Genomic DNA, 72,089 nt, shown 5'->3' with positions numbered 1-72,089 from the left:
TATTTCCGCAATTGACTATGTTTGCAGGGACCTGTATGCATTTAACCCTAGAATCTATATAACCTTTTGAATCGGGGATCCTAAAAGGGGTACGGCAGCCTCCTCCGCGTTTTCCGCGAGCGGGGGCGGGCGCGAGCCGGCGCGGGGTGGCGCGGGCGCGAGGGCGCGAGCCGGCGCGGGCTGGCGCGAGGGAATCCTAAAGGGGTACGGCAGGGCCCTCCGCAATCTGCGCGAGCGGGGGAGGGCGGGCGAGCGGGCGCCGACGGGCGGGGGTGGGCGCGAGCGGCGCGGGCGGGCGAGGGCGAGGGCGAGGGCGAGGGCGAGGGCGAGGGCGCTGGCGGGCGAGCGGGCGTGCAGGCGTGCGTGCGCGGGCGCGCGCGAGCCTGAGCGGGCGTTGAGCGTGAGCGGGCGCCGGCGCACGGGCGAGCCGGCGCGCCCCCGAGCCGGCTCGGATGCGAGCCTGCGCGCGGCTTTATTTTGGGGTTTTTTTTCTTTTTCTTTTTTTCTTTTTTTTTCCTGTGACCCACTCCTCTCTCTCTTTCTTGCTTTCTTTTTTGCCCTTTTTTTTCCTTTTCTAGCACTTTTTTTTTTTTTTTTTTGTGTCCTGGGATGCATACAGAAAAAAAAAAATTTAAAATTTAAAATTTAAATTAAATTTAAATTTTCCTTTTTTTCATTTTCTAATACTTTTTTTTGTGTCCTGGGATGCATATAGAAAAAAAATTTTAAATTTTAAATTTAATTTAAATTTAAAATTTAAATTTGTGCGTGGGCGTGAGCGGGCGAGCGGGCATGTGCGGTTGCGCGAGTGGTCGCGGGCAAGCAGGAGTGGGTGCGGGCGCAGGGGCGCGAGCCGGCGCGGATGCGGGCCCGAGTGTTTTGGGCCACATAAAAAAAAAAAAATTTAAATTTAACGCGGGTACAGAGGCGCGAGCCGGCGCGGATGCGGACCTGAGTGTTTTGGGCCACCTACAAAAAAATATAAAAATAAAATTAAAATAAATTTAATTTAAATTTATAATTTAAATTTGTGCGCGGGCGCCGGAGGCGAGCGGGTGCGTGTGCGGGTGCGAGCGGGCACGGGCGAGCGGGAATGGACGCGGGCGCAGGGGTGCGATCCGCCGTAGATGCGAGCCTGAGTGTTGTGGACCGCATACAAAAAAAAAAAAAAAAAAATTAAATTTAAAATTTTTTTTTTGAATTTCAAATTTAAATTAAATTAAAATTAAATTAAAATTTTCCTTTTTTTATTTTCTAACACTTTTTTTTTGTGTCCTGGGATGCATACAGAAAAAAAAAAATTTAATTTAAAATTTAAATTTGTGCGCGGGCGCGAGCGGGCGAGCGGGCATGTGCGGTTGCGCAAGCAGGCGCGGGCGAGCAGGAGTGGGTACGGGCGCAGGGGCGCGAGCTGGCGCGGATGCGGGCCCGAGTGTTTTGGGCCACATACAAAAAAAAAAAAAAAATTAACGCGGGCGCAGGGGCGCGAGCCGGCGCGGATGCGGACCCGAATGTTTTGGGCCACATACAAAAAAAAAATTTAAAATTAAAATAAATTTAATTTAAATTTGTGCACGGGCGCCGGCGGGCGAGCGGGTGCGTGTGCGGGTGGCACGGGCGAGCGGGAATGGGCGCGGGTGCAGGGGCGCGATCCGCCGTGGACCGCATACAAAAAAATAAATAAAATTTAAATTTAAAATTTTTGTTTTGAATGTCGCTTATTTGGCTTAATTTAAATTTGTGGGTGAGAATCAAATAATTCCATCAACTGCCGAACAATTTCTTTGTCAATATCATGAAACTCATCAACAGTATTAAAGGCCCGCATTCTACAATTTCTTTGTCAATATCATGAAGCTCATCAAAAGTATTAAACGCCAGCATTCTATTATCGACTTGGTTTGATGTTATGCTGTTCGGCAATTGATGGAATTATTTGATTCTCACAATGAGGTAGTACAAAAAATAAAATTTTAAATTTTAAATTTAAATTTAAATTTTAAACCAAAATTTTTTTTATTTAACCGGCCATCAATTTTAACCGCCTGCGCGAGCTCGCACCCGCCCGCGCTTTGCGGGTGCTAGCGGGTGGGGGCAAGCGGGCGCGGGCGCGCGCGGGCGTGAGCAGGGGAACGCGAGCCGGAGCGGGCGCGAGCTGGCCCGGATGCGAGCCGGTACGGACGCGATGCGAGCCGGCGCGGACGCGAGCTTGCTTTGCTTTTTTTTTTCTTTTTTCCTTCTCTAACACCTTTTTTTTTAGTGTCATGAAGTGCATATAGATAAATAAATTAAATTTAATATACTTCATTTTTAAAAAAATTTTAGAAAATTTTTTTTATTTAAACCAAAATTTTCTCTTATTTGTGTATTTAAATTTACAAAAAATTCTTATTTAAATTTATTTTTGATGAATTGGCAACGTGCAACAGCAAGTACTGTGGGTACCTATGCCCATACCATTTCCACCTCCCACCCATTCCTCTACCCATACCCCATGACATCCTCTTTTTTCCATATCCCAACCATTCCCTCTTCTTCTTTTTTTCCCTCCTCTTTCCTCCCAGAACTTTTCTTCCCTCTGTCCTCCTTCCTTCTCTCCTTCTCTTTATACCATTCCTCTTTTCTTCTCCTGTCAGCCCCCTCTATCTTTGCCCTCTTCACCACCGCCCGGCAAAAGGGCACCAAAATCTCCTTCCTCCTTCCAAAATTTCCACAACTACCCAAACCCTAAATGCTCTTCTAAGCTCCGATCGGATGAAGAGCTCGAGGTGAAGGTAGAAGAAACCCTAGAGGGATCTAGCTTGAGGCGAAGGATGAGGGAGGAATGATTCAGATCAATTGAGGCGACACCCACTCGGAAGAGGCGATCACCATATCAAGGTGGGAGTGCGCTTTCGCCTCTTTGATTTCGGCCCTTCTTCACTGATGCTGATCACTATATCAAGGTGGGAGTCCCCTTTCTTCTGCACTCTCTCTCATTCTCCTCTGATGCTGCCCCACTATGTTGTTTCTCTTTTCTTCTTCCAGATGTTTGGTTTCTTCTTCAACTTGGGCAGAGGTTGTGGGTCTCGCTCCTCGCCTGCGGTTTGGGCTTTCTCTAACTGCGGTTTCGGGCTTTCCTCTCACTCCCTCTCCCTCTCCCCGAGCTTGCGGCCACCTCTCCCTTCTGTTGCTGTTGGAGCCCTACCATCCTCCGTCCCTGTTGCCGCTAGATGTCCAGAGGCGCTTTTGTTTTCCCTTCCATTCTTGTGATGGTGGATTGGGGTATTTATCAGTGCAAGTTTCTGAGCTGCATAATCTTCTATTCTTGGATGCTCTCAGGTTCCACTCCGTCATGTGAGACTCTCTTGATTCTTTTTTTGCATTTTTCTGCCCTTTTTTTTTTTGGAAAATTGTTTTTTTTTGTTCTAAACTTATTCCTACGTGTTGAAGTTGGATCATTTTTAGCCTTCATTGCTTGGTAAATATGAGTAGTGTGCAACCTTTGAATGGCCTATAATGTAGGTAACCAGTTGGCGCTATTTATTTGAAATATAGATTAGAACTCTGGTCGGTGCTGTTTCTTTAAATATGAATTAGAACTATATGTGATGACTGCTTATTTTTTCGCCTGCGTTCTTTTCCTGCATGTTGGAGTCGGACCATTTTTAGCCTTCATTGCGTAGCAAATCTGAGCCTGTATATTTTTTTCTCTAATTTTTGTTCTGCATAGGAATTTGTTATCAAGTTACTACATAGAAGACAATATGCGGAAAACAACCAGAGACTGATTACAATGCTAATAGAGAAAGGGTTTTTGATGCTAACTACATTTGTGGACATTTAACATCTCCAACTCTTAAATGAAAAGTAACAGACCTAGAGAATGTTAGCACAAAGAGTACAGAACAGGAATTTGCAAATAAATGTAAATACAATTTCTTTCATCAATGCAAAAGCAATTCTACAACTTCCCCCCTTTTTGAGTATCAAGAGGTGAAATCTAATAAAAAGCACACTTATGTTGTATCATTTTGTTCAGTCATTGTGTACACAAACCGTAATAGAGTAAATTGATTAAAATGTATTCACACCCACCAGAAAATGTGAAAGCGTATTTACTTTTATCTTAAAAGATTTGAAAAAATGGAATCTCAAAACTAATCTGTAGAATACATGTACTTATCGGATTCCTGTACTAAAATCGAATTGTTGAAACAAAAAAAAACTAAGTTTGGATTTCTAAACATCAAAAAAGTTACACGAAAAAAAAAAGTTACGATTTTAACAATGAAACTAAGTCTATCACAACTAAGAGAAACTACATGCATTTCCGTTACTAAAATCGAACACTTACTGTGAATAGCCACAATGTGAAATTTTTTTTATTGTTTTGAAAATACAAAATTGTTTATGTTTTCTCAATCTTTATCCAATATTAACCAATCTTTATTGTTTGATATTTTTAGGATGAACCAAAATTATAAGTTTTCTTGATTGAGTGATTTGGACCCGTTCATCATCTTTTTCGATGAACTGCCGATTGACTCTTATGTATCAATGCCAATTGACACTCATGGATCAATTACGCATCATGTATATTTGGTTTTGATTGTTAAGGTATAAGAGGCAATGATGATAAAAATGATTCTTCCTTGAACAATGTTGATTTTGGAGGCTCCCTTACTTATTTAGGTTGATACAAATTCGAATCCCCTCTCATTTTCTTAGAATTTTTACATATAATCTAAGAATTTTATGGCAAGGCAGCTTGGATGGCCTAAGGCAACCGTTGCAGCCATTTACTCTTAAAAATATTTTGGGAAGAGAGGAGAGGATTTGCGGTTATATATCGTTATGATTAAGCAAAAGTATATCTGAGTCTCTATCATTTGCGCTATTATTATTTTTTGTCTGCTTTTCGTTTGTTTGACAAAAATAATTGCCTTTAGATATTTCGTTCATTCATCACACTTGCTTTGGTTAATTGTACATTATTCTTATTAGTATTACTATTTATATTATATTTTGTTACTTTACCCACCACAAAAAAGGGGTTAGTTTTCTAAAAAGCGAAGCTCAAAGATTGTCTATTGAAGCTTATTTTGAAACTAAAAGAGCGTCCGAAATAAGTGGAACATTGAAGAGAGCAAATATTATGCTTTTAGTTTGAAAGTGCAAATTGACTTTTGCTTTTCTTTTTTTCACTGGTAGATTTTGGTGAAGTTATGTGGTCTTTTTTCTCAAAGTGTTTGCTTTTCATTGCTGAGCTTGCTATGCTGTTTTCTACCTCTTAATTGCTTGGTAGTATAGTTTTAATCTTTCAATCATCAAGATGTAAGAATTGTTATACATGACTTCTTAACAGTATGATGTTTTTTGCATGCTTTGATTCACAAGCCATGACTTTCTTCTCAGCTGGTATAGATTGGATAGTTTTGTAATAAAACTATACAATTGTTTTATTGTAATTTGGCTATTTTCACTTTTTAAGATTATTGAATTAATAGACATTATTCTAAAGCAAATAAGGCCAAACTATGATTTAACCATATTTACTGATTTCGGCCCTTTCGCCTCTTTGATTTCGACCCTTCGAGCAACAGTAAATTAAAATTTTAATTTTAAATGTAAATTCAAATATCAAAATCAAACTAAAAAAAATTAAATTTGAAATCAAAATTTACAAAATTTAAGTTTGAAAGCTAAATTTTAAAAATTTAAGTTTAAAATCAACATTTAGATTCAAAAATTCTAATTACTAATTAGTTCAAAATTTAAATTTTAAGAATAATTCTGGATTTAAATTTAAAATTTTGAATTTTTATATCTGGAGACTAAAGTGAAAATTTTGTAAATTTTAGAGACCAAAATTGATATGTAAAATAAAAAAGTGAAAAATTTGTAAATTTAAGAGACCATTTATTCATTGTCCATTTATTGAGGATCTGTGAATAATTAATCTCAAACTTTCTTGAGGCATATTTTCTGTTAAGTTAAAAAAAATAAAAAAGAAATCAATGACATGGTAAAAAACCGTACACAAATAAAAAAATTTAAAAACAAGCTTACATTATTGTCTTTGGGAAGCTTCAGTTTCATTCTGTAATACTAATTATTAAGTATTACATAACATGTGGTATTTTGAATCAAATGATGAACATCAGACTGTGTAGCTAGATCACAAAAAACTTCCTGTCCCGTTTTCAGATGTCGATCCAGATCGTATTTTTAATCAACTTTTTCTAATACTTTCTCCCCCGTTTCCCAATGTAGATCCAGATCAGATTTTGAATCAGCTTTATCTAATTTTTGGCATATTCTCTTTATTGTTTTGTTGCTATATGTATGTTTGGCTCTATTCACGTAGATTGGATATATTCCTATACTTAAGAGAACTAGCTTAGTGATTTGCTCTATCTTTTTCTAAGTTTTGCCATAATCTCTTTATTGTTTTGTGGCTATATGTATTTTTGGTTCTATTCAGGTGGTTCTTATCGTTTATTTTATTAAACTTTCTCATTTCTGAATTCTGCTTTCCTATTGTAAAGCTATACCAGGTGGATTGTATGCATTTCTATACTTAATAGACCTGGCTTAGTGATTTACTCTATCTTTTGACTATGGTTCTTATCGTTTATTTTATTAAACTTTCTCATTTCTGAATTTTGCTTTCCTATTGTTCCTCGCCTGCGGTTTGGGCTTTCTCTAACTGCGGTTTCGGGCTTTCCTCTCACTCCCTCTCCCTCTCCCCGAGCTTGCGGCCACCTCTTCCTTCTGTTGCTGTTGGAGCCCTAACATCCTCCGCCCCTGTTGCCGCTATATGTCCAGAGGCGCTTTTGTTTTCCCTTCCATTCTTGAGATGGTGGATTGGGGTATTTATCAGTGCAAGTTTCTGAGCTGCATAATCTTCTATTCTTGGATGCTCTCATGTTCCACTCCGTCATGTGAGACTCTCTTGATTCTTTTTTTGCATTTTTCTGCCCTTTTTTTTTTGAAAACTATTTTTTTTTGTTCTAAACTTATTCCTACGTGTTGAAGTTGGATCATTTTTAGCCTTCATTGCTTGGTAAATATGAGTAGTGTGCAACCTTTGAATGGTCCATAATGTAGGTAACCAGTTGGCGCTATTTATTTGAAATATAGATTAGAACTCTGGTCGGTGCTGTTTCTTTAAATATGAATTAGAACTATATGTAATGACTGCTTATTTTTTCGCCTGCGTTCTTTTCCTGCATGTTGGAGTCGGACCATTTTTAGCCTTCATTGCGTAGCAAATCTGAGCCTGTATATTTTTTTCTCTAATTTTTGTTCTNTTTAAAATGCACAGAAAAGCAAAGAGCGGAAACCCTCTTTTCGATAAAACTCCTTTTTCTCGAAAACCGTGCATCAAATCTGAAATCCGTCAGTGACATTGGTTCCAGAATAGCTGAACCGTTCAAAACGAGCTATTGGATCGCTATGAACGGAGTCCGATACGCGCCGAAAGCCAACTCTACTCCGTGGATTCTCCGAAAAACCGGAGTTACTATTCACTTAAGTGAAAACTAATAATCGCGTAACTTCTCCATTTTAGCTCATTTTCTCCTGAAACTTGACGAGTGCTTATGTAATTAAATTACACACATAAACATCATCAACAGAGAGTTTAGTTGCACTGTAAAAATCTCAGTCCTTACAAATGGCCCTTCGGCAACTATTGCATGCAAGCAATTCGTTGGTCCATTGCAAATTTGATGGCCGTTGGGCAACCATTGCATACAAACAGTTCGGTAGTGCGAGGGGGGGAAGATGGTGGCTGCTTCTTTAGACAATTATTTGAGCTTATCGTTTATTTATATTAAAAAAATGATGGTGGCTGCGTGTGTTTTTTATTACAGAGAGTGATAGTTTTTTTCCCCACCAATTTTTTGGGCTTAAACTTCTTCACTGCATATTGTGGCATAATATAGTGCATGCTTTTATAGGAAAAATTATCTGAACTTATTGTTTATTTTATTAAACTTTCTCATTTGTGAATTTTGCTTATCTGTTGTAAAGATATGCTAGATTAATATACATCGAAATTGAAGGTTAATAATGCCTTTGGTGGATTGAGCGGCAATTTTATTATGGATATTTTTGTGAATTTTGTTCATTGTTCGTGAATTCTGTGTGACATCTTAAAAATTACATTTATATGTAATTGAAGCATCCATTTAGCAGTCTTTGAAAGTTAATTTGGGAAATTTTATTGGCCTTCGTTATTTTCATTGTCGGATCCTTGCAAAGTCGTGTACTGTGTACTTAGACAAAATTTAAAAACAAACTTAAATTTTAGTATTACGATTTGTTTGCAAATTGGGCCGCTCTTTGGCAGCCAATGTGTAGAAAGAATTCCTTATTATTTTGTTGCTAGATGTATGTTTGGTTCTGTTTTTTTTTTTTTTCTAAGTCTCCTATATAAGGTCTTAGAAAGTACATATCACGCTAATTACTGCAGAAAATGAAACATAAGTAGACAGTAGGATGCCTTTTGTCTATTGTGGATGTAATAGTCAGTTTTTATGCAAATCTTGCTAATGCTTGCCTGTGGTACTTTTCTCTTAGTTGGATAGTCAGTTTTTCTTCAAGTCTTGGTAATGTTTGGTTGTAGTACTTTTCTATTGGTTGGATTCGTGAGGCTCTGAGTTTAGGTCTGATTAGTTCTGAACTTGGGAGATTTATTTGGTCTTTGTTACATTCGTTGAGCAGTCTTTGTGTTCAAGAATCTTCTCAGCTTCTTTACTTGACGATCGGGGACTTTTATTATTATATTTTTTGCTTTGTCTAAGATTATATTCTCTTTATTTTTAGGTTCCAGTTTTATAATATGGCATAACATGTTCTTCGTTCTTTGATTTGTTTTATAGTATAACATGACGTGGTGTTTCTTTGGAAAAACTTAGATTTACTTTGAAATACCTAATACAAAAGTACTGTTGATAGACTTGCAACACAATCTTGAATTATGCCCTTAGACTTTAGTTTCCTGCTGCTTAGATGTTGTGTGTATTAACAAAAATCCCATACAATATAGGTTCCTACATTGTGAGATGTTGGAAGTATAGATGTTTTGTCTTTCGAGTTTTATTTTCTTTTTGTGGCAAAGTGTATGCCGAGACTAAATTATGACAATGAATCAAATGAATCTTCTCATATATTTTGCTGCAAAACTAGAATTATTTTATTCAGGGAAACATTGCATGCGCAACATGTATACTAAAACTTATAGATTATGACAATAGGTGTTTAATTGGTTTAGGGAATGATTGAAATTTCCTATGTCGTAGTAGTTTATGCAAACATATTAAATCAACTCTGGACTATATTGAGAACGTTGTTGCATAGTTTACTGTTGAAAGTATGGATTTTTTTTTTTTTTTTGTTACTCCACATATTTTCCTACTGTGACGAAATATTTGGTATAGGCAAATCTAATTTAGTTAAAAAAAAAAAGATATCTCAAATATTTTGCCACAGTAGAAATGTCATGTGCAGTTACAAAAAATCGATACAATTTAGGCTCCTGCATTGGAAGTATAGATATATTTGGCTACAGTAGAAACGGCCCGTGTATTTGGAAACATTCCATACAATATAGGTTCCTACATTGTGAGACGTTGGACGTGTAGATGTTGTTTTGTCTTTCGACTTATATTTTCTTATTGTGCCAAAGTATATGGTGAGGCTAAATTATGACAGAGTCAAATGAATCTTCTCATATATTTTGCTGCAAAAACTAGAGTTTTCTTATTCAGGGAAACATTACATGCACAACATGTATGTTAAAATTTATAGATTACGACAATAGGTGATTGATTGGCTTAGGGAATGATTGAAACTTCATATGTGGTAGTAATTTATGTAAACATATTAAATCAGTTCTAGACTATATTGAGAATGTTGTTGCATGGTCTATTGTTGAAACTATGGATTTTTTTTTTTGTTACTCATATTGTTCGATTGTGACTAAATATATGGTATAACCAGATCTAAGTTTTTTTTAAAAAAAATATCTCATATATTTGGCGACAGTTGAAATGTCGTGTGTAGTTACAAAAATTCCATACAATATAGGTTGCTGCATTGTGAGTCAGTGGAAGTGTAGATGTTGTTTTATCTTTCGACCTATGTTTTCTTATTGTGCCAAAGTATATGGTGAGGCTAAATTATGACAAAGAGTCAAATGAATCTTCTCATATATTTTGCTACAAAAACTAGAGGTAACTTATTCAGAGAAACATTGTATGCACAATATGCACAACTCTCGACTATATTGAGGATATTGTTGCATAGTCTATTGTTGAAAGTATGGATTTTTTTTTGTTACTCCACATATTTTCCTACCGTGACCAAATATATGGTATAGCCAGATCTAAGTTTTTTTTAAAAAAGATATCTAATATATTTGGCCATGGTAGAAATGTCATGTGCAGTTGCAAAAATTTCATACAACATTGGTTGCTTCATTATGAGTCGGTGGAAATATAGATAGTGTTTTATCTTTCGACAAAGAGTCAAATGAATCTTCTATTATATTTTGCTGCAAAAAGTGTGGTTATCTTATTCAGAAAAACATTACACAAACAACATGCTGCTACTGTTCAACAAAATCTTGAATTATCTCCTTAGACTTTTGCTTTGGACTGTTTATTAATATATTTTCCTTCTCTACTTTATATTTGATTGTAAAAGGTATCCATAGGCGAAATGTTTTGTTTAGTAATAAAAAACTAGCGTTGCGTCAATTTAGGAATAGTGCTGCTTAAGGTAAAAGCCAAAAAATCGCGAAGATTTATGTGATTATACAAAGTAATCCGCGGCTATATCAAAACTACAGGAGTTTTTTTTCCGAAACCAACATACTATGCAACTACGTCGTGTTATAGGGTTTGTAGCTGTTTCGCGTTGCTTTGCTTAGGAAGTACTCGTAGGTTTTGGGTTTGTTTGAAAAAAACCTACTGTGTGTTGGTGGGAAAAAAATCCTGTACTACTTAATTATGTACTTACCTTTGTGAATTTGTTCTTTAATGTACCTGTCATTTTGGTTTGTTTTTTAAAGTCTCTGTGAAATTACTCGGTGTTCTATTCGGTTTTGGACCTTCTTCGATTTCGTATCTCATTATTCTCCTCCCTGCCGCTTTTCTCTTGCTCTAATATGATTTTATGTAATATATAAGCTGATGATGTTGATTTGATATCTATATTAAAAAGTATAACTTTTGTTATCTCTTCGCAGTTTTCGAACGTAGATGCTTAATACACCCAGCTTAGTAATTTACTCCAATTTTTGTCTATGGTTCTTCTCAGTTGGACATTTTTTTCCTAAGTGTCCTGTCTAAGGTCTTCTCATTTTTGAATTTTGCTTATCTGTTGTAAAACTATCCTTCCTACTGCTCCTGCGGGAGGGCTCTTTGCTGCTAAGAATAGACTATGATGCTAAGAATAATAGCATAAGCTTATGTGTTCTTCTGCCTTACTACTGAATTATGTATGCCAGTTTTGATAGCTTTGAACTTGGAGCATTTTTGGCTGGAACATTTTCAGCATCTTCTTTGTTTCCATAAGGGTGGTCGTGTGGAGATGTGATAATTAGTGCCCAACCTTTGGATGGCCTATCCTGTAGGCAACCAGTTGGCCCTGTTTTCTTGAAATATGGACTTGAAGTCGGAGCATTTTTAGTGTTGATTGCTGATTAAATTTGAGCCTTATATATTTCTTATTCTTTTTTTTATTTCTATTGATTTTGCGTGATTTTCATACCATAGGGAGATTGGATTATATAAAGCTAGATTTCAAAGCAGTTTTCATCTTCAGTACCATCAATTTTTCGATGCAACAACTTGCTTCTACATATTTGTAGTTATATATATTAAAAAGAATCTACATACCCTATGAATTGGATTAATTCCTCTCTTTTTATATTCCTGTTATTATGAACTTTCTTTTAATCTGACATTTTTGGTGACAATAGGAGCACCTGTTATTGGTATTAACTTAAGTTGGGTGCTTTCTTTTGGGAATCCAAAGCAGTTTTGTGCAACATTTTTCCTTATGAATAGTCACAATGTGAAAAGCCTATGACTGTTTGATAAAATTACAAAATCGAACATGTTTTCCGAATTTTTATTCATTTCAGGACGAACAAAATTATAGGTTTTCTGGATTTAGTGATTTGAATCTATTCATCACTTTTTTGATGAAATGCTGCACTCATGCATCAATGTCGATTGAAACTCCTACATAAATTAGGAGTTCTATGTAGTTGGCCTTAATTGTTAAGGTATAAGAGACAATGATGATGAAATGGTTTTTCCTTGAACTTTAATACTAATTTTGTAGGCTGCATGACTAATTAGGGGTGGCATAAATCCGAGTCCCTCTCATTTTCTTAGAATTCTTTCAAATACCATAAGAGTTTTATGACAAGGCAACTTGGATGGTCTAAGACAACCGCGGCAGCCATTTACTCTTAATAAAGTTTTGGAAAGGGAGGAGAAGATTTGCATGTTGTGATTAAGTAGAAGCGTATCTGAGATTCCACATTTAAAGCGAAAAAGAGCTTTTAGGTAATAATATTTTGAAATTTAGCATGTATCAATTCTAGCATTTTACAAGTTCTTTTTTTTTGGCCGATAAAAAATAATAATATACATTATTTTTTATCACAGTTGTCTTGAGCATTCTGAATCAGAGGATGAAGAAAGATGAGGTTCTTGATGCTAATTATATATATATATATATATATATATATATATATATAGGGAATTCTTATGAAGACTAGGCGTTGTTACTTCTCTTTGCCGGTCATCACAGGTTTTGGGTTTGTCCCTCGAAAAATTGCTTGCAGTTGCATAGTATTTTGGCTTTACTTTTAGGAGAACTGCTGCAGCGTATGCAGGTCTCTGGCTACTGTTACTGTGTTAGTATCTAATACGGTAGCCAGTGGGTTCTTGCTGCTCTTGCGACAGGGCTCTTAGCTGCTAAGAATAGACTATGATGCAAAAGAATAGGGACTTTTTGGATTCTGTAAGCAGTAAAATCAAATTGGGTTATTGTAAGAGGGATAAACTTTGTGAGGTTTTTGGCGTTAGCTTATGTGTTCTTCTGCTTTACTATTTAATTATGTACTTGCCTTTTCATGTTTGTTTTTTACAATCTATCAGATTAACCAATGTTGTATTTACTTTTCGCCCTTTTTTGATTTTGCTATCTTAGTATCTTCCTCCCTATTGCTTTTGTTATTATGTATATACTGTGTTAGATGTCGTTTTTGTGCTACCTTGGGTTTATTAATTATCTAGGAATTAATATATATGGATTCATATTTATTTTTTTATTATTGTCAAAATAATCTGTCTTATATTAACTTATATTGTTAATATTTATGCAATAATTGCCGGAAGGGCCATCCAATTTGCAAAGACATCCTAGCAGATATTGTTAAGTAAGATCGTAAACAGGACATTGTTGAGAAAGTATTTCTCAAATACTGCTTTCATTTTAATTAATTTTTAAATTTTTTATTCTTTGGAGACCAAAAATAGAACTTTAGTTCTTTTTTGAATTCAAATTTTAAAATGAATTTTAAATGGAATCTAAATTTTTATTTTGGGAATGCTAATGCTGCCATCTCCGCAATCCTACACGTGGTCCGCAGGGCGGGTACCTCATGGTGGACCGGCTGAGGGAGCCTGAGGGAGAGAGGGTAGTGGACCCCTCTCTCCCTCTTTGTTGATCAATTATATATATATATATATCTCTTGGAATTTTATCTTCTTACCACATCAAACCTATTAATCAAAACCCTTATAGGTTCAAAATATTAATATTTAAAAATACTAATGCATAATAGAAAAAAAATGATATTAATAGTTATAATAATTTACTGTTGTATTGTCATCCCGCTGCATCGCGCGGGTTCCGTACCTAGTTAACATTACTTGGGATGAAAAAACTCTGTTTGGGTCATTTTGAAAATCTCTTTTTGGTTTCATAAGAAGTATTCCGTCTATGAAAAGAGACGGAGGGATAAGAATGACCAGCATTGTGTCGGCAGAGAAAATGCTGCTGGACACAAGGCGCGATATGGTTCATTTGCCTTGCGATGTTCTCTGCTACGTAGGCCGAATCTGACTTTTGTCAAGCGTGGATCAAAAAGGAAACGATCCGATTGGATTCGGCCCTCAAGAGATGATCTCGAGGTCTTCGTCTGCGAAATTAGAAAGCAAATTACCTCAAGACTCCATCTAAAAAAGATGGGGATACCGCTCCTGCAGTGCGCTCTCCAACTCCCATGTGGCCTCGCATTGATCGTGGTTGCTCCAAAGAACCTTCACATAAGGGATATCACGATTGCGAAGCTTTTTCAACTCGCGAGCCAAGATCCTCACATGTTACTCTTCAAAGCTCAAATCGTCCCTTAGCTCCAATGGTGTAACATCCAAAACGTGAGCCGGATCGAAGATGTACTTCCGAAGTACCGAAACATGAAATACATTGTGCACTCCCGATAGGTTCGGTGGTAATGCAAGCCGATACGCTATCGGGCCTACACGCTCCAAGATCTCATAAGGTCCAATAAACCGGAAGCTCAACTTACCCTGAATGCCAAATCTTCTAATCCCCTTAATCGGCGAGACTTTCAAGAAGACATGGTCTCCAATTTGGAATTCCAAATATCGTCGACGTTTATCAGCATAACTCTTTTGCCTACTTTGAGCCGTCAACAAACGCTCTCGAGCAAGGCGAACTTTATCCTCTACTTCCTGTAGCACATCAGGGTCTAATGCCAATCTTTTGCCAACTTCACTCCAATGAAGAAGCAATCTGCATTTCCGTCCATAAAGTGCTTCGAACGGTGCCATCTTGATACTTGCTTGATAACTATTGTTATAAGCAAACTCTGTCATGGGTAAGTGCTGTGACCATCCTCCCTGGAAGTTTATCACGCACGTTCGAAGCATATTCTCTAAAGTTTGAATAGTGCGCTCAGATTGCCCATCACTCTGAGGGTGGAAAGCAGTGCTGAAATTCAATTGAGTGCCGAATGCATATTGCAGACTTCTCCAAAAGTGAGATACAAATCGGGGATCTCGATTAGATATTATCGATGCGGGCACTCCATGAAGTCGCATGATCTCATCAAGATATACCTGTGCAAGTCTTTCTCCTAACCAAGTCGTGTGAATATGAATGAAATGAGCTGATTTTGTCAACCTACCCATGATCACCCAAATAGCATCATGCCCTGCTTGAGAGCGAGGCAATCCAACAACGAAATTCATGGTGATCTCCTATCATTTTCACACGGTAATAGATAAACTCTGAAGTTTTTCCACGGGTAATCGGTGCTCAGCTTTCACTCGTTGACAAGTTAAACATCGAGCTACAAACTCGCTAACGTCCGTTTTCATTCCGGGCTACCATACAATAACTTCAAGTTCTTGTACATCTTGGTGCCTCCCGGATGTTGAGCATAGGGTGCACGGTGAGCTTCAAGAAGAATGTCCTCTTTAATTCCCGATTTCGCCGGTACACAAATCCGATCGCGGAAACGCAACAACCCTTGATCATCCACAAGAAAATCACTGGTGCAACCATCGACCATTTTAGCCCGAATCTTTTGCAATTCCACATTATGAGCTTGCTTTTTCTTTATTCTTTCCAATAAGGTAGGTTGCACCACTAAAGCCAACAATTTCAAGGGTGTATCGGGAGCCACCACCACCAACTCTAACCGTTTCATCTCTTCAATTAACAGTGGTTGTATGGCTACAAGCATCGCCAAGTTTTCCGTCGACTTCCGGCTTAGAGCATCCGCCACCACGTTAGCCTTACCCGGGCAGTAGAGAATCGTCAAATCATAATGCTTTAGCAGCTCCAACCATCTGCGCTGTCTCAAGTTCAACTCCTTCTGAGTGAAACAATACTTTAAGCTCTTGTGATCCGTGTACTTCACACCGCTTGCCATATAGGTAGTGACGCCATAGCTTTAATGCAAAGACTACGGCCGCCAACTCCAAGTCATGTGTAGGATAATTCCTTTCATACTCCTTCAACTGGCAAGAAGTATACGCGATCACTTTTCCATCCTGCATCAAAACACATCCCAATTCATTAAAGGAAGCATCACCATAAATCACATACCTTGCTCCAGCAACTGGCAAGGTCAAGATCGGAGCGGTCATCAATCGTTCCTTCAACTCTTGAATTAGCATACTGAATTTTAGCAAATTGTAAAGTTTTGGTGTTCGAATAGTATTTAGTACTTTTGCTGGAGTGTTTGTGGGTCGTTGACTGTGTTCCGACCCATTACTCGCGTCGTGAGGAGCAAGGATGAGTACTTAGCACCAAAACCTCTAAACTACAGATTTTGGGGTGCTGGCTACCGGTACCAGAGGGAGATACCGGAATCCCGTCGCGTAATTGAGAGGGCTGCTCTTGGGTTTAGGCTCTGCGAGGCTGAGTATCGGTACTGCATTGCTCGAGTATCGGTATTGGTGCTTGGTATCAGTACTGCATTGCGCGGGTACCGGTACCTTGCAATCTGTCTGCTTGACAGAGACTCGGATTTGCGCATTCGGTCACGGGGTACCGGTACTCCAGCCCGCGTACCGGTACGCGGTGCAGTTGCAGACTGCAAGTTTTTGAGGGGTCTTTTTGGGATTGTAGCAACACTATATATATCCCCACACCCTCATGAAGGGTTTTCTGTGCTGGAAACCAGAGAAGAGAGGTAAGGAGCTCCTCCCTTTCCCCCATTGATTTTTCTTCTCTTTTTCCATGATTTTTGGTGGATTGATCTCCTCTTTTTGTTTCTTCTTCATGGGTGTTGCTTCTTGGTCCATGGAGCAGCCTTGGAGAGAAGGATTTGAGCTTGTTTGAGGAAAGAACTCCAACCCTAGCACCTTTCTAGCTTGGTTTGGAGCTTAAAGAGAGGTTGGTAGCTTTGATCTCTTCTTTAGATCATATTTTGTTGGATTTTTGGAGATGAAAACCTAGTTTTGGAAATTAGAGTTTCTTTTGGAGTTTTTCTTGGTAGAGTCTTAGGGGCTTAATTGATGGTTCTTATGCCTTCCTTTAGGTTGGAAGTGTTCTAGCTCTCTTTTGGAGTTTGGAAGAGTTCTTTACCATATAAGGTAATTTTCTACCTATTTATGGGTTGAATTTTGTGGATCTTGTGGGGTGTTCGTTCGAAACCCCTAACCCTCTTAGAATTTTTGTTAGGGAGCTAGGAGTCTAGTGGGCGTCCTCGTTCGCGCAAACGAAGAAGATTCAAGGGGTATTCGGTGGGTTTGACCTCACCGAAATGGGTTAACTCCTTCTATGTCATTGCTTTTATTGTAAAATGGAAAATCATGCATATTCATACTAGATAGAGTATAAATAAATTTTTGAATACTTAAAATGCATATATTATGCATCATGCTTTATAACTTCTATGTAGTAGAGAGACAAGTATATAGTAAACTTGTATGTGAATGACACTCTTTATCTATGGTTGGAATTATGTTTCATTTAGTGAAAATGACAAATTGTACATGCTCTTGGATATAGAACTTAAGCTTGACATAGTAAACATTAATGTCATATAGTGACACTTAACTTAGTAAATGGTTAAACCTTTACATGATGACATAGAGATAGACCGTTGGGTCATTAGTATTTATACCATATTTTAGATATGATGACAGTGGACTTGGGAGGGATGATCATGCTTACTTGTCATTGTGCTCATTCGCACATGCTTGTGAGGGTTGCTCCCGACAAGCCGACACTCCGGAGATAGCCAACGCGACACAAGATCACCTGTGCGGGATTGGGCGCCGAAATGGGATGCCGCGGGGGAGGCTCATTCCTAGAGTGGAAATGTTGATTACCACGGGACCATTAGGTATGGCGCAAACCGGACTACACTTGTGTAGGTCCTAGTGGATTGGAATAATGATAAATGAAAGTGAAATGTGGACATCATACTAGTTAGTGCATACTAGTCGTACATGCTCATTCATGTTATAATAGCACTATACATATGAAACTTCATGCTAAGTAGAGGCATATTAGTTTAGTAAATTTTATTAATTGCTCAAAGTACATATTGTTTATTTCAGTACACGTTTAAATATACTACTTATGCCTCCATGACCTAGTGATGTATTTCGCTGATGTCGACGGGTTACCCACTGGGAACTATTGACTAATAGTTCTCATTCTCATTATGTTGTTGTTTTTATTTACAGAGCCTTCCACGCCGGGAGAGGCTAGGGACCGCGGCAAGAGAGTTGCCTCTAGCTAGACAGATTGGTGATTGTACTAGGTGGTAATCTCTCTTTTTATTTTATTGGGAGAGAGACTTTTTGTACCCTATGTACAGAGACCACCACTTTTGTATCTAGTTTTATTTTAGTAGATCTTAGGATGTATGTACTACTTGATGGTTTACTCTAGTTGTTCAGTTTTATTTACTTCTACTTGTCATTAGAAATTAGTGGTAATTATGCTCTGATATCCTACTAGATGTTTTTACTTTCTCTCTTTTATTTATCATATTGTTGTAGACGCTTTATATGTTGTAGGCATATGGCAGGTCTGGACACACACTGGGCGGACTTTCGCTGGGTCCCGGGGCGTGACAGATGGCCAATGGGGCCTACCACAAATCACATACCCCTGCTACTGGTTGTGAGGTCGAGAGCCCTAGAACCGAAGTGCGATCGGGGATGTCTCGGTAGTCTTGTAGAACAAGATGGCCCGGCTTGAGTCTGGTGGAAAGGTCTCTTTTTTCCTTTCCTTTTACTAGCCGCCTCTCTTTTCTCGATCAAGGGTGGCTCCTCTCTCAACTAGGAGCATCTAGTCCATCACTTCCTTGTAAATCTGGAGATTCTATAACTAGACAAATCGAAAGATCTAGGCCAGAGCCTATTCTAGAACTTGCCTCTCATCCTGGATAATTGAACGACGTAAAATACACGAGGTGAGAGAAGTCCCACTTATACTCCAACACCGTCTTTGCCCCATGATGAATGATATCAAAATCCTTCTCAAGTTGTTGCATCACACTCTCCAAAATAAAAAAAAAAAAAAAGATGTTGAAGAGTAGGATCTAGAACTTGGCACATGATAGAAGGAGTTGGTGGAATGATCTGCCCTGATATACCTCCACCAACGGTACGTTGCTCCACTGAGGAAATGGATAACCAATTGGACCTTCTACTCAAAGATAAAAATGTTTACAAAGAGCTTCTCCATATCGTGGACCCAAGCTTCCACAAACGGTGCTCTCAAAATTGGTGAGGCTTGCTTGAGATCGCGCTTCTTCACCTCGAGCATCGCAGAGTCAATGGCAGACATGTGGGAAGTGGATAGGGAAAGGGTAGTCGCCGCAACCTCCATAGTGCCAGGGAAGTCACAATAGGAGACGTCGCTGTGGCAGAAGGAACAACACTGCAGGATCTCCGACATCACCAATAGTCGGCAAGGGAGCACTCAAACTCGCTTCCGCTGTTGCAGCCCTAGTCCGACACTGGACAAGCTGCTGAACAACACCATGGACATAGGTTCTCCCAAAGCCTTGCAACTCCATATGATTCAAATTTGAGAATTCAGGTTTGAATCATATGGAGATGTAGCTGTCGCGACTCAAACTTGGGGGTAATTTGGCCATAACATCGTTCAAAATATTGCACTTAATTATTTTGTTGTTTTCTTTTTATTTTTTAAACTATGAGTACTTATTGTTAAAAATCTATTTCTTTTCTCTACATTAAAGGAGGGTTTGGGGGGACCAAGGGGTGACACGTGTCCCCCCAAACCCCCCTTTACTCTCTCTCTCTCTCTCTCTCTCTCTCTCTATATATATATATATATATATATATATATATCAAAATTTAAAATTTTGATACTTTCAAATTTTTAAATTTTATATTTAATATTTTAAAATTTAAATTTAATTTCTAATATTTATTTTCAAATTTTAAATTTCAAATTTTAAAATTTTAAATCTCTAATCTCTATGAAATTAATTAATTAATTTTATTAATAATTCATAATATATAATATAGTTAATTAATTTTATTAATAATACGCATAATAAATTGCGTAATAAAATCTAACCTAATAGATGCAATTTAAATCACGTAAAATATCATTGTATAAAAAAATACAATATTTAAATTTGAGAAGTAAAATTTTAGAAATATAGTATATTTCTGTGTATATATAATTAATGTTATTAAACAATTTCTTTTACAATTTTATTTTTCTTCTATTTATTGATTTTTTAAAATTATTTTGATAGATTTATCTCAAATTATTTTCATATAAGTATTTATAAAATAAATTATTGTATAAATTTGCTTTGCGCATATACCGATTTTAATGACTTTTATTTAAATAGATTTAACGATTAAATTAGTTTTTTATAACTTTTATTTAATTAATAATTAGACTTATAAAACTATATAAACATATTAAAAAAAATAAAATTTATTATAAAAATATTTTTATATCCACAGCATCGCGCGGGTATTTCACTAGTTGGACAATAAGGTGTAATTTTTGTAAATCATAGGCAGTAAAGTGTAGATTGTAAAATAGTGAGCTGTTACATTATATGATTTTATAGTTTTTTTTTTTAAAAAAAATCTCACTGTGCTATTCTATTTAATGATAGATACTTAAAATTAAATAAAAATATAATTATAATACAGTTAAATGTAAAATTATAATATAGTTAAATGTAATGTTTTTAACCTTAGGATGATAATGTAAAATGTCTAGAACTAAATAGGAGGCAGTAAAGTGTAGATTGTAGAATAGTGATAAAGTTTTTAAATAAATAAGCACATAATTATAATATAGTTAAATGTAAAGTTTTTTAACCTTAGGATGATAAAGTAAAAACGTCCTGAACTAAATAGAAAGCAGTAAAGTGTAGATTATAGAATAATGAGATGTGATTATATAGTTTTTTTAAAAGAAAATTCACTTTGTTATTCTATTTAATGATGGATAGTTGAAATTAAATAAAAACAAAATTATAATATAGTTAAATGTAAAGTTTTTAACCTTAGGATGATAAAGTAAAAAACGTCCCCAACTAAATAGAAGGCTGTAAAGTGTAGATTGTAGAATAGTGAGATGTTACATTATACGATTTTATAGTTTTTTTTAAAAAATCCAACTTTGCTACTCTTCTATTTAATGATGGATACTTGAAATTAAATAAAAATATAATTATAATATAGTTAAATGTAAAATTATAATATAGTTAGCTATAAATTTTTTAACTTCAGGATGATAAAGTAAAACGTTCTGAACTAAATAGAAACATGTTTAAGTTTGCTAAAAAAAACGTTTGAGTGGCCTATTTAAGAATCATCTACTAGTGGAAGGGATCTTCATACACTTTCCCAGCTTCCCTTATTATAATAAAATAATAATAACTAGTGAAGCGACCCGCGCGTTGCGGCGGGTAGATATTGTTGAAATAAAAAAATTTTAAATTTTCTTTAATATCAAGTGAGGATAAAAATATAATATAAGTGTGCCGTTTGCTTTTTAAGCTATTACATAAATAAACAACTTTGTAGTAATTTATATACATATACATATTGCAATTTAAAAAGTAAATATCAATTCAATAAACTGAAATAGAATATTTATATATGCAACACGAAAGCCGCAAATAAAATAATTAAAAAAAAGTAAAAGGAAGAAGTTACATATTAATGCATAATTGACTTTATCGATGGTTTTTATACCTCAAGTTTTTAATACAATTGAGGACTCATAGAGATGTATTTTTATGTTACTTTATTATTTTGTAAATTCACTTTTCGAAAAAGAACAACAGTAACAAAAGAGGGAAAAAAAACTTTTTGTTGTCAAATAAAAATTCATTTGTACAGAATTTATATAAGTAAATTTCCAACTGGCAAAATTAAGATATTCTCTCGGTGACTTTATACGCACAGATCTTGTAAAGAAATTTTTCAAATTACATGGTGACAAAATATTAATAATATGATACAAACAAATAAATAAAAAACATAACTCAATAACCTTACATAGTTTCTCTCATCCTTTGCCTCTTTAACGCATATAGATACAAAATTTCAACTGGTGGCAGAATTCGACGAAATAAAAATTAGGTGCCAGCAAACAAAAGAAATAAAAGGTCCCTATTTGATGAACTACAAAATTCAATGTAGCTTTATCTTAAAATACGCCCCATAATAAAATAAACAAACACATAGTTAATAGGAAAGATAAATACGTTACCGGTTACCATCAAGAATCAAAAGGTCACCATTAACCCAATGAGCGCTTTCACATCCAAGATTAGCAAGTCTTTTTTGTCCCCCATATCTAGCAACCTAAGTTACAAACCAATTAGTATATACTTAGTTGTAAGTATAGATGATTTAAAATAAACAACAGAAAAAAGAATAAAAAAAATACCACTTCAAGTTCTTTTGGGATTATTCTGTCGTAAGAAACCAATTCCTTTTCTCATTATTTGCTTCCAAAAGAAAACTTTAGCAAGTAATTCTCTATTTAAGTATTCAATTGCCTAGTAAATTATATTAAAATAGTATAAAGAAAAAGAACTAAAAAATTAAAAAATGAATGATGAAGGCATTAGCCAACTGAAAATATAATATTTTCAAATTCTTGAAGAAGCTACCAAGGGAGAAAACAATTCTGTAGAATCAAAAATTATAAAAAATTTAGAAATAATTGGGCAAACAAAGGCTCAGTTAATCATCTGAATTAATATTAGTTGACATCAAATAGTTTCCAATCCCTTCTCTTTAGTTGAAAATCAAGCTACTGTAAAGGTAAATGGCTGTAATGGTTGCCATGTAGACATCCATATTCCTATGTCATTTAAATCTTCTACTATGAATTCGAAAAAAAAAAATGAAGAGAAGAAATGGACGTTATGAAACTTCATGGGATGCTATCTCATCAACCTTTAATTTGAATGCATAGCGATGATTCAATCCGTCATCATTGCCTACCTAAATATCTTCTCTGAGTAGCTGATCTTTGCCTTTCTAGCATGTCGAATGATAAAAAAAAATTCTATAAAAATTACATAAAACGACATATCTCATCAACCTAAAATGAATGCGCAAACAAAAACAAATTAATATAGATCAAATGCTAGAAGAGTGGCAGTAGTATCTAGAAAGCGAATACGAAGTAAAAAATTACAAAACGAAATAAGAAATATTATTAAGTACCTTTCCATTCTAAGATAGCAAATGCTCTGTTTCTTTTTCTGTTTGTTTTGATTACAAATCGGAGGGTTAAATGAGCATGTTAAACTCATCTAAAACTAAGGTTGTGACATGATTATGCTATTTGAACAGAAAGCTCTAAAATTCTTATACTTATTACTATCTATTTTTGGATATGCAAAAAAGAATCATCTATCATTCGTTCAGTAAATACAAATTAAATGCACACATCCATCAAACACTTATGAGCATTGTTAGCTATTTTTATCAAATATGCCAAAATATTTCAAAAAAGATATAACGTTTGGTTCAAGCAAAAAGAATAACTGTAAGTAGTTTCCTATAGAGAAGCAAACTATGAATTCTTATCAAGACATTATACATTATATTAAGAGGCAAAGAGTGGAAGACAGAATCATCACAGCCTCATAAGTAATCAAAAGCTTACAATAGTAAATTGAAGAGAAAAACATAAAGTATAAGAAGTATATTATGATGTTGCTTCTTCTTCATATATATTCAATAATGCATAAAAATAAAATCAAAAAAAGATTGGAGTAGATAAGAAGAAGTAATTTGCAAAAATAAGAGAGGGATGAAGAGCCAACGAACACGTGCAAGGCAAGTGTTAAAAAAAAAGAAGAAAAGAAGGCACTACCGAATGACTATTTATTTCGAGGACTAAATCAAAACTTGACAAAAAGTACAGGAACCAACACTACAATTTATCCAAGGAAAAAGACACTATACAAAACACTTTGCAATGGTCACCATGGATTATCTATAAAAGTTTTGAGCCTCGTGCTATCTATAACAGTTATATAGTAATTTGTTGCTACTACAAAGAAAAACCAGGGGCAACTAAATCTATTTCGTGAGTTACAATAACTTGTTAAAAAGGGAAAGTCCTTTTCTTACAGGAAAGACACAGTCCTTAAACCACTGCAAATTTTCTCTAACTCGTGCGTTCAATATTACTATTCAATTGCTACTGCAAGAACGAAACTTTGACACACAACCAGAAACGTGGTTTGCTGTCGCACAGAATTGCGGGTCGTTTTGGACCCACCTATACTGGATAAAAATAAAAATGTCACTTCTTTTGTTTCTATTTCCTTCTATTACAAACTTTGAGAGGAAGATAAAATAAATTGCATCAAAACTACCATAAAGAGTTTTTTTTCAAAAAAAAAAAGAAGCGGATAGTTTAAGTTTGATTAAACTAACCTTTTAATGCAACTCATAAAGTTTTACCTAACAATGAAGCAAAAATAAAAAGTAAAAAAAAAAAACTAACTCATAAACTTGTAAGAATTTAGCCAGAAATAAAGAAAAAATAAATTTTAAAAAAAGAAAAAAGCAAAAGTAATAATAAAAACAACTAAAAGTGCACACTCCTCACAAATATAGAAGCAGTAATCACTCAACCTTTTCTATAAAATCTAGTTTAAATAAAATAATAAACTCCATTCTTTTACAAACTTATTTCTCTATGTTCCCCAAAAAAGGATAAAAAAAAGGAGAAAAAAAACTCAGTAAGTTCCCTATTACCTCATTGTATAATTCCATCTCATGGATAATGGTGATGGTGATAGTACCATTGCCGGTGCTAGCAAGACGCCCACGATGTTGTATGTAAAGTTGTTGCAATCTTCAACTAATTTTTGTTCTCTAGTGAGAACATTATTCTTCTAAATTTTGTATCTACATTTTTCTCTCCTCTTATATCACAAAAATGAAACAAATAGAGAAAAAAAATTAACACTTTAGTCAATTCAAAGAAAAAAATTTTAAAAAAAGAAAAACCCAATAACTTTTGTTTAAAATAATATTACCTTAAGAATCCAAGTATGGTTTGTTGATGATGACCAGTAGATGAGTGCTGGGGTAATAATAGTGAGTAAGACCTGAAGATGAGAACATAAGCTCTTGGAGGCTTCTAATTTCTAATTTTATTTATGAAAAAGTTTAAAAAGGAAAAAAAAAAAAGTTTTTAGATCACGACACCCACCGCGCGTCTTTGGGTGCGTCATTGGCATGGCGGCTGGCCGTGGTAGCTGACAGAGGCGGCGACGGAGGCAAAGGTGGAGGTTGATGGCGGCAAGGGGCGTCATTGACAGACGTGCACGCGGTCGAGGCGGAGGCCGGCGCCGTGGAAGGTGAGCGACATGGACGCGGTTGAGGAGGAGGCGGCGACGCCGACGTCATGGTTGCAGGTTAGAGAGGGAGAGGGTGAAAAAAATGAGAAGAGAAGAGGAGGCGAAAGGATTCACGATGAGTCAGCGCCAGAGCAAAAAAAAAAAAAAAAACTAAAAGAGGAGGAGATCGAGGGACGGACACCAAAAAAAAAAAAAAAAAAGCGGAGGGACGTCTCGTGTGAATTGAAGTGGAAATTAAAATAAAAAAATAAAAAAATAAGGTCATCAAATAAATTATTATTGTAAATAATTTGAGAGGAGGTGGGTCTCATCTCTTTCTTAAAATAAGGAGAGAGCTTGAATCCCACAGAGATTAATAGATGTTATAGATTATAGATAATATTATTATTATAATGAAACAAATGAGAGACAGGACAGCTAAAGTATCTTTCCAAAAGAAAAGAATGTCTCATAGCCGTCCCCTGCAGACACGCGTCGCTTTTTCCGGACAGATAGGGTATGTTTCCCATAAGAAAACGCCAAAAAAAAAAGAAAAATCCCGCAAGCACGTCCAAACTCCATTTTGCGTAGAAATTATCCCCTCGCGATTGTCGGCCACGTCAGTCTAGAACTGACACATTTTTTGGAACATAAAGGTTAAAAAATTCAATGACTTAAAAATCAGCTTAAATCTCGATTCGACCGCAATTTAATCTATGAAGCCATCCGGTTTAATTATTTGAACTAAATAAATTAAAATTTTGCTTTAAACTATTTGAACCAATTGTTCAACTATGGAACACTGACCGTGTTTAGCGCAAGTGATAAATGACTTGATAGTTGATATTCGAGAATCCAAATTCGAATGCAAGTTGATTCATATTTTCAGTTAAATTTATTTTTAAATAAAATAAAAGAAGCATGTAGCACGCTATCTTTTTCTAAAAAAAAAACTATGGAACAGATAAATTAATCCAATTTTAATTAGATCAACTAGCTTTTTTTATCAAATTATATTAATATTTTGCCACATAAAATTAACTTAATTGATTTTATTTTTTATTAGCATGTGTTAGTTTTATAAAAAACAATGCTTGAAAACTTATATCTACTTTAATTTGATCTAAAAATTAATATTTTATACTTAAATATACTATTAAATATGTTGATGTCACTGGTTTTTTCAACTAATGGTTGTCTTACTAGTTCAACAAGTGATCCTTTTTATCCAGTAATATTTTCGAGTCGCTATGTAATCTATTTTTAAAATATTGCCGGAATCTAGAGAGTAAAAATACACTACCTGTCTCTTAGCTTTCAACTATATTTTATTTTGATCTTCAAATTTTTTATTTTAATGTTAGAGATTTTAAACTCTTGAAAGATTTTTATTTTAGTTGTTATGTATGTGTACTAGATAAAAATATATAAAACTTATCTGAACCATAGACTATTTTGAAATGGCTAGCCAACCTTTAAAAATTTTAATTTTACTATCCAACTGCTTAATTCATTTGATTTCAGTTAATCAACGACAATTTGGCTTTAAAATTTAAATACATTGTTTCTCCTTTCAGATTTAATTAATATATTTCATACAATTCTTGCAATTATTAATTTTTTAAACTAAATAATTAGCTTAAAATTTGAAATTAAAATATCGTTGACTGACTAAAATCAGACAAATTGAAAGATTGAATAGTAAAATTAAAATTTTAATAGGTTGGATAGCTGTTTCAAAATTACTCATTGTTTAATTGAGATTCTATTTGTTTTTTATCTATTTAGTATTGAAGCTTGAACTGTCACCTCCACTCCGTGCATGTGTATTTAATACTATGTATTTACCGATTCTTTCTCATCAAATATTTCTACCTTATTATTAATTAGGTGATAATTTTTTTTACTGTATTAAACATGACTTTTAACCTAAAAGTAATCAAATATTTCTACCTTATTATTAATTAGGTGATAATTTTTTTTACTGTATTAAACATGACTTTTAACCTAAAAGTAATCAAATATTTCTACCTTATTATTAATTAGGTGATAATTTTTTTTACTGTATTAAACATGACTTTTAACCTAAGGGTGCGTTTGGTTCGCGCTATTTTTTAAAGATTCCTAGTAATCCAATGGGAATAAAAAAATATGACGGTGTTTGACTAAACGCACTAAGTAATCTAATTAGTAATATTGGATTCACTTGGAAATATGATTCACCCCAAAGTACTAATCTCATTCCCTTGAAGGAAGGTGGGTATCCTCATATTAATGGATTCAGGTAATCATAATATGTCTAATCTCTTTATTTCTTCCTACCCGCGGCTAATTGATATTATTTTTCTTTACATTCTAACCTTATATCTCTCTCTAAACTTATTTTTCTCTCTAAATTCAATTTTTTTTCTCTCTCTAAACTAAGCTTTCTCTCTCTCTCTCTCTTTCTAAAATTTCAACTCTCACTCTCTCTAATTTCGACTATATTTTTCTTTCTATTTTTTCAATTATGCTCTCTCTCTAACTTATACTCTCTCTTCCTTTTTTCTAAAAAGATGTTGAAACTTTTGGTAACATTATCTAAAATTAATTAAATAAATAAATTAATTAATTGCATATTTTTTGCAATATTAAATAACATGGCTAATTAATATTACCGTGCGAACCAAACGCGGGAATTCCACATTCTTAGTAATATGATGAATAGGAATAAGATTCTCGGATATCTTTTATTCCTAGTAATCTTTCATAATGCGAACCAAACGCACCCTAAAAGTAATCAAATATTTCTACCTTATTATTAATTAGGTGATAATTTTTTTTACTGTATTAAACATGACTTTTAACCTAAAAGTAATCAAATATTTCTACCTTAATATTAATTAGGTGATAAATTTTTTTACCGTATTAAACATGACTTTTAACCTAAAAGTATTTGTGGGACTAAAGATCTACCAGAGCCGTAATATAAGAACATAAAGCGCACTAGTGGAAGCAATATTGTTCATTTCACCATAAGGAGAACAATAAAATATTTTTGCTACCGACCGTTCCTAAAGCAAGTGGCAAAGGGCTTGGTGGTTGGTACCCGAGACTCAAGTTCGAATCCTGGTTGATTCACATTTCCAGCTAAGTTTATTTCTAAATGAAGAAAACGAAGCGGGTAGCGTGCTATCTATCTTTAAAAAATAAAATATTTTTGCTAGTTTTGGAACTAAAATAAAACATTGCCAAAAAAAATTAGAATCTCAAATATTAAATCTAAAATGTTGAGGAACACAGTAGAGTTCTAGGAAAAGTTCTTGATCTAGCCGGGTAAGTTACCTAAATAATAAATATAGATTATTTGACAAGATTTGTAACACAAAAACTGACCGTCCTAGCGCAAGTGGTAAAGAAATTGATGGTTGGTACCCCAGGTTTAAGTTCGAAGTCTATTTACTTTATATTTCTAGCTAAGTTTATTTTTAAAAGAAATAAGCAAAGCGGGTAGCATACTTATCTTTCTCTCATAAAAAAAAAAAAATGTAACACAATCAGCTTACATGTAAAACAACGTAATTTTTTGTTTGTACCATCTAGAATTTTTTAATTGTGTTTGGCGGTTTATTTCTAAGATCTCTAGCCTTTGTAAAATTATTGTCTTTACACACGACATTTAATATTTAATAAAAAAAAAAAATAATAATATTAAATTTAAAATTGTGTACGATATATGTGATTAATATATCTAAAGGCTCTCATATTTAAATAATAATTTCTGAAAATGTGTCACTAAGACACTACACTACAGTAATTTGTTAGTAGGTATTCTCGACCATTTGATGGTGGGCTTTAAATTTAGATCCTGCTTGAAGAAAAAGGTAGGGTACGTGTGTGTATCTTATCGGCTAATTTCCAAATGGAAATTCAGTACCTGAACATCAAATAATCTCAAATATCAAAGATATAGACAGGTATATTGTTAAACTAATGGAGAGTAGCGTTCAAATTTTATAACTTAAGTGCACAAATCTTTTGACGAGAAAGAAAATTTTGAATATATTATAGGTAAAAACAATCAGATTTAATCTGAATTTTACCAACTTTACCATTTTTTGATTGGGCTTCGCAATAATCCAAATGATTTTCAGTAAAAAAAAAAATGTGACAAGCAAAAAAAATGACTCTTGAATAAAAATAATGTAAAATATACATCTCACTTTACAGTGTATTAATAATGCTGCTCTTATTAGAATGTATAGAAATATTGTGGAGTAGTCGGGAAAGGTAATCTAAGCCCTCACCTACCGGTAACAAAATTTTATATCATGTGAATTTATTATGTCTTTCCAAAGTTTATTCTTGGTCACATGAAGAAAAGCCAAAAAAAATTATAAATTTTATAATTTAAATTGTAGATTTCATCTAATGACTCATAGTTTAAAATTTTGGAATAAATGTACAAACAAATTCAAAGCTTAAGCACTTTTGCAAGTAAACCTTCTGAACTTTTAATTTTGATAATAAAATTTTTAAACTTTACGAGATTTTTTCATATATTATTCTTCTCAAGCGAAGTTAGGCTTCGTTTGGGATTGCCGGGAGATTACGTTACGTGCGGTGAGAAAGTACGTTGAAAAAATACCCTGTTTGTTTTCGTACGTAATATTACGTTCCGCATATCGCGATGAGTCGGTAACGATATATTTTCAACGATCCGACCAGAGAACGTAGAAGCATATTCCTATATGCTTTTTCCTCAACTCTATTTTATCTAGTAGCGTTAGATAGACTTCAATATCAAACTAAGCCTTACTAAACAACTATATTTGTTGTATTTTTTGCATTTTATCCTACAAAGGTTCACAACACAAAAGAAAGAGAATTTATTTTTTCTATTCGAAGGAATGAAAAAAGTAATAAAAATTAGGGTTAATTGCATACATGTCCCTGCAAATATGGTGAATTGCAGATATATTCCTGCAAAGTTCAATTTTCATAAGTTATCCCTACAAAAATCCTAATGTATTCAGATATGTCCCTGCCGTTAAGTTCCGTTAAAAAAATTTAATTAACCATAATTAAAATACTTAACCATGTTTAATTAATAAGGAAAATTGACAATTTTATCCTTCTTCTTCTTCCTCTTCCTCTTCCTTTTCATCTTCTTCTTCTTCCTCTTCCTCTTCCTCTTCCTCTTCTTCTTCTCCTCCTCCTCCTCCTCCTCCTCCTTTTCTCCTCCTACTTCTTCCTTTTCATTTTCCTCCTCTTTCTTCGAATTGGCCGCACCTTCGCCCTTCACCTCGTCATTGCGGGCCTCAACCTTGTCCTCGTCGGCCGCAACTCCAACAAGCTCCGTGCCGTCGCCGCCGCCGCCGCTGCCGCTGCCGCTGCCGCTGTCCGCTCCTGCAGCCTGAAAAAAAAGAAAGAGGAAAATGGAGATTTGTGAGGGCATTTATGCAAATGTATACCAGCTGAAGTTTTGAAGAGACATATTTGTGAGGGAAAAAAAAGTCATTTCACGAATCTACTGTTAAAAACTAAACAGTTCTCTAACGGATGCTAACCAGAGGGACATATTTGAATACATTAGGGCTTTTGTAGGGATAATTTATGAAAGTTGAACTTTGCAGGAATATATTTGTAATTCATCATGTTTGCAGAGACCTGTATGCAATTAACTCTAAAAATTAAAGAATGGTTTATCCTATTCTTTCATCCCGTTTCGTTTTATTTTGTTTAGAAATAAACTTAGCTGGAAATGTGAATCAACTAGGATTCAAATTTGGGACCTCGGGTATCAACCATCAAGCCTTTTGCAACTTGTGCTAGGGACAATCAACTAGGATATTTAATTATTGCTGCTAGAAGAGAAAATAGTTTCTCACTCTCTTTGATCCGCTCAGAGTCCCGACTAGATAGATGAGATGCCCACTTAACATCCACTCAAGAGGATCTAAATCATCCACTTCGGAATGGTAACGAAGATCAAAATCCTTCCTTCAGACGAGGTTAGACTACAGAGTTTTTCAGGCAGAAAGATCAGACTCAGTTCGGTATTTAGTAATATACTTTTAAGGAAAAAATCTAGTTATCAAAATTAAAGCTCAGAGTCTATCTGCAAGAGCACCAGAATTTAAAAGATATTTTCTACAGTTATTTCTATTTTTTAAAAAATTTAACTGTTAAAAAATTTCGGTGGATAGAACAAGGTGCATGGCATAATTTATGCTATTTTGCCCATTCTGGTTTCTAGCTTCCCACGGTCACGCGTGACACCCGTCATCCCCACTCACCGAATCTCCAGGAGAAAGAAGGAAAAAAAAAAACAAAGGAAAAAAAAAAAAAATCTATATTCGCGCTCGCGTAGTCCCATTTTCTTTTAATCTTTTCTTTATTTGCCCGAAAAGGGTGAAAGATTTCGTGTTGATTTCTGGTTCCACATCCGTCAATAATGATGGCGACTGATGAGCAAACGCCAAGCTGCTGCTGCGACTGTCCCCCAACCCTAACACTCGGGAGTTCTCTTCTGGTTTTATTTTATAATAATAATAATAATAATAATAATAAGCATAAAATGAATGAGCTAGTCTTGCCCGTCTCGTTCCCATTTCTCTGTCTGATTATTAATTAGTTCAGCCATTGGTTTCTTGAAGTAGGGATTTCAGGAGATGAGCATTTCCCTCACTCTCTCTCATGGGGTTATTTAATCCTTTTCCTAGGTAGTGGGCAAAGGCACAAACCCTCTGTAGGGGAGAAGGCATAAGCCAGCCCAACCCCTCCATTGAAGAGAGCCTATTTTCGCCCATCCCTTCCTCACTTTCCTTTTTTTGACCCTTTTGGCGCACTATTCTCTCTCTGTTTCGTCAGCAGATTCTAGGGATTTCTTGATGGGCTAATGATTGCTTCCACTTGTTGTTTATTTCCTTTGACACCCCCCCCTTTCACCCTCTTCTTCTTCTTCTTCTTCTTCTTCTTCAGGTTCCTCTCGTGGGAACCCTATCTGTGATCATGGGCTGCGTCCACGGCAAGTGCTGCGGCGCGGACGACTACTGCTGCTGCTGCTGCTGCTGCTGGTGTTGCGGCGACTCTTCGGCTGCCGGAAGCGAGGGAGGCGGCGGCGGCGCAGCAGACGTCGCCCCTTGCGGCGTTGTTCTCCACAACGACGGCAGCCTTCTCGGCCAGCGCCGGCAGGTCCTCTTAGGCGCCCCGCTGGGCTCCGCCGCCGTCCCCTCCCACCACTTCCGCCTCGTCTACTCCTCCCTCAGCCAGCGCGGCCACTACCCCGAATCCCCCGACCGCGAGAACCAGGACTGCCTCTGCATCCGCACTCGCCTGCAGGACAACCCCAACCTCCACTTCTTCGGCGTCTTCGACGGCCACGGCCAGTTCGGCGCCCAGTGCGCCGCCTTCGTCCGCGACCGCCTCGTCGACATCCTGTCTGCCGACACCCGCCTGCTGGATTCCCCCGCGGAGGCCTACGCCTCGACCTTCCTCGCCACCAACACCGAGCTCCACGATAGCAGCATCGACGACACGATGAGCGGCACCACAGCCATCACCGTGCTCGTCAGCGGCGACACGCTCTATGTGGCCAATGTGGGTGACTCCCGGGCTGTTGCAGGCGTCTGGAATGGCTCCGCCGTGGTGGCCGAGGATCTGTCTTGCGACCAGACGCCGTTCAGGAAGGACGAGTATGAGAGGGTGAAGCAGTGTGGGGCTCGGGTTTTGAGTGTGGACCAGGTGGAGGGGGTTAAGGACCCTAACATACAACACTGGGGGAATGAGGAGAACGATGACGGGGACCCACCGAGGCTGTGGGTCCCGAATGGGATGTACCCGGGGACTGCGTTCACGAGGAGCGTGGGAGACTCAACGGCCGAGAGTATCGGCGTTATTGCAGAGCCTGAGGTGAAGGTGCTGAAGATTGCGTCGCACCATCTCTTCTTTGTCATTGCAAGTGATGGGGTTTTCGAATTCCTTTCTAGTCAAGCTGTGGTTGACATGGTATGTTTTGCAATTTTCACTTTGCATAAGCTTACAAGTTTTTTTCCTTTGGAACTTGAATTTGAACTTACACAGGTTGTCGTTTTTCTATATTTATCTTTCCTGTTAGAGAAAATTTTGGGTGTCAATTACATTAACTCCATTTTCTTTACTTAATCATTAATTTGACTATAAAATATTTTCCAGATAAGATGGTTAGTGAATTTGCAATGAGTTGAAAAAGTAGAGCTAACAATGTGACTAACTCAGTTAACACCTTCTATATTAGTGGCAAGAGTGGTTTAGAGATGATGTAGATATTCATTTAGAACTTCCTTTCTTCTGTCAATTAGGGGTTCGATCGTTTTTTTTTTTTTTTTTTTTTTTTTTACTCATTGTTGCTGTCCACATCATAGTTGAATATATATGGTAATCAGATCATTTATTAAAATTAAGCTAGGCTAAGTTTTGTCTGACACAGGTTCTTAAGTTGGCTCTGAAACTGCCCATCTTAAAGCCCTTTTTTTGGTAACTAAACTCAATACGTTAATAAAGAAATCACCAATTTACCATCAATTGATCAAGACTCACCTGGTTCATATATGTTCTCGATTTGGATCAGACCCATAGTTAGGAAGCCAAAGTTTGTTCAGTTCAAGGAGAGACAATACAAAATTTGACTTACTTTTATCTTGTTGGAAATTTATTTTTGCCACCAATTTTTTCAGTTGTCAGTATACATGGCTAATGCCCAACTTTATAATTTCCTTGGAACATTTTTTGGGTCAAGATATATATGATATCGAACCTTTGAAAACAAGTCTTTAACTCTAAAAATCTTTTCAGGAGTAAAAGTAATCCCCTTATAAAGAGAATGGCCTAAAAAAGTCAGAGGGATTTTTTTTTTCTTCTTTGCACATTCCAAATTCCAATGAGATGAGAAATCCTTTCTTCCTGTTATGCTGTATATCAACTGGTCCTTTCTCATCAGGTCTCTGTGAAGTTTTCCTCTATGCTGTTTTCTTTGCAGTCCATTTTTCAACCCTGCTGATCTTTTCTTGCTGCCTCCTCTTATCTTATCATTTTTTCATCTTATCTATTATTGCTGTGACACTCTACTTTCTAGGGGGTTTATGCATTCTAGAACTAATCTAGCCCTAGGCTCGCTCAACCCTCTTAACCTCTCGGGCTTAACCACTGCCTAAAATGGTATTGCCGGGTTTAAGAAACTTACCCTACTATATCTTATATATAGAACTAAGCCCCCCACCCTCCCTTAAGCCTTGATGTTCTTGTCAGGCTTGAGCATACTTACAAGTACTAGACGATGAAAGACTCATGATGCTAGCCTTAATCGACATTGTGGGGAGCCGCACTCTACTTATAACGGTCGTCAGTTGGAGAGCTGCACTTTGCCTGCTGTATGAGCCTAGCTTAGCTGATACTTATCTCACGCTTTCGGCTGGTGATTGGCTCTGATGCCAACTGTGACACCCTGCTTCCCACGGAGGTTACCCATTCTAAAACTATTCTAACCCTAGACTCGCTCAACCCTCTTAATCTCTTGGGATTACCCATCGCCCAAAATGCTATAGTCAGGTTTTGGAGGTTTAGTCGTACTATACCTCATAAACAAGACAATTTCAAATCCTCGGGGTGTCACAATTGCAAAGCCTTCCACACTCTCCAAGGACTTGTTAACTCTTATTAGTTTTATAGTTGCTACTTTTGATACTTGGATGCTTCATTTTCACTGTGTCTGTATGCATTGAATAGCGATATGTTCCCAGTACATGTCAGATGCTTGTAGGAGTATTTGATATCTCAAGAATTTAGGAAAATGCCTAGATAAGGGAGGCAGGCAGGAAGGGCATGGAGTGCTCCTTTTGGTACTAACGCAGATTGGACTCATTCTTAATTGACTTAAATTTTTTTAAAAATGTAATGATTAGTTACCTTACTTACGCATTGAGATGACACTTGCATCATTAGTTCATGATTGAAACTCAAAATTATTGTTTGGTTAGCTTAGTCATCATTCTTCATTAACAAAATCAAATACTTTATCTTTGCACAAGCTTGTGCATTTATTGCTCTATGTTATCTAATTGTCCAAACTATTTTGATATACTCCATTATGAATGTATATGAATTTAAGATTATCGCACTCCGATATCCCCCGTACACTACATACTAAGATTTTTAGAAATTACCATATCGCCTCATCCGTATTATGTCGAAACCCTTTCATGTATTTGCATTTGTGTAACATGGTTTGCTGCTATTTTTGTACTTAAAAAGTGGACTTATCACTGACACTAAGGGACTAGTAGTCATGTTTCAGTAGTAGAAATAAGAACACTTTTGAGGCCACTACAAAAGGCAACAATTAAATCACTCCTAGACTTCTTTTGTAACTATTTTATCCATAAATTGTGTTTGTTTGAATCTTGCGTCTTTACCCTTATATGGCTAACCTATTACTAGCTAGTCATCTTCGTCCAATAACCTAGATTAAAGGCTAAATTCAAGTGGTTTTGGTTACAACTGCGTGGAACCTGTTGATTGCCGGAAAACACTATAAACTTCTTGGTTTATTAAAAAGTTAGCAGTCTAATCTTGCAATTTTGGTATCTTCCTTAATCTTAGGAATGTCAAATGTTTACTAAGCCTGGTTCATGATTTGTACAACAAAAACTTCTTCAGTGAAATATAATTAGTTTTGGAACATTGAGAAATTTGTTCTCAAAAATTGCAATGAAATTACATATAGTCTATGTTGCACAGATACAGATACGGATACGACACGATACGGCAATTCCTAAAACTTCTAGGATACGATACATGGGGTATACTTGAATAAAATATTATTTTAAATATATTTAAATATATGTTTATTATATGTAATGGTATATTGAGAACAATCATGATATCTGAAATTCTGGATTATGTGAAGGAATATATTCTGATATACATCAACTTGTGTAATTGTTCTACATCTGTTCATAAAAAAAGATAATCAATGAAATAATATTCAAAAGGTATCAACCAACTATCATCCAACTTGATCAAATGATACCAATAGATATTTAGTCACACAAACTAAATAATTAGCCATTCAACATATATGTCTGTTTTATTATGTTCTATTATATACAACAGTAATAAAAGAAAATATGCTAACAATTTAATAGAAGAAAAAAAAATCATTCTATATGGCCTTTGTTGATTAGTGCTAGATTGACAAATTACATTAAAAAAAGTGAAAGAGAAGTGGTAAAAGACTGAATCATAACTTAATACTGTGTGAAAATAGACGAGAGAGAGCCTTCAACCATTCAAGAGCAAAAAGATAGAAGAAATGACAAACAAAGATTGACATTTTTCTCTCTCTTTTTCTTATTTCCGATGGGTTTGGATGTGGGCTTTTCAAAAAATTTGCGCCTGATCATTTTAGACCAAAAAAGAATCTGGCAATATCCCCTTGTATCCCCCTGTATCCCTCCCGTATCCGAGGTGCATCCGATATTTTTTTTATTTTTTAAATATGCCGGATACTTCATTGCCGTATTGGACACGTATCGGGCACGTATCGGTATCCAATACGTGTCCGATACGGGTACGGCATGAAATTTGAAATATCTGTGCTTCATAGCATGTAGTAGTATTGCAAATGAGTAGGAAAATGTTATGAAGACAAAATTATGGAGGGCTAAAAATGGAGCTGGCGTTGAAATTGGTCCCATGTTTTCCTCTTTAGCCAAGGCTGCAAGCGTCTGGTGTTTGTAAAACTTGCCCCTACTTTACTGTATGTTATAACTACTAATCTGTAGCTTGTCATATTGCAAATATATATTTGAGCAATACACTTAATGGATTGGAAGTTTCGGTATGAACTAAAGGAAGCAATCAATGTCTTCCTTGTTTTCTCTGCCTTATTGTTGGGCATTTGTTACTTGCAATGTACTTCTTTGTGTACATTGTAATCTAATAGTATTTGATAAACTTGTTGCCACCATAACGTGCCTTAAAAAAAAATTATTTGCAAGTATATTTTCTACAACAAACCCAGTGCTGTTAGGGTCTTTATTATGATTGAAAGAGACACCTTGACTTTGTTAATAGTGTTTATGCCTTCTTCTTCCTAATTTTATTGGTCTTGCATATCCTGACATTGGACATTAGAAAAGTTAATCCTTTGATCCTCGTTTGTTCTGCTCGTTCTCCTCTCCAGGTGACATTGTGTTTTCTTCTCTGCTTTCATGTACCATTCATTTCCACTGGCCGGTGGCTTTATGTTTCTTCTTCGCTATCATGTGCCTTTCGTTTCTACCGGCCGATTGTTGGTCCAACCCATAGTTTTACCATTATATCAACCAAGGATTTAAATGCCCATCAGTACGGGCCGTATCTACTGTGTCGTATCGTGCCAACAAGATATCGGCACGATACAGCCCCCGTGCTAATGGCAGAGCTCAAAACTCTCTATTCTTCAAATTAGTAAGTAATTTTCTCAATAAAGTTCAAAATATTTGATAAAGATACATAATAAATCGTTAGAATATTTTGTTGCTAAAGCAAATAAATATCTCATGCTATTATGTGTCGGCACATATATATTTTTTGTGACCGGTACGCGTCGGCACAGCCCGGCACGCAAGTTTCCGGCACAATCCTGTGCCACGGTACTTAAATCCATGGTATCAACCTAACCTAAGTATTTTTTATCTTTCATTTTCTTTGAGTCACAATCTCTTGTTTTACTGTAGCTTTTGTCCAGCTTTCTAGTTCTACTCCAAAATGTTGGTTCCTGGTTCTTTAGTTCTTATCGCTACCTGCTATCGAAATGGTATGTCTTGTTCGTATCTATCAAAGTTGACGTCCGATGGAGTGGAAGCAGGGTTTTGACTTGCGGATTTGGTTGATGGTCTGGAGCTCTTAGGGCTGGTTGCTGGAGGTGCAGGAAGCAGAGACTGCTGTTGTCTACTCTTTCTTCATGTTTGTTTTTCTTTTGCTAAACTCGACTGATCTGCACTTCTTGTCTTGAGTTTGGTACATTGTTGTTTGTATGCTTAGGTTGGCGACTGCCTACAATCATCCCCATTTGTTGTTTGATTTTCACTTGTAGGTTAGGAAAGCACATTAATAATATTTTCCTTTGTTCTGTGTAGGTTTTGGGGCCTGTTATTTTCATCTTCCCTGAATATTTTCATCTACTTGTCCTGATTTAGGGAATCTTCTTTCTTACCTCCCTCTATTTATGTATCACCCTCACACTAAATTGAATTGATGCCTAATGGAAATCTCTTTAAAAAATAAAAATGAAAAGAAAAGAAAAATTCTTGAGAAAGTTTTTAAGGGAACATATATAGCTGAATGGATTTTGACATACAACAGCTGGCAATATGTACCATATTGAATTACTTTGCAGTTTTGCTTAATATTAGTTGGAAGAGCTATTTTAGGGCTACTTTCTGCATCACCAAGCCACTTCAATTTCTGAGATGACATAAGTATTTAACTATCTTCATGGTTTTTCATGGTGCTATACAAATATGTCTGACACATATTGAAGTTCACGAGTTGAGATTTTAAGTCCAATTCTGAACTAGTAGTTGCTATTTATAGTCCCAAATTTCAAAAATTGAAATGATATTCCTTGAGAAACTTGAGAATTATTTATGAGGTTGTCCATATCCAGCTGGACTTCTCCATCCTTGGTATCTTCAATGTTCCAATAAGCGGTTCATGCAGTCGCTTGTGCGGTTCAGACTATAAACGGCACCACATATGTAATATGTGGTGAGGTATGCGGTCGGACTACACATGTTGCCCATATGGGGTAAAGTTTTTCTTTTCTTACTCATTTATTTTTATTTTAAAAGTAGGATTGAAATACAATGTTGAATGGGATTATTTGATTAATAATAATACATATACATATGACTACTTTCATTCAATTTTAATTAATAATAATGCATAAAAATATAATTATCTTTATATAAATATAATCTAACTATCTCTCTTCTCATTTTAGTCGTATTATTCCTAATCTCTCTAATATTTATTTATAATTATTGGTAAATAATTTTGTAGTTGTTAGATGTTATTATACTAGAAATTTTTTTTTTTTCAAGTTTTGGACTCTCAAATGATGTGAATGCTAGTTTATTGAAAAAATTATTATTTTTCATAAAAGTTTGGCATACCGCTTTTGATTGATTTTTGTTTGACATCTTTTATGATTTTGCATCAAAATTGTATTTATTTCTCTATTTAATAGTTAAAAGTAGATTACTAATTGTTAGTTTTGTGAATACGTGTGCATATGAGGTCATTTATTTGAAATTAATTATTTTAATTTGTGAATTCTGAATTTTACCTTAGTTATTTAGCCTTGTTTGGAAGCATTTATATTTATTTTTAATACCTATAAATGTTTTATTAATATTTACATGGACCGCAATGCATCCATGTATGTGTCCGCATACCGCATATGCGTTTTGCGGTAGGTAATCGCATGGATACCGCGTACCGCCTTTTGGAACATTATGTTGGATGCTTTTGTATGCAGAATGGCATCTTAAAAATCTTAAATAGGCGCAAAAATGTTGCTACTTGGTTTTATTTTTTTGTTGCCATTTTCTTTTTTTTTTTCTTTTTTTTTTTTGTCGCTGAACAGAATCCCTAGGTATATTGATTGCAAACGATCTGCCATTTGTTGGCCCATTTAATCGCATAGAATTTGGATTTCAAAAAGAAAAAGAAATAGAAGCAGCACCAAATGAGGCCTTGATCCATGGGAATACATGTCCCAAGGAACCTACCAAATCCTAAATAGATACATTCCAGTCCATGCTAGATGACTCCAGAGTTGATAGAGGCGCACCAAAGAAGAACTGGAGCAAGAATGTGTCCACCCCATCACTGACACGTGTGGACTTAGCAATTATTTGAAGTGCCTGTGCTTTCATAGATTCTACTTGTGTAAAGGGATCGTAGTACTAGTACTTGTTTATAGTTTACGATTAGGGTTAGTTAGGCTATATTGTTGACAACATGAGCTGCATGTGTTGAGATGGATGGTTGCACATTTTGAGATGGATGTTGTTCAAACTGTTATTGAGTGGTGTTGAGTTTCTTTCATGACTAGATACACTTTTTTTTTGACTCTTTTAAAGTACTGGGCTCGGCACCCTCACTTCTTGGAGATCTTCACAATCTTTTCCGAATAGCTGTAGGTCAACTAATCGTGGCACAAAATACAGTAACTATAATTCAGCAGTGTGACCTGCAGCTATTTATGGCTTCAATCCATAAGTACAGGAAGTTTATTGTCCGTTTAATTTCGATTTTGATATTCAAAATTCAACATTCTGTATATGTCAGGTTTGAAGTAATGATTTATTTTTCTAAGTCTTGCTTTTCCTAAAGGATTTTTCCCTTTACTTCAGGTGTCTAAATTTGAAGATCCTCGGGACGCATGCTCAGCAGTTGTTTCGGAGTCTTATAAGAATTGGTTAGAGCACGAAAGTCGGACGGATGATATAACAATCATTGTTGTGCACATCAAAGACTTAAGTCATGTAGATTCAACCTTGCGTCATGTGAATATAAAACTTTTGTTATTCTTAGATCTCTTAGTGATTTACCTCTCTTCTTATAAATTCTTAACTAGTCAGGACCCATCGGAAGTAATGGTATTCTTCAAACAAGCAGCAAAGCTTCCCAAGTTGTTGAGAGGGTAAAGGATGAGAAAATTGTGTTGCGAATGTCAGAAGCATTTCATCATCCTGGCTCGCCAAAAGAGCCAAGCTCAGCATGTGTTGCTCCTTCTCTAACACACCCTTTATCTGTTGAAACGGTAAATGCTTGTATTACTGTATCCCTTCACATTCAAGTTCGTCTTATCAAGTTCAGTATCTCTAATTGTTTACTATTTATGGCAGTGAGTAGTCCAGAGCAATAGAGCAAATGCCATGCCTCACATCATTCAACTTCTTCATGTAATCTGCATCTACATTTGCTCGATGCAACTTCTTTTTCCAGACACAAGCAAAGGAAAAAAAGAACACTATTTTCATTTGTTAGATAATTGAAATGTGTTCTAATTGCTTTCTCTTTTGTCTGTTCTTTTCCTTTCATGCAGCATGTTATCATTACTTTTGAGCATCCATGGCAAAGGTCTTTCAGAATGAGTGGGAGGATTAAATATCGAGCTCATCATTCTCCAGTACCAGAAATTCTCAATTTCCAAGCTTCTGCTGCTAACAGCTTGTCCTTTCATACAGATGAGTTCTCATAATTCTGTCTAATTGGAACACATACGTAAATGTTTTGATGGATTTCAGTTGCCAGTGGAGCTAGCTTATCCTGTAGGGGAAAATAAATTTCAATTCCCTGTAATAGACCATAAAGATGTGTAACATGAGCCAAGAATAATTCAACCTGTAGCTCACTACTTGTTGGCGGGGACAGAAAATGTATAAATGATGTGCCGTGTGGCGACAATTGGCGGCTGGAATTGACACTACCAAGGACGGAAATTTTAGGAGAGAGCATGGAGTTATTTGTCTTTCTTCTTTTCTGTTTAGTGTTTGAGAAAATTGCTAATCAGCTATTCTACAATTTGAGTGGCATTACTTTCTTTGAAGGACGGAAATTTTAGGAGAAAGCGTGAAATTATTTCTTTCTTCTTCTTTCTTTTCAGTGTTTGATAAAATTGCTAATCAACTATTCTATATTACGAGTGACAACACTCTTTTTGGAATAGGCACTACAAGGATGGAAACTTTAGGGGAAAGTGTGAAGTTATTTGTCTTTCTTTTTCTTTTCTTTTTAGTGTTGGATGAAATTGCTAATCAACTATCCATACTTATGCCTCCTTGACAAAATACTCTCTCTCTCTCCTTCCTATATGTCTCTCTGCCGTCTCTCTATTTCTCTCTCTTTCCTCCTATACAGGACTCTCCCTCCCTAGCTCTATACTTACTCTCTCTCTCTCTCTCTCTCTCTCTCTCTCTCTCTCTCTCATTATGCACCTCTCTGACACCAACTCGTCTCTCTCTTCTTTATTTGTCCTTCTCCCTCTCTACTCTCTCGTTCCCACGCTCTCTTGGCCCCTCCCCCTTCTCTCTTCACGACGGTTAATCTAATGACCATAGTCGGATTGAACATCATGGTGAACTCATTGCGCCCTCTGCTTTCGAAGGCAACCTATATTACAGGTGTGATTCTCGCTCCTCTCTGTGTCCTAGCCCCTACTACCTACAAAGATAATCTATAATAGAGGTGTGATTGTCCTGACCTTTTCCCATGTCTCCCTTCTCCAACGCCCCTCTCCCAATTTCCATACTACCCGATTCGACCGACGGATGGATGGATCCACTAGTTGCAACACCCTAAAACTACCCTATTTTCGGTGGATATTCACAGACTTTTTTAGATCTCTTAAGATATTTTACAGACTTTTTAAAGGTTTTTGTGATTATTATAATGAAATGAATCACCTGATTTTGTTGAGATTTTTTTTAGATTTTATTGAATGATTTATTGAATGATTATTATATTTGTATGGATGCTGCAAAGTATTTGCACTATACTATCAAAGATCTTGAATGATTTTCCCATATGGGCCACTTGCTAGTGATGAGATTGCCTATAATCATTAAGCATTACTTATAGTCCACTTATTTTCCTCTTTCTTTTTTCTTCTTCTCCTCTTTGCTTTGTGATGATCATTTCCATAAAGGCAGCTTCAGGGGTTATAAATACTGCTCACTGTTTGATATAGCACAGTAGTGTCATCTCTCTTAACCTAAAAGGTATATTCTTCATTTCAATAATTACTCATCTCACTGATGTATTAACTTCCTCTACACCTTTCTAATGGTTGTGTCTTTTATGGGTCCCTACATTTTTCATTATTTTTATTGCCTACTCACAAAGGTATATTCCTTATTTAAAATATTACTCATCTCACTCGTACATTTATTTTCTCTCTAGGATTCTACGATTCTACTATTTCGTAAGGCCCTAAATATTGCTCTATTTTTATTGCCTGCTTAGAGATAATCTATGTTTCTACTTTTTCTTATACTATTCCATTATGTATAGGTATATTAAATGTCCGAAAATTAATGTTTTGTCCTTCTGCCTTAAGTGCCTGTAAGGTTTCGCTTTCCCACTGCTAGCTTTTCCTCCAAGTCTTTATAGCAAGGTTTGCTATTGTGTTATGCCTCCTCTCTTTTTTTTTTGGATGTTTTTTTTGGTGTCCTCCCTTTCACACTATAATTATTAGCTTCTGGTTTTTAAGTTCCTACAATTTTCAAGAAGTTATGCTCCCTTCTTTAGTTTTATGCAATAGCTTCTTAACACCTATGCACTATTTACTTTTTGTGCCCTCCCTCCCTAATTTTTTGCATGGAATTTGTATATTTGTTGACTTTGTATGTGTCGCGAGCCAATTTCTTTGACCGCTGGCTCGGTCAAAACCCTTTTTCGGGAAGTGTGCGAGGAGGCAGAATGGCTACGAATGATGACCCTCGAAACTTGCGCCCACTATTAGATCAAGCGATTCGACTGATGAGGGATCAGATCAGCCGAGTTAAGTTTCGCGCAGTAAGTTCGGTTCGACTGGATCAGCCGAGTCAAGGGAACAACACTGTACTTTCCGTTCGGCTGAAGAGCCGAAAAGCTTTTATATTACTCAAAATTTGAGAAATGTTTATAGAAAAGAACGCGCGCCACTATAGTGTATGATCCCAGAGAAAAATCTAAACTACGGACTACTCTTAGGAAATGCAGTAAATGCAGGAAAAGTAAAAAAGATTACAGGTAGACTACTCCTAGAAAGTAAGAAAAGATGCAGGGGAGAATAGAAATTGGTCTTCTCGTTCATAGGAAAAAAAACCCCTTTGTCAGATGTCTCATATCTATTTATAATATGTCTATTATTATTCAGTTATTCCCATGATCGACCACATCCCTGATTTCGTGGGCCATGACTAGCCGATCTTAACCGCATAACCCTTTAACTACTTTACGATTTGCTGTGAATCCTTCTTTGTTCCTGGCGCACCATATGTTACTCGTCCTTGGCTTCAAAGGCCATGCTTGCGGTGTATCCCGGTTTACCATGTGGCGTGATTTGTTTTTCACCAACAATTACCCCCTCGATAGCTTCCGAATGATCAGTTCGGTGGCTGGCATAATCTCCTCCAAGGGCTCGGATTCCAAGGTCAACATTTTAAATCGCCTTATACCGTTTACTTCTCCCAGCCGTCCTTTCACTTTTGACGGTCACGATTTGCCACGTTCTTTTTGTCCCTTTTGAGACATTAATTAGGTCATTTATGGCCACCACCTTTTCACCATTAAGACTATTTTTTAAAATTTCATCCGGCAGCTCCTTTGCTACTTTTGCACTTCGTTTTCCTCTCCTCTTTCTCTTGCTTTTTCATCTGAGATTTCTTCTTTCACACCTCTTCATCTTTACAACTGTCCCTCAATCTGAGATTCCTCTTCCTCACGCCTCTTTTTTTTTTTATGGTGCCGATTCCTCCTCTTTTTTCATCTCCTTTTCTTGAATATAGCCTCTTCAAGCCATATGTCGAATCGGATCCTTCTCGACTTGTGCTCAGCTTTTTTTTGTAGAGACCCCTGCTCTTGAGAATTTTCCTTTCTCGACCAATGCTCTTCCCTTAATGGCTGATGCCATTCATCTGCATTCTTGGTATGCCTCGAAGTCATCAGGAAAAAGTCTTCGAACTTGGCCTAGCGTTTTAGACGCTTACTTGGCGTGGCTAGAGTGAGTCGAAGAATCTTATTCTGATCTCTGGCATAATGTTGGAATTTACGAAGCCATCCAACTTTCGAGAACTTCTCTCCAGGCCGACAACCTTCTTCTAGCTGCGACTTTGTGCTTCTGGTCCTCTGTTTCCAACACTTTTCCTTTCAGATCAGCACCCTTCAACACCGACTCTTTTGGATGTGGCAGCAATAATTGGTATTCGTCCTCACGGCGTTACCCTTTCGATGGGCTACAACCCTTATGGAGTGGATGATTTTAAGGCCTATATATTTTGACCCAAAGGCGGACCTTGCCTATACCAAATTTATTCGCCGGTTCGTAGGTCATTCCCCTAGTCCAGTTACTAAGAAGGAGCACACTACTTTTCTTCTTCATTGGCTTTGCCATAACTTTTTCTGCCCGCTCATAGAAAATTAATCAAGATTTTGTCCTGATCGCCGTTGCTTTGGCCAACGATGAGAAATTAGCATTAGGCACATATTTTCTTACTTTTGTACATTGAAAATTTTTTGAATCCATCAAACCACTATAGTCGGGGAATGGCTTAGTAATTAGTTCCGATTGCGGTGTTTTGTGGTTTTTACAAATGTGTTTGCAAATTTACTTTCCTTTTTTATACCAATCCCCTTTAGATTTGGACTCGGCTCCTCACTTTGACACCTATGGTTTAGCCCTCAACTGTCCATAGCCTATGTCTTCGGGCCAACCGGTTGACTTCACCGCATATTTTAAAGTTTTCTATGAACTGAGCCAACGTCGTTTCATCACGTGGGCCTCTTTTGGAGAATGTGTTACTGGTCCATCCTGGCTTCTCACTCGGTATGAAGCCATCAAGGGCCAACTGGCCATTTGTCTCACCAGTGAGTACTCCGATGTCTAGTATTCCTTACTGGCTTCTCGAGACTTGCACATTGGATTGAAAACCTGTTCCAAGTTGACGCCCAGCATTGAAGTGTATTCTCCTCAGTATGTGGCGCGTCAATTCGGGTTCGTTCAGGCAATTCCAGTCCTGGCTAAATTTTTCACGGCTAATACCACCAACAACCGTCCTCTTACGAAAAGTGCAGTCAAGGCTGATCGGCTCTCAGCCATAGGGAATCATCTCCAACGTTTCTTCAAGCTCATAAGCTTTAGGCCGAATCACTTATGGGCAATGGACTTTCACTTCACAAAAGCTTGGGATGTTTTTTATGAACAAGTCTTTTTCCAAATGACGTCTCTTGTTCTTCGCAAAATTCGTCATGCAGAAGGTACATTATTTTATAATCGATTTGTATCTCTTTCTCTTCTTTGCCCTTAATCTAATTTAATTATTTTTTCAGTAACTTTTATAGGAACAGAAATCTCTCCTAATTCCCAAAGACAGGAAGATTCTGAGGAACACTCAGACTATGATCCAGCAGATTTTCTCCACACTTCCAAGGTAAATTTTATTTTTCAATATATTTTCTTTTGAATACGTACTTGGCTGAACTCACTAATACATGCTTTTCCAGCCGACAACTGTCCCTAACCCATCGTCCCAACGTACAGAGAAGCGGCCGATAGCTACACTCTCTAAGTCGATAGCCGCAACTGAAACAGCGTAAGACTTTCGCAATAAAAATTCATTCCTAACCTTTCTCTGCTCCAACTGAGGATCTACCTTCCATAAAAGTTCCCTCGGCTGTAACTTCAGCAGAGGAATAAGCTTTTGTTCAGCCCTTAATCAGACATCGACCAAGGTAAATTCTCAGACTATCTTAATTGATTCTTCTTCTTCTTCTTATTCCTCAATTGGATCATCCACATTATCGCCTTCAATCAAACAGCCGAAAGAAGCTTCTATAGGAAAAATCTCGCATTCTTGGTTTGCTTCGGCACTGGGGAAAGCAATTTCTGCTGCTAGAAGGCAAGCCCATCGGGTGGCTCATCTTGACAAGAAGTAGGAGGAAGAGAGAACGAGCAAAAAATAAGAAGAAAATTGAAAAAAGAGAAGAAAAGCGAAGAAGAAGAAAAAAAAAAATCAACAAAGAAAAGAGGAAGAAAGAAATAAAAAAGAAAAATTTCAGAAAAGAAAAGAAAAAAAGAGCGAAGAGCAAGAGAAAAAGAGCAAAAAAGAAAAGAAGAAGAATGCAAAAGGAAAGAAGAAAAAGAATAGAGAAAAGAGCAAGAAAGAAAAGACGAGGAAAATAGGAAGAAAAGAGAGGAGATTAGTATAACTGAAGAAATGGGTGTAGACTTTCCTGTCGAACTTCTAGCCGAAGCTTCTACTTTGGCTCCTATGCTAGCATCCGAATCGACAAATCTATTGGCCATTTCTCTTCAAAATTTCGCCGCTTCAAGCCCAACATCTTATAAGGAGAAAGTTCTTCCCACCACTACTTCAGTTGAGACCCAACAGAAATTTGAGGAATGTTTAAGATTGTATAGTAGCGGTCTTCCGACTCTGGCCCGAAACTTGGAGCAATTTGATCGGTTCGGGGCACTCCTCTTAGATCTCCTAGACCAACCTTATCTCTCTTCTACAAGTAAATGTTTTGCAGAGACTTTATCTTCTTGACTCTCTTCTTTCTTGACTTGGCAACAGACACTTTCTACCAAGTATTTGGCTTTAGATTATTATTTTTCACGGGTTGGTCATTTCAAAGATGAAAGTTTCTAAAGTAGCAGCTCCAATCACTGATCTGAACAAGTAAGATATTTCTCTAAAAGACCAAGAATTGACTCTTCGACAATGCATTATCAATCTTAAAGAAGAACTTGCTGCAGTCGAAACAGCCCTAGCCCAGACATTCGAGTAGCGTGCCATTGTGCAGGCTCAACTACAGGCCAAAAAAGACGAAGTGGTGGTGTTACACAACCAACTCTCCCAATTATGCAAACTCCACCCTATGATGAAGCGAAGAAAGCGAGCAGCCGATCTTGCTCAATTTAATCTGAAAACCGAATGGAGTCAACTTAAAGGCTTATTATCTTAATTTTCCTTGGTTTTTCATTCTCAAATCGGCTGTAATATATTTTAACATTTCTGTATATTTATCTTTGACTTTTCATTCAATTTTTCACATAGATGGATAGTACTTTCTTAAATATTTTTCATTGATTGGCTTGTCATTTTCTGACCCGTCTAATGTTTTTAGGAAATATACGTTGCCTCATGCAACATTATGTATCCGGAATGGTCCTTCCTAATTTTGGGACCATTTTTCATATACTCGGTCCTTTTGACCGATTGAGAGTATTAATCTTAAGACCAAATCTCCAATAGAAAAAAAATTATCCTTAATTCTTCTATTGTACGCATTGCTTACTTGGCTTTGATAAGCTTATAAATGGTCAAGCGCTAGCAGCTGAATTTCATCTATTTCATCTAACTTCTCACTAATTAACGTCTCATATTCTTTTGCCGTCAGCTCTTTTTGTCCTTCTACTCTTAAAAAAGGAACTATAATTTCGGCATGTACTATAGCTTTATGACTATAGACCAGTCGAAATGGTGTAAGCTCTATCACTGTTTTGACAGTAGTTCGGTATACCCATAATACTTCTAAGAACTTTTCGCTCCACTTTCTTGGATGTTTCCCACTGTGCCATTTTATAAGGTTTATAATAACTTTGTTTACTGTCTCGGCCTGTCCATTGGTCTGAGCATAATAAGGTGACGAATGAAGCAACTTAATTTTTCTCGACTCTATGAACCGCAAAAACTGTTCTCCTGTGAACATCGTTCCTTGGTAGGTTCTAATTATTTCGGAAATTCCGAGTCGATGACTAATAGAGTTTTCTACAAAATCTATTATGTCTTTCTGAGTGATCAATCTTATGGGTTTCGCCTCTATCCACTTGGTAAAGTAATCTACAGCCTTTATCAGGAATTTATATCTAGCTGAAGAGTTCGGTTGAATTTCTCCAATTAAATCCATAGCTCACCCTCGAAAAGGCCAAGGTATGATAATTGCATGCATTTCTGAAGCTGGAACTCTCTGTATGGAGTTGTGGAATTGGCACACCTTGCACCCTTTAGCATATTTTATGCAATCTACATGCATAGTTGGCCAATAATAACCTAAGTACCGAATAGTCCACCTTAGTTTTTTTCCTGTTAAGTGTGCTCCATATAAGCCTTCACGGACTTCGCCCATAACTAGTAAGGCTTCCTCAGACCCTAGGCATCTCAGCAACACCTCCTCGGCTATTTTCTTATAAAGTTGCATATTCAATAGATAATAGCTGAGTGCCCTTTTTCATAAATGATAATTGACCTGTTTATTCGGATTACTAAAGAACTCTATTAAAGGCTTTCTCCAATCCTCTTGTACCTCTATTGGAGCGATCATCATCGGCTCTTGCATGTAAACCGATGGTAATAATCTCCTTTCTATTTTGACTTGATTTCTTTTCGGCTCCCTGTATCTTGAAGTCGATTAAGCTAAGTTATTAGCTTGCTCATTTATTTCCCTTGATAAATGCACGAATTCTACTTCTTCGAAACTGCTAAGTAACTCTATCGTTTTGGTCAAATAATTTTGCAAATTTTGGTTCTCGCATCGGTATTCTCCGTTTACATGCCTTATCGCTAATTGCAAGTCACCGATAACTTTCACTGAACGTGCCCCTAACTCTTATAAAATCTCAAGACCAATTATTAAGGCCTCATATTCGGCTTGATTGTTAGACCAACTGAATCTAACTTGAAGGCAAACTAGTAAGTGTGACCTTCAAGAGATCATATGACTACTCCAACTCTTGCTGATTTGGTTGTTCTAGACCCGTCAAAGTAGATTGTCTAAAACTGGCACTTGACCGAATTTTGCATCGACTCGTCAATTTCAATGTATGGTTGGCTGGCTAAGAAGCCAGCTATTGCTTGTCCTTTAATCGCCTTCGCTGGATTATAATTAAGAGAAAATTCGGACAAAGCTAACATTTATCGTCCGATTCTTCCTCTTAACACTGGTTTTGATAACATGTACTTCACAAGGTTGGTCTTACAAACAACTAACGCTTCTACTAGTAAAATGTACTATCTTAACTTAGTATATATGTAATATAATGCTAAACACAAATTTTCTATTGCCGAATAATGTTTTTCGGCATCTAGCAAACATTGTCTAAGATAGTAAATAGCATGTTCTTTCTTTTCACTGTTTTCCTCAGCCAATAAACACCCTAGATTTTCTTCTGCTGCTAATATATATAACTTCATCGGCTAGCTCTGCCGAGGAAGGACGAGGACTAGAGGACTCGCTAAATATCTTTTAATACTTTCGAATGCTTTATGATGCTCCTCTGTCCAAATAAGCTCCTTTTGATTTTTAAGCCGAAGCAATGAAGTGAATATTCCTATCCTACCGGCTAAGTTTGATATAAAACGTACCAGGTAATTAATCTTTCCTAATAACCTCTGTAGTTCCCTTTTATATTTAGGCGGTGATAATTCCATAATTGCCTTTGCCTTGTTTTAGCTATCTCAATCCATTTTTTATATGCTATAAACTTAAGAAAATTCCCCGCTGATACTCCAAAAGCACATTTCAAGGGATTCATTTTTAAGTTGTATTTTCTCATGCGCTCAAAAACAAGTTCTAGATCAGCCCAATGATCGATTTGTGATTTGAATTTTACAACGATATCATCGATGTATACCTCCAACATTTTACCGATCAAATCGTGAAAAATAAAATTCATTGCCCTTTGATAAGTGATCCAATGATCCGTCTTGACCCTCTCAAGAATTTCAACGCAAGTTTGATCTGGTCTTATCACAACCTCTGTCATATCATTTTTATCTAAATCAGCTCTTGAACTTGGAGTTTCATCAAGTAATTTTTTTGTCGGCCAACCTGGCCGATTCAATGCATGATCCTTCCTTGGCCAATTTGGTCTATCTAATATATAATTTTTTATAGGCCAACTCGGCCAATTCGATGAAGTAGCCGGCTTTTTTGGTTGGCTTATCTTGCCGAAGCTCGTCTAGAGCCTTGGTTCCCGGCCTTTGACGTTCCATTTCAACCAGTCTGGTGGCTCTTCCGCAGCCACCAACGCCTCTGCATCATTCAGGAGCACTAATTGCACTTCCTCTTCAGTGACTCTCATGAACGAGATTTGATCCGGGTCGGTGTCGGCCCAGTTGATATGGCCGACATATTCTACGTTAATATCTATCATTTGAGGCCATCCCTCTGCCATAATTTTCTCAACACTGTCCCCGACCCATTGAAACAGCTTGCCATGTAGGGTGGATAGTACGCACTTGTTTGCTTGAATCCAGTCACGCCCAAGCAATAAATTGTAGTGGCTATCTACATCCACTACAAAAAAGGCTATCCGAAGGGTCTTGGATCAGACCGTGAGCTCGGTCGTGAGTACACATTGCCTGTTGACCGTTCCCAGTGAAATCGGTCATAGTCATGTCGGTGGGCTTGAGTTCGTTTTCACCTTTGCCCAGTTTCTTAAAAAAATGACGTAGGCATGACATTGACCATTGCCCCACCGTCGATCATAACTCGACCCATAGGCCATCGTTCTTTTAAGGACTTTATGAATAAAGGCCTAACAAATCTTGTTTGCAAGGCCGATGGCTTCTCAAATACCACTGCATCGGCCACTTTCACATCTTCAAGTTGGAGTTGAGCCACTGACAGCTCCTCCCCTGCATATACTTGCTTCTCGAATTATGTGGATTCTGGTCTGAATGAATATAGTAGAGCATACACTATATTCACATCACCTGAGCTTTCTTTGGCCAATCTTTCTTGAACTTTTTGCTTCTTCTCTTCCGATTCTTTGGCTACTTCGGCCGAGGAGTCACTCTCTGGCGGAACCTCTCTTTCTTTAGGAGGCCACCTATCTCGTTTGATAATCATCTCCAAAAAGGCGATTTTCTCCTGCAATGCCTTTCGAGTCACCTTCTTAGTCGGCTCAACTAGAGCCAATCGCTCAATCTTGGACTTTAGCCACAGTACGGGTGTTTAGCCACCCGCCTTATGATCATTTTTCATAGGTCGAAAGGATGGCTGTATTTCAGGCCATTTCCATATATTCGAACTCATCCCTATTGCCTCTTCCCAATGGTGTCTCGCCTCAGCTTGCATTCTCTGTTGCTAACGCTACTGAGTTTTCGTCAACATTGGTCCATACCATTTGGCCGATGCTCTTGCTGTGTGCCATTGATCAATTGGCACATTTGCTGGTATTGTGACGTACCGAACTTCTATAGTTACGAAGTTACGTTGTATGTTAGTTTGGAAAGCCATTGGAATGATTCTGACGAAGTTCGGGAGCATTCGGGCGTTTTCGGTGCGCGTTGGGCGCGAAAACAGAACCCAAAGGCTATATTGGACCGTGGACTAAATCCGGCATAAGCGTGAATGGAAAGATGGTTTAAACGCGCTCGAAAACATGTTTTAGGAGTCTCGGTGCGATTTGAGATGAATCGGAGACTCACAGAGCAAAAACGAGCGAAAATGGAGAAGAAACGGACTAAAGCTGAAAAGTGCTGAAATTTGACTAAGTCCTTAATTACTGGACTGAGAGGACCTATGGGGTCCGGTTTCTCAAGCCAAGGACCGGTCCCCGTACCCGAAAATAGCCCAGTTTGGGCTGTGCACAGTTTGCCAAGTGGAGGGGGTTTTCAACAATTGTGTGCAAGTGGGGTTATTTGAGAGTAGGTTAGAGCTCTCTCCTCTCACTCCCTCACACTCCAAAACCCTAAACTCTCCCTCTCTCTCTCTAAGCTCTCTTTCTCTCTCTTCAAGGTGGAAGTAGGAGAGGGATTGGTTGAGAAGAAGGCTAAGGAGTGGACCTTCATCCTCTTCATCTTCTTCCTTGAGTTGGAGCTAGTATTTGAGGTAAGCTTGATGCTCAACAATGGTAGATCTCTAGGGTTAAGTTTTCTTGCTCTAGAAATGGATTTTTTGGAACTCTAGGGTGCTAAGTAGATGTTTATTGCTTGAATCTAGAGAGTTAATGGTGGATTCTTGCATTGGTTCTATGTTAGGGTTCCAAATGAGGTTTTTGTAAATGTATGGGTTTGATCTAAATTGAACCTATGTAAACCTAATTGCTAGATATTTTAACGCGTTGGCGAAGTCGGTTTGGCAATCCGACGAAGATACGCGAAGATATTGGCGAAAAGGCCTGTTTCGGTACAGATTGCCGCAGCACGCGGCGTAGGCTTCCAAAAATCGAGAGATCGGATTCGTGGACTCGTGGCATCAACTAAAGGTGGGGGGTGTCCATCCTGAAGCAACTGGACTTCCTTTTATGTCTAAATTGTATATTGATCATATTCATATATTGACATAGTGCATTATAGGATTAGTGGATGGTTGCATTTCCATTTTCTTGCATGTTTCCTAGGTAGTGTAGCATTGTGGGCTTGACACTTGAACTTAGGTTTGCATGAGGATTGGGTCTTGTGTCAAGAATCCTGTAGTAGCAAGAATGATGATGAACTTGGACTCGTGATGATGAAAACAAGCGACATTGAACTAGTGTAGCAGAGACACTTAACATGAACAAGTGGCATGTCGACTTAGGGCGTGTTTGGTTCGAAGTTGGATCGGAATCGAAATCGGAATCAAAATAAGTTAGAATTGGAATCAGAATGACTCATTATCTAATTCTGTTTGGTTCATCACCTGAATCGGAATCGGAATAAATCATTCCCATTGTCAGTGTTTGGTTCAGATAGATATAAAAAACGTAATCAAATTAATATATTAATATTATCTTTATAATATATTAATTTAAATTCAAATTAAAAATTAAATATTAAAAATTTATATCAAAATTTTGAAATAATGTCAAAATTTTAAATCTATATTTTTTTAAAAAAATTAAACTTTGAAGTTGAGTGGATAATTCAAAATATGAAACTAAATTTTGATTTATTCAAATTCAAACTAAAATTACAATTTAAATTTTAATTTGAATCCATAAATTTAATTTAAATTTGAAATAAAATTTGAATAAAACTTTATATAAATTAAAATTTAATTTAAATTCAAATTCATAAGTTAGATTCGAAATACTTGATTAAATTTTAATTTTTAATTTAAGTTCAAATTAAAATTTAAAATTATATATTTAATTTTTAAATTTTAACTCATATTTTAATTAAAAAAGTTGAAAAAATAAATTTAATTCGAATAAATATCCATTCCGTCCGAGCCGGATTGAAAAATGAGGTGATTAGGGGATTTCCATTCCACTTAGAAATCGAAATCGGAATAGGACTCCCCCGTACCAAACACCTACAAACAGATTCACCCATTTCGATTCCGATTCTAGGGTGAAAACGAAGTGAACCAAACACGCCCTTAGTGTAGTGAGACACTTACAACATTATGACATAATGAGTGGCATTTGAATCTAGTGTAGCAGAACACTATGGCATTTGAACCTAGGGATAGTAGATTTCCGATTGTCGTGTTGTGGACATTGAGTTTGTGCAGTAGAGGCACTATGACCCTATTGGACAAGGTATTCCCCAGTGAGGGGATTGGATTATACTAACATAATCTGTGTAATCTTGGCGTGGCCGCTCCACACAAGTAGTGAGCTCCGGAGTAGTAGTCGCGTTCGGGCAAACGTAGTTGTCCCGCAGACGGGTTTCGGGTGGGAGTAGCTCAGAGTCTCTCCACTAGCAAGATTTGAGATGTGAGTCGGGGTAGCAACCTTCGGGTTGGTCTTGGGCAGTAACCTTCGGGTTAGCCATGAGATTTTATTATCGAGGCATAGTATCATGTGGTAGATTGTATACTATGTAGTAGCTCATTACTTTTGGATTATTGAGGCATAGTAGCATGTTGTAGAATACATTACTATGTAGTAGCTCATTTCTTTTATTGTTGAGGCATAGTAGTATGTGTAGATTGCATACTATGTAGTAGCTCATGCATTGGATTATTGAGGCATAGTAGCATGTTGTAGATTGCATACTATGTAGTAGCTCATGCATTGGATTATTGAAGGCATAGTAGAATGTTGCAGATTACTTTACTATGTTGCACTTCAATTTCATATCTATCTATCTATCTATCTGCTTATACCTGCTTAGACCTAGTGAGAAGATCGGCGGAGTCGGCGGCCGAACCCACTGGAAACTATATTTATATAGTTCTCACCCCACTTTGTTGCATAGCCTAGCGAGAGCGTACAGGCAGTTGATCGCGATAAGGGCATAGCGCCCTAATTAGCTAGCGGCTTCCATTTTACATTAGAGTAACCTCGTGTACATGAGTGATATGTGTTGTATATTGGTGATGGTGCTAGTTGGAGAGCCATTTGGTATTATGAGAAGAATATGTATTCATTTTGGTAGATGAAAAGAATGCAGTCAAAATGTAAATCAGTATGTAAATGTTGAATGTGATGTAATAGCTAGAACTGTCTCTCTTTATTCACTTGTATGTTACTTGTGATTCTTGCTCTTAATTGTATCGCACTTGTGGTGCTTCTTACACTTGCATGTATCATGTATGTTGAATGAGTTTTTCCTGGGCAACTCTTGTACATGATATTATTGTTGTTTAGCCTTGGGCGGACAGGGGAGGTGCTATCCGTCCGGCGTTTGTTCAACGTGCCCGGATCCGACCAAATTGGTGGGTCGCGGGACGTGACAGATAAAATGGTATCAGAGCAAGTAAAGAGAGAGTCTAGGATTGACCTAGGAGACCCTAGGACGGTAAACCTTAAGGACATAGGTGCGTGAGTGACGTGAACCTATGCGTTGTGGCGGGAGTTGATTCGATTGGGTCGAAGTTGTTGATAATATGTCTCTAGTGGTGATAGAGACGGATTTAAGTGGTATGCATTCTTGACTTGAAGTGATTGTGTTTGGCGGTCGACAACATGACGCTAAGAGTTTAGAACAAGTACACTTGTGTGCTTCCGCCTAATTTGCAATGTTGAGTCGCGTTGTCTCGTAATTGTGAGAGTTAATGGGTTAAGAAGATTAACCAAGTTGTTACGTTTTAGGAGCTTATGGCACCAAAGAGACGCCCCGTGACTAGATTCGCTTCGGCACCACCTCCCGAGGTGCCCGAGCAGTCGGGATCTAAAGAAGTGCGGGAATTGCCAGCGCAGATTGCTTCGATGGTCGGCGCGATGCAGCGCCAGGAGGACCAGATTGCGAGGCTGCGAGAGTTGGTGGTGCAACAGTCGTCGGCTCAAGCGGATGTTGAGCGACTTGCGCCTCTTGTTGTTGCGCCTGTCGTGACGGAGGGCGTGGCTATGGCGGCCGTGCTGGTTATGGCGCAACCGCGCCAGCAATGGTAGCTACTAGTTCGGGAACCTCTGATCCCGAAGGTGTTGCGTTGGAAGCGGAGAGAGAGCGCACGGGCTTGCGACTCTTATGATGTTTCGAAGGTTTAGTCCCCCGATGTTCAATGGGGAGAAGGTTGAGCCTTGGATGGTCGAGTCGTGGGTGGACTCGATGGAGACTCTTTTCGAAGATCTCTATACACTAGAGAAGGATAAAGTCCACCTCGCCACACATTGCTTAGAGCGGGTGGCGAAGGTGTGGTGGAAGTGGATCAAGCGGGATCGGTCTTTCGATCTTCCGCCGTTGATGTGGGAGGAATTTCGGAGCTTGATGTGTACCAACTATTTTCCCGATAGTGAGAAGAAGAAGCTCCAAGATAAGTTCCGAAAGTTAAAGCAAGGAAACCGCTCGGTTGGAGAATACGAGCAGGAGTTCTCACACATTATTGACTGCGTCCCCGACGTGGTGCGAAACGACAGGGATCGAGCCGATTGGTTCGAGCAAGTGCTCTGGTCGAACATCTATAGGGCGGTTCACATCCTAAAGCTTACTACATTCGCGGAGGTGCTCGATCGAGCGTTTTGGGGGGGGCATGGCAATGCCCACATCCATGAGAAGCAAGAGGCGTTCGAGAGGGACGGGGGTAAAAAGCGAGCCCCAGATGATTCGGGAGGTCAGTCGAGGTCGAATAAGCCTCCGAAGTACCCGTGAGCGCTATCCTAGAGTCGTGGGACTCAGCAGTGCGTCAGTTGCGGCGGTAACCATGACCCGAACCGTTGCAAGCAGAAGGAGGGGAGATGCTTCACATATGGTCAGGCGGGGCACATCAATCGCCACTGTCCAGGGAGGACCTCTGTCACGCCCCGGGACCGATGCCAATTTGGCCCGACCCGAGCACGTAAAACAGACGCCGAACGGACAGAGTTTCCCCTATCCGCCCAAGGCTCATCACATGTACAAATTCAAACAAGAAATGCACTAGCGGTGTCACGCCCCGGGACCGATGCCAATTTGGCCCGACCCGAGCACGTCAAACAGACGCCGAACGGACAGAGTTTCCCCTATCCGCCCAAGGCTCATCACATGTACATTTTCATCAATAGAGAAAAGCACCAGCGGAAACATACACAAACGGCTTACACGAGGGTAAGCAATAGCCATTAGTGAAAGAAAAAGGAAACTAAACATTCACAGGTAATATGATTCATTTTAGATCATATGCATTGCATTCATCTAGTAATTTATCGAATTCTTACGTTCATTACATCATTTCATCATTTCTTTCTTACATCACATTTCCCTCAAAATAAGCTTTACATTCTTTTCTTTACATTACTAATCATCAAGTACAAAAGATGAACATGGGGTAGCTACTAACAAAATGTAACCCAACATTGGTGGCCTCTGACTAAGGCGCGATACCTTTACCTCGGTCGCTCGCCGGCTCGCTCGGTCCCGGCTCTGTGGAAATAGTGGGGTGAGAACTACAACAAAGTTCCCAGTGGGTTCGGCCTCAACATCACCGACTTTCCCACTAGGACTAACTCAGGCATAATAGAAGAAATAGGCTGTAAATAGTAACCAAACTATACATAATGCTAATATGCCTGAACAAATAGCAAGAATTATGCTCAACATTACATAAATGCAGGTTATGCATGTTCTTTAGTTCTTTGCACTTTACACTTTGTTCTTGGCTCTTTGTTCTTTACTCTTTGCTCTTTAATCATTAAGGCTAACCCGGGGGTTTCGCCACATTAACTTGCTTCACATTAAGTCCATCATCGCAGGAACTCACCAGCTAGGACCGTCCTTACGGGTTTACTCCAACCCGGATGTATAACTCCGGAGCGCATCGCCCGAGGGGAAGCGACCGCCCTCGAGCACAGAACTCATAGCAAGTATGATCATATCCTTAACTCAAAAGATTTATAAGTTCAATCTTGACTTTACACTAGCTCTAGTGTTCTTTACATCACTTTATGTTGCAAACTCATGCAATCACATTCTTTACATTTTCATTTCTCTTGCTAACTCTAGCATTCTTGTTCGTTACAATTCTTGTTCTTATTGCCCCATTTTACTTTGACCTTACACGTTGTCACTTTCTTCATTCTTTACATCACTTTAGTTCTTTACATCACACTAACTCTAGTGTCATTTCACATTAGCTTTATCGAATGCCACTCGATCTATGTCATTGTGCCACTCGGTTCTTTTGCTCACTTTGGGTGCTCACTTTTCTCTCATGCATACACATAGGGTTTTTACATTATCAGGTTCTCAACCATCTCATTATGCAAGTTGTACTCACAATCATGCAATCATCACATTTCATCATTACTTTACCCTAAAATGCATGCAACAATATATAGAACATATGCTCAAAGAATGACACATTAGGCATAGAGGGAAGTTCAATACGTTTGAGAAGCACCACCCACCTTGTAGGTCTCTTTAGGTGCTCCGACGATTTTCTCGGGATTTTCAGACGTTTTTTTCTTTACCTGCGGCATAACGAAGCCAAATTAGGCTTATTTGGCCATAACTTTACATACACTTTTCGAAATGCTATTCCGAGCGCACCAACGCGTCGAAAATACCCCCAATTAGGTTTCTAGAGGGTTAATTGCACTTAGAAACCCCTATGAGCAAAAGCCCCAATTTGGGTGCCCTAGCTCCAATGCATATACAAAACCTAGGGTTTGATCTCATTGGGAAGCAAAAGTAGCTCCATTATACTCTATATAATCCATTAGAACCATTCTTAGGCTTTCCAAAATCCTAGTTTGGATTTCACCATGAGAGGTGGTCCAAGCTCACCTCTATAACAAATCTAGGTTTTGATCTCTTTAGAAGCAAAAGAAAGCTTCAAAACTCTTTAAACATCTCACTAAAACTCATTTCTAGGTCATTCAAACCCATTTTAGGATTTTACTACATTAGGGTTCAAAGCTTACCTTGTAAACTTCCTTTTCTCGCACTAGAGAGGAAGAAGATGAAGCTCCTTTGCTCTTTGATCTTCTTCTTCACTTTCCTCTCCTTCTTTTCCTTCCTTTCTTTCTTTCTTCTTCTTCTCCTTTGCCTTCTAGAGAGAGAGAGGGAGAGAAGAGAGTGTTTGAGAGGGTGGGAATGAGAGAAAATCTCATTAACCCTCTAACATAGCTCAATGGGTTGCAAAAATGCAATAAAACCCCTCAACTTTCACTTTAATACACTGCCCGAACTGGGCAGTTCGCGCAGGCAGGGACCGGTCTCCCCGAGCAGGGACCGGTTCCCGAACGTCCACCCTGCGCAGCCAGAGCCGCTGCGCGTGATGCGACCGGTCTCTCTCTGATGGGACCGGTCTCCGGGGGACCGGTCGCTCGGGTAGGGACCGGTTCCCGAGAGCTACTTTCTCAGGACTTAGCCGATTTTTCGGCTGTCTCATTTCATACGCGTTCGGGGACCGGTCTCTCCCACCAGGGACCGGTCCCCGAGAGCTGAAAATCTGCAGTTTCGCAGAATTTGATCCTTTAGCTCTCGAAAACCTTCCACAACTCACTTTAGATCATTTTAACACCTTCGGATTTTTTCGAACCAGTGTTCCCGTCTTCGCACTGTTGTCATTGACTAAAGTTCACATTTTTATTTTACCGAATTTTCGCGGGATATGATTACTATTTTCCAACCCCTTAAATATTATCGTCGTCGAAATTACGCAACCTTATCGTCATTTAACAATGCGGGTACTCTTTGACATTGACTCCTCGAGTCACCAGGGTTCTCGCGCGCGGTGGTTGTCCATTGACTTTTACATAAGATTTGGATGCGATTCTTAATTTTTATTCGGATCGATCGAGGAAACCGGGCTGCTCTCATAGGGAATGTCTTCAGTATCACGGCTCGTTATTCAATCATGTGTTGCAGTTTGGCATGTATACTTCTCGAAGATTCGACATGAAAACATTGCTGACTCTTCCTTGCAGTCTCAGGTGTGTGCGAAGTTATACGCATCCGCACCCAACACCTCCAATTATCTTCAAACGGTCGCAACATTAACGGAGGCTTCGACTCCACGGACCCCGGAATCGTTTAACTCCTCCGATATCGAGACATATTAAGAATACACGTACCCAACGCGAACTTAAATCTTTTTGGCTCTTGTCGGCATAATCGTTTTGCAAGGAGATTGCGCATCGCACGTTGACGGCAAGCGGACTTTCGTCTTTCGCCTCCGCACACAAGGGCCAAAGAGTCGTTCTCTCGGCCCCGTCGCTCAAATGGATAGACGGACGACACTTAGTCGAACTATATAGTGCCTCAGAAAGGAGCCATCGCGTTATACTTCTTGGTAGTATTTATTGTAGGAACTCGAAATATGCAAGAAGTCATAGCCTCTCCTGTGTAATCTAGCACAAAACGCCGAAGTGTAAATCTCAAGGATGTTGTTATTGTTTCGCGTCTGTATGGTCTAATACACTGCTGAGGATAGAAACGTCTCTGTACTGAAGTCGAGCGCTAGTGCCTAGCGCCGTCTTGCAAACTCGTTAAAAAGACTGGGTGTGAACCTAGGGCGTAGTCTTCGTATCCGAACCGATCAACATGGACCCATGAAGTCTCACAACTTCTGTTCGAGTAAAACTTGCGACTAGCTGTCTCCCGACCCGTCAGGTCGGTATACGGCAGACAAGTTGTGCGACTTTTGTCAAATTCGATCACTTATTACCATATCGGTCGTGTCGCATTGACGATCAAGGTCAAACGGTATCAAAGTACATTGCTCATATCTTGTCATTTTCCAACTGAGGTATTGGTAGACTTTGTGCTTTCCCGCCGAGAATCGGCGCTTGCTTTTAAAGCCTGTGGCACGGTTAAAATTGGCAACGAACTCCCCAATATCTCTTTTCATCCGCGGCCACAATAGTGCTTTTCAATCGCTGTGTACATTATTTAGTGACGGAGTGTATCACTATAGGGAGTTGATGCGGTTCTGTGCATGATTCGCCTTTAATCATCATCTTTAGGCAAAACTATTCTTTTCGAAATCGTTAATTGCGCCAAAACTCAACGACAAGATGTCTTCGCATATCCATGTTCAAATCACCCGAGACTTTTGGAGATAATGGTCGAAGCTTGTAATCTTGATATTTTCAAATAGGGTCGGTTGCAACCAATGTGGCAGGGTAGCGGCACTCCGGGAGTACCACTTCACTCCTGAATGTTGCATTCGCTTTTGTAATAGCGGCTGGGGTCATTGCCGTCGCTAGGTTCTGCCGCGAATTCTTCTACTTAGGCCTTGGCAGACATTGGTTTTCGATGGGTGGTATCAGGTGGTATATATAGTGAATCATAGTCACGTTTACGAACTTATACCACGTCGTAATGTAGCCCATATTTAAATCTTTTGTAGTCACTCCTGAGATCTTAGTGATCGCGGAGCTATATACCTACCAATTGCTACCATATATGTTACATTTTTTAGGCGCGGAATCGAATTTCAACCGATGGGCGGCAACTCAAGAGTAGTGTGAATCGGGTATAAGTTCTTCGTCGTAATCTTTAATGGCAGCGAGGCATATGCAAGTAGACGCCATTTGCATTAATACAGCAAACCGAGACAACTAGAAGATCATGTACACTACAAAAGATCTCCCGAGTCGGCAGGCAAACACAGGGGCGACGTCAATGTTCTTTAATCCGAAGTCTTCGATCGCAATCGCTCGGCATCACACGTATTTATCCTTATGGTGGCCTGATTAGTGGAGTGGTTATGTTTGCTGCGACCTCACGAAACCGATGAAGTGGTAGTAGCCCGCTAGTCCAAGATAAAACTGCGGATCTCCGATAATCGGTTGGGCGAGGCCAATCATGTTCATCGTTTCACTTTCTTCGGTCTACCGAAACTCCGTCCGCCAGAATACCCAGAACCAAAGAACTGATGGACCTCCTTTAGCCAAAAGTCACATTATCTTCAATTTTGATAGAGTCTTCTTTGTCTTGATATTTGGAACACAGCTCTCAGATGCTCTTTCATGCTACTCTGTCGCTTGGTCGAAGGTAGCCATACGTCGTCTATAAAACACACGACGCACCTCGCATCCAACAACTGGCCCTAAAGACTGATTCATAAAGTCTATAAATGCCTGCTGGTCGCATTAGTAAGCCCAAACTCGGAATATAAGTGAATCATATGCCATATACGCGGACGGGTCGCCGTATGCGTTGGTGCAATCCTCTTGGCCTGATTTTTATTGATTGATATCCCGATTGGAGATGATCTTAATACACCTTGGACCTTTGCAACTGATCGAATTAGGATCATCATATCTCCTGCAAGTGAGGTACTTGTTCTTGTTATCGTTACTATTGTTTCAATTCTCAAATCTACGAGAGTCGGAAGGCCATGTACCGTACTTTTTTTCAATAGCTCAGCCGAGTCCCCAGTGACACACGTCGGTCTCACAGAGCCTTTTATGATAGGAGTCTGTAATTGACCTTCGTTAGCTCTCTTTAACTCCACTGGCTGCATTCGTACAGAGCGAGTCGAAACTGTAGTTCCGCCGGAATTAAGTCAATGACAAACTCATCACCGATTCGGTGCAAAGTCCATGGGTGATCCCGGAAATATAGAGTACTCGCAACATATCAATATCTCCCAAGTGGTACTCTTTCAGAATCCACATGGTGCAAATAGCCTTACACTCCTCTTGATTTTTCTTCCCCTTAAGCGATATAGTGCCCCTGAAGGTCCTACTTTTGCCACGCTTGGTAGACTAAATCTTCGTTGATTAGGTTCGACGAAAAGTGATACCTTGCTTTCACAATTCTCACTGCATCGTATTTGTGAGAGCCAGTTGGTCCCCAAGATAACATCAAATTCCCACATCTAATCTAGCACTAGCAGATCAACCGGCATAATCCAATCGCCTATTTGCACTGGACACGCCAAACACTCGTTGTGGACACTGAATGAATGTTCTGGGGCATTCACCCACCAGTAGTCCTCATTGTACACCATCTCTATGCCATGAGTCTTAGCAAATGAAGTGCTAATGAATGAATGAGATGCGCCTGTGTCAAACACGGCTCTAGCTCTAGTGCCTTTAATCACAATTATACCTGCCACGACGTCGTCGGGTGCTGCAGGTTGTTGCTCCTCCACCTGAGCGGCAAAGACTCGACCGCTAGGCGCTCTCGATCCCTCCGGCTGACGCGGTGCTGACGCGCGTCCAGCCGACATCGCCGGTGGTAACCCGCAAGCTGTCTCGGGGTAGACGGTGTTGATGCTGCCGTTGGCGCAGACGACGTCCACGACGGGCACTCCCGGATAAGATGTCCCGGTTGGCCACATTTGAAGCATTTGCCGTCTCGCTGCGGGCAAGTCGACACCTTGTGCTTTCCGCCACATATAACGCATCGATATGGTCTCCAATTCCTCGACTGCTGTCGGGGATACCGAGGGGGTTTCTTAGCATTTGGCCGGCCCCCGGCACCACCCGCCGTCCTCTTCTTGCCCTTGTCCTTGGACTCGGCAATAGCTTCTCGTTCTTCACGCACATGGGCGCTACCGTGCTCCGCCCACAAAGCTCTATCGAAGACCTCCGCAAAGGTCGACAGCTTCAAGATCTGCACTTTTTCATAAATCCGGGGTTGGAGTCCTCGCAAGAACCAATCCGCCCGGTCCCGATCATCGCGAACAACATCGGGAACGCAGTCAATAATGTGGGAAAATTCTTGCTCATACTCTCCCACCGAACGATCGCCCTGTCTCAACTTGCGGAACTTTTCTTGTAACCTCCGCTTCACCGTGTCGGGGAAGTAGTTCGCGAACACTGATCTCTTGAACTCTTCCCAAAGCATGAGCGGGAGATCGGCAGGTCGATCCCGCTTAACTCGCTTCCACCACACCGTCGCCGCCTTCCCTAGACAATGGGTGGCGAGGTACACTTTATCCTTCTCCAAGGTATTCAAATCCTCGAAGAGGGTCTCCATCGAGTCGATCCACGACTCCACAACCGCTGGCTCCACCAAACCGCCTTCGAAGGTAGGTGGGTCGAACTTCTTGAACTGAATGAGAGCCGCCAGAGTGCGCTCTCGCTCCGCATCGACTGCCGCGCTATCGGGATTCGAGGTTCCCGACCCGGCCGGTACTACCGTAACTGGAACAGCCGCCGCTGCCGCCGCTCCCACGTCCACGCTCGGCACTACCGCAGGGGGCGCGACATGCTCGACGCCCGCCTGGGCCGCCGCCGCCTACTGGCGCTCCAAGGTCTCCTGGAGCCGCTAAATCTGTTCCCCTTGGCGCTGAACAGACTCCGCTTGTTGCCGCACTACTCCGACGAGCGCGGCCATTTGTTCCCTAAGCTCTCCGTCGCCACTCGCTCCGGATTGCTCGGGCATCGCATTTGCTTCCTCCGGCATCGACCTTATTTGCGATCGACGTCGAGGTGCCATTGCTTCCTGAAAAGAAGCAACTCGCATTAGTCACTTGACCAACATTACTTGACCATACCCAATTAGGCGAAAGCAACATGCACATTCATCCTTGCCTCAAGCGTCATGTCGTCGGCCGCCCGGCACAACACTAGAAGTAAAGGATAAACGAAAATTAAACTTAGCCTCTAATCACATTAAAGACATCCCAACTTAACCCAATCACATGCTTTCGCTAACTTTGATTCCACGTCACTCACGTTTCCTAGATCCTTAAGGCCTTCCAATCCTAAGGGTCTCTAGGTCCATTCCTATTCTTTCACTATTGGCTCTGATACCAACTTATCTGTCATGCCCCGGGACCGATGCCAATTTGGCCCGACCCGAGCACGTCAAACAGACGCGAACGGGACAGAGTTTCCCCTATCCGCCAAGGCTCATCACATGTACATTTTCATCAATAGAGAAAAGCACAGCGGAAACATACACAAACGGCTTACACGAGGGTAAGCAATAGCCATTAGTGAAAGAAAAAAGGAAACTAAACATTCACAGGTAATTATGATTCATTTTAGATCATATGCATTGCATTCATCTAGTAATTTATCGATTCTTACGTTCATTATATCATTTCATCATTTCTTTCTTACATCACATTTACCTCAAAATAAGCTTACATTCTTTCTTTACATTACTAATCATCAAGTACAAAAAGATGAACATGGGGGTAGCTACTAACAAAATGTAACCCAACTTTGGTGGCCTCTGACTAAGGCGCGATACCTTTACCTCGGTCGCTCGCCGGCTCGCTCGGTCCCGGCTCTGTGGAAATAGTGGGGTGAGAACTACAACAAAGCTCCCAGTGGGTTCGGCCTCAACTATCACCGACTTTCCTACTAGGACTAACTCAGCATAATAGAAGAAATAGGCTGTAAATAGTAACCAAACTATACATAATGCTAATATGCCTGAAAAATAGCAAGAATTATGCCCAACATTACTAAATGCAGGTTATGCATGTTCTTTAGTTCTTTGCACTTTACACTTTGTTCTTGGCTCTTTGTTCTTTACTCTTTGCTTTTAATCATTAAGGTAACCCGGGGGTTCTCCACATTAACTTGCTTCACATTAAGTCCATCATCGCAGGAACTCACCAGCTAGGACCGTCCTTACGGTTTACTCCAACCCGGATGCATAACTCCGGAGCGCCATCGCCAGGGGAAGCGACCGCTCGAGCACGGAACTCATAGCAAGTATGATCATATCCTTAACTCAAAGGATTTATAAGTTCAATCTTGACTTTACACTAGCTCTAGTGTTCTTTACATCACTTTATGTTGCAAACTCATGCAATCACATTCTTTACATTTTCATTTCTCTTGCTAACTCTAGCATTTCTGTTCGTTACAATTCTTGTTCTTATTGCCCCATTTTACTTTGACTTTACACGTTGTCACTTTCTCATTTTACATCACTTTAGTTCTTTACATCACACTAACTCTAGTGTCATTTCACATTAGCTTTATCGAATGCCACTCGATCTATGTCATTGTGCCACTCGGTTCTTTTGCTCACTTTGGGTGCTCACTTTTCTCTCATGCATACACATAGGTTTTTACATTATCAGGTTCTCAAACCATCTCATTATGCAGTTGTACTCACAATCATGCAATCATCACATTTCATCATTACTTTACCTAAATGCATGTGCAACAATATATAGAACATATGCTCAAAGAATGACACATTAGGCATAGAGGGAAGTTCAATAAGTTGAGAAGCACACCACCTTGTAGGTCTCTTTAGGTGCTCCGACGATTTTCTCGGGGATTTTCAGACGTTTCTTTCTTTACCTGCGGCATAAAGAAGCCTAATTAGGCTTATTTGGCCATAACTTTACATACACTTTTCGAAATGCTATTCCGAGCGCACCAACGCGTCGGAAATACCCCCAATTAGGTTTCTAGAGGGTCAATTGCACTTAGAAACCCCTATGAGCAAAAGCGCCCAATTTGGGTGCCCTAGCTCCAATGCATATACAAAACCTAGTTTGATCTCATTGGGAAGCAAAAGTAGCTCCATTATACTCTATATAATCCATTAGAACCATTCTTAGGCTTTCCAAAACCCTAGTTTGGATTTCACCATGAGAGGTGGTCCAAGCTCACCTCTATAACAAATCTAGGTTTTGATCTCTTTAGAAGCAAAAGAAAGCTTCAAAACTCTTTAAACATTTCACTAAAACTCATTTCTAGGTCATTCAAAACCCATTTCTGTAGGGTTTACTACATTAGGGTTCAAAGCTTACCTTGTAAACTTCCTTTTCTCGCACTAGAGAGGAAGAAGATGAAGCTCCTTTGCTCTTTGATCTTCTTCTTCACTTTTCTCTCCTTCTTTTCCTTCCTTTCTTTCTTTCTTCTTCTTCTTCTCCTTTGCCTTCTAGAGAGAGAGAGGGAGAGAAGAGAGTGTTTGAGAGGGTGGGAATGAGAGAAAATCTCATTAACCCTCTAACATAGCTCAATGGGTTGCAAAAATGCAATAAAACCCCTCAACTTTCACTTTAATACACTGCCCGAACTGGGCAGTTCGCGCAGGCAGGGACCGGTCTCCCCGAGCAGGGACCGGTTCCCGAACGTCCACTCTACGCAGCCAGAGCCGCTGCGCGCGATGCGACCGGTCTCTCTCTGATGGGACCGGTCTCGGGGGGACCGGTCTCTCGGGTAGGGACCGGTTCCCGAGAGCTACTTTCTCAGGACCTAGCCGATTTTTCGGCTGTCTCATTTCATACGCGTTCGGGGACCGGTCTCTCCCACCAGGGACCGGTCCCCGAGAGCTGAAAATCTGCAGTTTCGCAGAATTTGATCCTTTAGCTCTCGAAAACCTTCCACAACTCACTTTAGATCATTTTAACACCTTCGGACTTTCCGAAGTGTTCCATCCTCGCACTTTGGTCAATTTGACTAAAGTTCGACATTTTTATTTTCCGAATTTTCGGTATATTACACCCTCGCCTGCCCCGTCTATTGCATCGGCTCCGACGACTCCGGGCCATTATGGAGGAGCTTCACCTACTGCTGCATTAGTTGGACGTGCTATGGCACCTCGTCAGCTTGAGGTGACCCGGTTGGCTCCGAGTGGCTAGGTGTTTGCCGCTCAAGTCGAGGAACCTGCTGCTGCTGACGACGTCATGGCAGGTATGAGTTAATTGAAGCAAGCATGTACTTCTGCATGATATTAAGTTGGTGCATTGCATGCATTGTCATGGTCAGTTGCTACTATTTATGCATTAGTTTAGTAGGGACCGGTGGACGGGTAAGTATAGATACCCAGGCATGCTTGCGTGTGGGAGTGTAGTGCCTGCTGGAGCAGGTAGAGAGCTAGACGGCACTAGCAAATTGCTAGTGATGATTCTTGGACAGGAGATGAGACTTGTGGTAGAGAGGAAATGGTGAAGCGACTCTCAAGGCAATGTGATCAGCAGATTGCTAGAGTTGAGCCATGATACTTGTAGATACCCTAGTAGTCCGAGCATTTCGAATGTTGTTCCGGTAGATCGAATAATGAAAGTAGAATCACTGTTGTGAGAGTAGCCAATTAGTTGCCGGGTACGAGCACGTGGGCCTAGTAGTATCTCTAATTGAGGTAGGTGAGTCGTGCTTGTGTGGCCGGTGTGCATAGGCAAGGTTGCCTGATGCTGGATTTAGTATAGGAAGCATGTGACGCTCGAGTGTAGATACTCGTGGAGTGCGGATGTGGATTCAGCCTAGAGAGTGAGTTTGCAGCAGTACTTCAGCGATGCTAAGTGTGAAGCAGGCCACAGATCACTCGTAGGGCTGGTAGCTCGCACTAGGTGCCTAGGAGCTAGTAGTATATAGCTCGGCAGAGTGTGTCGTGTAGGACGACGACGGCGGGTGTTGCTTGAGGACGACCCGTGCCTGGACCATTTGTGGACTGTGGAGCCTGGACCCTTTGGGCAGGGGCAGTCAGCTGTGAGTGACAGCGGCCCGGTCCCTACCGGTAGGGCAGAGATTTTGGTCGGGGCGATAGTTCAAGCTTAGACCTGGGACCGTGGAATGCTACGTGTTGGATCGTATGATCGATGATGCACCATAGATGTGGTGGTGGCCCAACCCGATGATTTGTAGTGATTTGGGGTCTTGGTTGCTTCTGGTTGAAGTGTGTGCGAATTTTCAAGTGAGAATTTCACCCAATCATGATTGGGTCTACGCTTGCGAGCGAGAGACGTTGCGAGTATCGAGACAGTTTAGGCAGTAGGCCTACGTAGAGTTGGTGGCCGGTAATCTACCTGTGGAAACCGAGGTGAGCGGTTAGGCCGATAACTCTGTTGATGAGTTTGGCTTGGATTCACGAACAGAGCATTCGTGTGAATTCGTTGCAAGAACAAATTGATATTAGCCGTGGCGGTTTGAGAAAGAAAATAATGTGGTCTTTAGGAGACCCTTGAATAATAGATAGCCATGCGAGGTTGAGGATAATGCTCTCTGGAGGATTGACATCGGAGATGTGCCGGAGTGTGCCATCTCGTAGTAGAGCAAAGACCCAGTTATGATTGGAGCACTCGCGATTGATCGAGTCACCAACGATATTGCTTCTAAGCAATGCCGGTGATCGAATCAAAGTGTGTTCCCAAGATTCGGTAGCGAGTGGTGTTGGAGCGTGTAGAGTCGTCGAGCGTCGACTTACACTGCTACCGAGACTTGCAGAACCGTAATGCACTTTTGGTGTTGTGCATGGCAAATGTGTGTGAGGATGGTCTCACATCCTCCGTAGTGGGCCTTTGGACAGTTCTGATGAGTGTAAGGCCACTTTGGAGTGGGAAAGTGCATTGGTACCCTCTGTTGCTCGATAACTCGAATTAGGGAGTGATTTGAGTTTCGAGGACGAAAAATCTTTTTAAGAAGGGGAGGGTGTGACATACCGAACTTTTATCGTTATGAAGTTACGGTGTATGTTAGTTTGGAAAGTCATTGGAATGATTCTGGCGAAGTTCGGGAGCATTTGGGCGTTTTCGGTGCGCGTTGGGCGCGAAAATGGAACCCGAAAGGCTATGTTGGACTGTGGACTAAATCCGGCATAAGCGTGGATGGAAAGATGGTTTAAACGCGCTCGAAAATATGTTTTAGGAGTCTCGGTGCGATTTGAGAGGAATCGGAGACTGACGGAGCAAAAACGAGCGAAAACGGAGAAGAAACGGGCTAAAGCTGAAAAGTGCTGAAATTTGGCAAAGTTCTTAATTACTGGGCTGAGAGGACCTACGGGGTCCGGTCCCTGAAGCCAAGGACCGGTCCCCGTACTCGAAAATAGCCCAGTTTGGGCTGTGCACAGTTTGCCAAGTGGAGGGGGTTTTCAGTAATTGTGTGTAAGTGGGGTTATTTAAGAGTGGGTTAGAGCTCTCTTCTCTCACTCCCTCATACTCCAAAACCCTAAACTCTCCCTCTCTCTCTCTAAGCTCTTTTTCTCTCTCTCTTCAAGGTGGAAGTAGGAGAGGGATTGGTGGAGAAGAAGGCTAAGGAGTGGACCTTGATCCTCTTCATCTTCTTCCTTGAGTTGGAGCTAGCTTTTGAGGTAAGCTTGATGCTCAACAATGGTAGATCTCTAGGGTTAAGTTCTTTTGCTTAGAAATGGATTTTTTGGAACCCTAGGGTGCTAAGTAGATGTTTATTGCTTGAATCTAGAGAGTTAATGGTGGATTCTTGCATTGGTTTTATTTTAGGGTACCAAATGGGGTTTTTGTAAATATATGGGTTTGATCTAAATTGAACCTATGTAAACCTAATTGCTAGGTATTTTAACGCGTTGGCTAAGTCGGTTCGGCAATCCGACGAAGATACGCGAAGATATTGGCGAAAAGGCCTGTTTCGGTACAGATTGCCGCAGCACGCGGCGTAGGCTTCCAAAAATCACGAGATCGGATTCGTGGACTCGTGGCATCAACTAAAGGTGGGGGGTGTCCATCCCGAAGCAACCGGGCTTCCTTTTTGTCTAAATTGTATATTGATCATATTCATATATTGACATTGTGCATTATAGGATTAGTGGATGGTTGCATTTCCATTTCCTTGCATGTTTCCTAGGTAGTGTAGCATTGTGGGCTTGACACTTGAACTTAGGTTTGCATGAGGATTGGGTCTTGTGACATGAATCCTATAGTGGCAAGAATGATGATGAACTTGGACTTGTGATGATGAAAACAAGCGACATTGAACTAGTGTAGTAGAGATACTATAACAAGAACGAGTGGCATGTCGACTTAGTGTAGTGAGACACTTACAACATTATGACATAATGAGTGGCATTCGAATCTAGTGTGGCAGAACACTATGGCATTTGAACCTAGGGATAGTAGATTCTCGATTGTCGTGTTGTGGACATTGAGTTTGTGCAATAGAGGCATTATGACCCTATTAGACAGGGTATTCCCCAGTGAGGGGATTGGATCATACTCACATAGTCTGTGTAACCTTGGCGTGGTCGGTCCACCCAAGTAGTGAGCTTCGGAGCAGTAGTCGCGTTGGGGCAGACATAGTTGTCCCGTAGAAGGGTCTCGGGTTGGAGTAGCGCAAAGTCTCCCTACTAGTGAGATTTGAGATGTGAGTCGGGGTAGCAACCTTCGAGTTGGCCTTGGGTAGTAACCTTCGGGTTAGCCATGAGATTTTATTATCGAGGCATAGTATCATGTGGTGGATTGTATACTATGTAGTAGCTCGTTCCTTTTGGATTATTGAGGCATAGTAGCATGTTGTAGAATACATTACTATATAGTACCTCATTTCTTTTATTGTTGAGACATAGTAGCATGTTTAGATTGCATACTATGTAATAGCTCATGCATTGGATTATTGAGGCATAGTAGCATGTTGTAGATTGCATACTATTTAGTAGCTCATGAATTGGATTATTGAAGGCATAGTAGAATGTTGCAGATTACTTTACTATGTTGCACTTCAATTTCATATCTATCTATCTATCTGTTTATACCTGCTTAGACCTAATGGGAAGATCGGCGGAGTCGGCGGCCGAACCCACTGGAAACTATATTTATATAGTTCTCACCCCACTTTGTTGCAGGGCCTAGCGAGAGCGTACCGGCAGTTGATCGCGGTAAGGGCATAGCACCCTAATTACTTAGCGGCTTCCATTTTGCATTAGAGTACTCTCGTGTACATGAGTGATATGTGTTGTATATTGGTGAGGGTGCTAGTTGGAGAGCCATTTGGTATTATGAGAAGAATATG

General features: G+C 38.9%; 1 protein-coding gene and 1 long non-coding RNA gene across 4 annotated transcripts; one reads left to right on the top strand and one right to left on the bottom strand.

Moving 5' to 3' along the window:
- On the bottom strand, positions 22,014 to 25,524 carry LOC109709582. Its single transcript, XR_002216146.1, has 4 exons — positions 25,261 to 25,524; positions 25,085 to 25,156; positions 24,801 to 24,970; positions 22,014 to 22,379 (listed from the first exon to the last, which is right to left on the bottom strand). It is a non-coding gene; the product is annotated as an uncharacterized LOC109709582 (long non-coding RNA).
- LOC109708614 (probable protein phosphatase 2C 35) lies at positions 31,729 to 42,053 on the top strand. 3 transcript variants are annotated; one of them, XM_020230421.1, is made up of 5 exons: positions 31,729 to 33,376; positions 40,810 to 40,962; positions 41,038 to 41,219; positions 41,305 to 41,361; positions 41,505 to 42,053. In XM_020230421.1, exons 1-3 carry the CDS (start codon positions 32,381 to 32,383, stop codon positions 41,101 to 41,103), a joined length of 1,215 nt encoding a protein of 404 aa, XP_020086010.1. In that variant the 5' UTR covers positions 31,729 to 32,380; the 3' UTR covers positions 41,104 to 41,219; positions 41,305 to 41,361; positions 41,505 to 42,053. The 3 variants fall into 3 exon arrangements, with proteins under 3 accessions (XP_020086010.1, XP_020086011.1, XP_020086009.1); XM_020230422.1 differs by having other exon boundaries at positions 31,742 to 33,376; positions 40,810 to 40,941; XM_020230420.1 differs by having other exon boundaries at positions 31,758 to 33,376; positions 40,810 to 40,941; positions 41,034 to 41,219.

The sequence above is a fragment of the Ananas comosus genome, linkage group 4 (genome assembly GCF_001540865.1).
Source record: "Ananas comosus cultivar F153 linkage group 4, ASM154086v1, whole genome shotgun sequence".
Classification (NCBI taxonomy): domain Eukaryota; kingdom Viridiplantae; phylum Streptophyta; class Magnoliopsida; order Poales; family Bromeliaceae; genus Ananas; species Ananas comosus.
The sequence above is the reverse complement of the archived record's forward strand: the minus strand, read 5'-3'. Positions and strand labels throughout refer to the sequence as shown.

What these genes read in the sequence shown, in the direction of transcription:
- LOC109708614 (XM_020230420.1), top strand. Translation starts at nt 32,381, where the DNA reads ATGGGCTGCGTCCACGGCAAGTGCTGCGGCGCGGACGACTACTGCTGC. An exon ending in GTCAAGCTGTGGTTGACATG is followed by an intron (nt 33,377 to 40,809) that starts GTATGTTTTGCA and finishes CCTTTACTTCAG; the next exon opens with GTGTCTAAATTTGAAGATCC. An exon ending in ACATCAAAGACTTAAGTCAT is followed by an intron (nt 40,942 to 41,033) that starts GTAGATTCAACC and finishes ATTCTTAACTAG; the next exon opens with TCAGGACCCATCGGAAGTAA.